This window comes from Cibotium barometz, chromosome 19 (genome assembly GCF_041138505.1).
Source record: "Cibotium barometz isolate CiBa-2024 chromosome 19, ASM4113850v1, whole genome shotgun sequence".
In the NCBI taxonomy this organism is placed as follows: domain Eukaryota; kingdom Viridiplantae; phylum Streptophyta; class Polypodiopsida; order Cyatheales; family Cibotiaceae; genus Cibotium; species Cibotium barometz.
In genome coordinates this window covers 7,955,489-8,027,577 of record NC_141064.1, presented here as the reverse complement: position 1 = coordinate 8,027,577, position 72,089 = coordinate 7,955,489, and the positions used below count along the sequence as shown (strand labels likewise).

At 39.2% G+C, this 72,089-nt stretch overlaps 4 protein-coding genes across 7 annotated transcripts in view; 2 read left to right on the top strand and 2 right to left on the bottom strand.

Annotated features, from left to right (window-relative positions):
* Positions 1-3,200, top strand: part of LOC147628181 (uncharacterized) — a 9,900-nt gene extending 6,700 nt beyond the window's left edge. The window contains exons 7-9 of one of the 3 annotated variants that reach the window (XM_086813222.1): positions 1-55; positions 444-665; positions 2,933-3,200. The exon at positions 1-55 is cut by the window's left edge and continues 17 nt beyond it. In XM_086813222.1, the coding sequence (XP_086669348.1) occupies positions 1-55; positions 444-665; positions 2,933-3,105 (450 nt within the window). In that variant the 3' untranslated portion in view covers positions 3,106-3,200. Of the gene's footprint in view, positions 70-443; positions 666-1,239; positions 1,534-2,932 lie in introns of those variants that run through there. The other 2 variants (XM_086813223.1, XM_086813224.1) reach the window with 2 other exon arrangements.
* A 19,232-nt stretch (positions 3,201-22,432) lies between these two features.
* On the top strand, positions 22,433-29,897 carry LOC147628180 (10 kDa chaperonin, mitochondrial-like). Its single transcript, XM_086813221.1, has 3 exons — positions 22,433-22,695; positions 22,905-23,044; positions 29,480-29,897. Exons 1-3 carry the CDS (start codon positions 22,585-22,587, stop codon positions 29,526-29,528), a joined length of 300 nt encoding a protein of 99 aa, XP_086669347.1. The 5' UTR covers positions 22,433-22,584; the 3' UTR covers positions 29,529-29,897.
* A 2,275-nt stretch (positions 29,898-32,172) lies between these two features.
* On the bottom strand, positions 32,173-33,831 carry LOC147628179 (uncharacterized). Of its 2 annotated transcripts, XR_015268188.1 has the most exons (7): positions 33,736-33,831; positions 33,546-33,633; positions 33,400-33,427; positions 33,083-33,107; positions 32,755-32,799; positions 32,270-32,672; positions 32,173-32,237 (listed from the first exon to the last, which is right to left on the bottom strand). XR_015268188.1 is itself a non-coding variant. In XM_086814113.1 (6 exons), the coding sequence occupies exons 1-6, from the start codon at positions 33,817-33,819 to the stop codon at positions 32,604-32,606; spliced, it is 339 nt and encodes a 112-aa protein (XP_086670239.1). In that variant the 5' UTR covers positions 33,820-33,831; the 3' UTR covers positions 32,173-32,603. The 2 variants fall into 2 exon arrangements, 1 of the variants encoding a protein (XP_086670239.1); XM_086814113.1 differs by having other exon boundaries at positions 32,173-32,672.
* Positions 33,832-50,340: 16,509 nt separating this feature from the next.
* LOC147628178 (mavicyanin-like) lies at positions 50,341-51,733 on the bottom strand. Its single transcript, XM_086813220.1, has 2 exons — positions 51,421-51,733; positions 50,341-51,102 (listed from the first exon to the last, which is right to left on the bottom strand). The coding sequence occupies exons 1-2, from the start codon at positions 51,596-51,598 to the stop codon at positions 50,705-50,707; spliced, it is 576 nt and encodes a 191-aa protein (XP_086669346.1). The 5' UTR covers positions 51,599-51,733; the 3' UTR covers positions 50,341-50,704.
* Positions 51,734-72,089: the final 20,356 nt, after the last annotated feature.

Genomic DNA, 72,089 nt, shown 5'->3' with positions numbered 1-72,089 from the left:
ACACAAGATTTCCACGACATGATGTGTGAGAGCTATGGGAAGCAACATAACATCGGTAGGTCTTAAACGGTAGGTCCTTTCAAAGGACATTGTTCATGAAGTTTGTAAGGGACGAGTTAAATATTATCAACTTAATATGGATAAAATCTTGATACATTAAACATCCATTCTAATCAAAGCATGTGACATGTTAAATAAATTTCTAGTGCTACTTATATATATATATATATATATATATATATATATATAGGATACAACATTATCATTCAAAAGACTTCATAAATTCAAATGAACCAAATAATGTATTACTAAGCAAAAATTGAATTTTATAAACATTTCAATGTTTGGTTGAGAGGATTGAATGTTCTCTTCTCTCTTGTGGTTCCAAGTATTATCATTTAGTGGGTGGTAAGCATGAGGTGGGGTTTGCCTTGTGTACACAGAATTTGGTTTATATGAAGATGCATACAGTTACCTAAGGAGGGAAACTATGAACACCGACAATGTATTGCATACTAGCACTCAAGCTAGGCATGAGAAATATCGTATGGGCTCAATTTCAAGTGGTGACAACATGGATTTCTTCTCAGAGGATGCATCAAGCTTTGCAAGAACCAAATCTAGCAAAAGCTATAGTAGTGTCTCAACAGCCTCTACAGAACCAGGTGATTAACTCCTATAATAGTTAAGCATTGCTAACAACTTTTATCATTGAAAATGTACAATGTAGTCAATATAGTTTAATTATAAAATCAGAATTGTGCAACTATATTGTCCATAGCTATTTAATTGAAATATAACACAGTGAATAAGTTCCATAAAATTTATGAGCAATTTAAAGTAACTAATCAATCAAATTAGGGAAAATTTTGCAGCATCTTATATTCATGCAGTCAAACTCATGATCACACCAGCTTAAAGGATAGTCATAAATGCATCAAAAGAAAATGTCAACAAGTTAATAGTGAGCACGCGACATCTAACAGTGCATTATTTTGCACTCAATAATTATCCCTACAACAGCAGGCTATTGGATGCATTTCTTAATATCTTATCATGCATAGGAATCAATTCAATTAAATGATAATAGGTCAATGGTGGTCAAGGTCTTTTCTCATCTTTAGATGCACCTTATAGTTTACAAATTAATATAGTGGTAAGAGGGTGTGCTGTATGTGAGCATATCCAAACAATAGTATTAGTCGGTTGTAAGGTGTTCTTATCCTATATTTATTGCAGAGAAATCAAGATTAAGCCCAACTTCACCCCCTCCAATTGATAGAATATCTATTAACCGTCCTTCAATGCTACGTGGAGCACATGGAATAGGCGGCATTTGAATAAGCTATTTCACATATTAAGGTTATACCCTATTTCACATCCTTTACATTTAGCCAAAATATTCATGGGCTCATTTTATTACGGCGCCTTTTTGCTTGGATGATGTACCTTTCCATAAGCTTCACAAACGAAAGCATACCATGGATTCTCTTATATTTGAGATTTTATATGTAACTTCACAGTATGAAGAAAGAGGAGTTATATGATATTGAAGATTGTTAAAACATGTGGTGATGACATGCTCTGAGTTTGAGAAGAAGCATGGTCCTTGAATTAGTTATAATGTGTGTTGAAAGGTTCATTTGTATGTGGTATTTGTGCAAGAAGAAAAAATGCCATTAGAGTTTTCTGGGTCACAAGAAAAGTGCAAGCCACATGCCTTCTTGTGCTAGTCTCACATGGGTTGTGTAAGAAATTACAAAGCATGACATTGTGTGTACTGGATGCTCTTGGATCTATAATGCACTTGGTGAGTGACTGTTGTATCAAGATGATTATCATAAATTGAGATTGATATGCACTTGGATCTATAATGCACTTGACTGTTGTATCAAGATGATTATCATAAATTGAGATTGATATGATTGTGTGTCCATAAATTTGTTTAAGTTCTGTATGATTGTGTGTCCATAAGTTTGTTTAAGTTCTTCTCATCTTGGCATTTTTTTCATCATCTTAATTTTTTCCATTATGAAGTTGATTAATTGCTCTTATCCACCCTAGCCATGCGAAATTCCAACATGGTCCCTAAGGTTGGGTTTAAGCGAATTGGAGTGAATATATGGATGAAGCTTTAGCATTGGATGTTCACACTATATTGCAGGAGCTCCTCATGTAGTGTGTAAGGCTTGAGGCATATTTGAATGATTGAACGAGCCACATCTTAACAAATGAGTGCAGAATAAGGAGATTGACCATTTAGGAGCCAGATGAGGGTGCAATTGTTCCTTTAGCATTGGATAGGGCTTAGCGTGTGGTTTGTGTGATTAGGAGCTAGATTAGGGTGGAGTTCTTCCTTTGCTCTTGCATCAAAGCACATCAAGGTTTTGCCCTCTATCTACACTTCTTGGATATCTTTAGAAATAAGTATGCGTTGTGGCAAAGAGGGGGAGGAGGAGGAGATAGAGAAATAGTTCACTAATAAGGGAGGGAGAGAGGGAGAGAGATTTGCAGCAGCTGGCCATACTGCAGTAGCACACAGCGGAGTAGATAACTGCATGCACAGCTCGGCATAAAGCGCAGAGCCAGAGGCTTTCACAAACAAATATATTTATCGACTGCTTTCATGAAGCGCAGATCCTCCACAGAGAGAGAGCAGCTGTGACGACCAGCTTTGGGCTTCTCCGTTGTGTGTGTGTGAGAGAGAGAGAGAGAGAGAGAGAGAGAGAGGTTGAAAAAATAATAATAATAACCCAAGTGTTTGTGTGTGTGTGTGTGTGTGTGTGTGTGTGTGTGAGAGAGAGAGAGAGACCAAGGGTTTTTCTTTCTTCTTCCTTATGTTAAAGACCCTTCAAGTGTTTTAAACTAAGAGGCTCTTCATTTGCCCCCCCTTGGAAAACCAAATGTGTGCTCATGTGCAAATTTTCATCAGCTTCCATTACATCGATTAAATCAACTTTGACATGGGCATCATCAACAAAACTGTCATCAGCAACAACGGGCTTCATCGGCACACTAGATTCTACATCAACTGCCTACTTGTTCAAAAATCAAAAAGCAATCTCTGTTATAAATGGCCAAGCTGAGTTCCATAAAATGAATTGAGTTTTTTGTGTGTGATGCGTGCGTGAATCTTGTGCTTTTGGACTTGCCAAGCTCGAGTGAGTCAATCGCGGATGGGCATGAATCTAACCCTTGGTGTGTCGTTATCTTTCCCACCTAGAGTGTAAGGATGTTGCATTTTGATGCATAGAAACATATCCACAAGAATAAATTTGACCGTTTTGAACTTTTACAAAGTGTAAAACACTCATAATGTAAGGTATATTAAATGTGAACACACAGTTATTTTGAGTAATTGTGTATGGTCTCATTCTTCTTAGCCATCGTGAATAACTTATCGTTCTATAGCTTATTTATGCATTATTTGTGCAAGCTTCATGTGATCTTATTCTCTTTGGCCATTCCAAATCACTAGTGATCATTTATTTACCATCAACACTCTTCTTTGGGCCATCTTGGAGCTTGTATCTCATCATAATCTCATTCCACTCCCTCATTTAATCTTTCAACTTTCCTTGACTTTATCTCATCACATGGCATTAAAGTCTTCACTTGGCCAGTGATCTATCCTTCTTATCTTCTTTACAATATAAGGTGGTTGGAGTTGTGATGAGGTAGCACGGTGAGAGGCAATGGTGAGGGTTGAATCTTATGATTTGAATACTACACTTATCCTTGATTTGGGTTGTTGAAGATTCTCAGAGTACTTTGTTGTCTTGCCTACTCCTAAGTTTGTTATTGGTAAATTATATCGCTTGTATGGAATATCGTGCTCTACTTACTGAAGAAACTCTTATTGTTTAGTGATGTGTGAATCTATTATTTATTTTGAGTTAAAGATTCTTAGAGTACTCTGTTGTCTTAGCTACAGTTGAGTTTGTTGTTGGAGAATTCTATTACTGCTATGGATTAGATCTTGTTGTTTATTGATGTGTGAATCTATTGATTCCCTTGAGTACATTCCATTAAGGTTTAATGGATCACTTCCTACCACTCCATCAGAGGGGGGGGTTGGGGGGGAGTCACTAAACATAATGTAAGATAGCACGTGTATTCAATACAAGGGTTTTTAATTTTGTTGTGGAGCTATACATACATATTTTGTTGTGGAGTGACATAAAATATACATATTTTTTTGTTGTGGAGCTATACATACATATTTTGTTGTGCAGTGACATAAAATATACATACACAAGGGTTTTTTAAATCTAAAAAGTAAAACTTTTATATGGAAGGGTTACTTTTATTAACTCTAAATTTATTAAAGGGGTGTATATAAACGTTAAAAATCCATACGTAGGGGTTTTATCAATTACCCCTTAAACACTGTTGTTATATTGGGTTTTTACATAGTGAACACCCAAGCCTACCACCTTGTGCTAATTTCACCAAGCCATCTAAGAGCTCTCTGAGAGGATGGATTAAAGCTTCTAAAGAGATTTTCATGCTACTACAAGTGTACCTTTTTTATAAAATATATCTTTTAAATATTTTTAAATCATACGCAAACACATATACTTGAAATGGAATTTGCTAAGTGCAAGAATACACAATAACAAAAGTTGGATCAACACAATACAAAGCACTGAATTGCATAAAGAAATGGAGAGTAAACAATATTACTATTTAAAAAATTGATTACAAATTGATGGCGTCCACCCACCCATGTGCTCTAGATAAGGAGCTTTAATGGTGATCTAGACACGTTGGAATGTCTTGCTTACAAGAGTGCTTGAACACAATGGCTAACAAACTGTAGTATATATATAGTACCTAGGGTCAGCATAAACATAGGTCGAACACAATGGCTAACAAACTAGTATATATATAGTACCTAGGGTCAGCATAAACATAGGTCGACCATATCGGCCAGCCCACAACTTGTTGGTCCAAAATGACCAACTAACCATATCTTTCACTTGGAACCATATTAGACTATAACACAATCCTATAAGGACTTGCTGTAGCTCCCATGGCCATCTGAGATCATATGGACCCCCAAACAGGGCCCATAAACCAGAGAACATTGTGTCCTCGATTTGTTGTGTCCAGCACTCATAATAATGTGGTCATATATCCCTCACAAGTATACATCCTGCTTGGTAAAGTGTCAAGTCTACATAAGCCATCTCCTAACCATCTCGCTACACTTGGCCATCTAGTGTCTAAACTGGGAACTACCATTGCTCACCACAATGGCCACTTCTCATAAAGGGACCTTACAAAATAGAGCACACCCGTCACCTGTAGAAACAACATGAGGGTGGAGCATTGAGCAAATGTTTTTCCAACACTAAGGTGGGCCAATCACTAAACATAATGTAAGATAGCAAAACATACCTTAGTTTTCTTTTTACTTTTCACATACTTTTCTTGAAGGTGAAATGCACTTTTTTGTGGTTTGTATGATGTGTGTGATAAGAGAAAAGATCCTAACTTCAAGGGCAAAGGAAATTATATTTTGTAATTTTTAAAAAATATTATAGGTGTTCAAGTCAAGAGCTTACCTTAGCCTTACCGAAGCATGTGTAGTTGAGCCTTATCTTCGAGTCATAAATGTAACTACAATGTGGGTGTGCTGTCTCATCCGATGTATCCTCACTCCATTGTCACATCAGAATGCTCCTTACCCAAAGGGGTGAAGGGAGAGCTCTTTTGAGCTCTTTTTGAAGTGTTGGTGGTTCTTTAGCCGAATTTCTTAAAGCATGGTGATGGTAGCACAAAGAAGTGAAACATTCCAAATCTTGCGTAGCTGCAAGGAGAAATGAAAGTTTGTTGGGTAATCGGCTTTCTTTTGAGTCAATGAGACTTGGCACTGAATCTACTCGAACATTCATTTTCGGGCAGACCTTGGCAACATTACTTTGACCTTTTTGGCATCTCTATCTCACTTAAGTAGCATCGATGGAGGCAAGCATTATACCTTGGAGCAAGATGTGGAGAGAATGGTGGATTAAATCACCACCGTTGAGTGTGAAGACCACCATTTGGGTGCACGGATCTAAATGGCTCTATAGACCATGATCGAAATGTCCATTTGAATGGGAAACATGGAGGTTTTTCTAGTGGCATCTTTACAAACTCCCAGCATGCAATGCACAAATGGAAGACTAATATCCCTTATGATGCCAAAATGTGATTCATGGATGGAAAGAGGGCTGGATTAAATCACCACCGTTGAGTGTGAAGACCACCATTTGGGTGCATGGATCTAAATGGCTCTATAGACCATGATCGAAATGTCCATTTGAATAGGAAACATGGAGGTTTTTCCAGTGGCATCTTCACAAACTCCCAGCATGCAATGCACAAATGGAAGACTAATATCCCTTATGATGCCAAAATGTGATTCATGGATGGAAAGAGGGCTGGAATTTATAGCCATTTATATGGTAATAGTGATGTGTGGATATAGGTTAATACTTGGCCGGGGAACTTTTTCTCTAAGGAGGTTTTTTTCCCTGACCATATGTATGAACTCTTATGAGTGTGTGTAAGTGACCTTATCATGTCCCTTCACTTTTACTTTACTCATTCTCTCACTTCGAGTGTTGTGCTTCCATCTATCTTTCCTTGTATTCACTACATCTATATGTGTGTTGCTACATTGATCTCCACTCCAACAATTGGTATCAAAGCACGTTATCTTGGCTCTCACCCCCTTGTCTTCTTCTTGAGCGACTCTTTTGATTGTCTTGGATTAAGCTATTCTCTTAGTTGGAGAATGTATGATAGTGTGTTATTAACTATGTTAACAGTGTTTTTATGCATTTTGGAGGATTTCAAGGCTTATTTGTATTTGTAAGGTTATTGCAGCATCTCATGGAGGTGTTAGTTTGAACTGTTTTCATTCAATTTTGGGTTTACTGTACAAAAACAGTAAGAGTAGCATTTGGTGTGTAAAGAGGGTCGTCGTCATCTTTGACATCGCATCTTCAAGAAGCTCTTTTTTTTTTTGTACTACACAACAACAACAGCAATAGCATTTGGTGTGTAAAGAGGGTTGTCATCATCTTTGACATCACATCTTCAAGCTCATCTTTAGTAGCTTCAATAGCATGGTCAACATTATCACAAAAACAGCAATGGCATTTGGTGTGTAAAGAGGGTTGTCATCATCTTTGACATCACATCTTCAAGCTCATCTTTAATAGCTTCAATAGCATGGTCAACATTATCATCACTTTCTGCCATCGATTTCTCATTCTTGCTACGTATCATTTCCACACTTTACCCTCTATAATTTTTAATACACTTTGTAGGTTTCCTTCACCATTAGTGATCTAGCCATATCGATTGCATTCAATGGGGGCATTACGTGCCCCCATTGAACAGTACATGATGCAGGTAGTTGGGATATTTGCATTTTATGTCAGAGATTAGTTATATGAAGGTTGAATGGTAGTAGGCAATGATATATTTGGAATGTTTTCCACACTGAGGATAAGCTTAACGAGTACCCGTTATGGTCCTATATGATGCACCATGTATTAGTCTCACTAAACGGGTTTTGGAATGTTGTTATTAGCATTGAAGCATGTCCTATCTCGCTAGCACATAGCACAATAGCAGGTTACTTGGATGGTGATATAAGTTCTAACATAACTATGAAATCTGCCTCTACACCTCTTATAATGGAACAAGCTAGGTGGGATGCTAGGGATGCATAGGCACATGCAGCATTAGTGGCACTTTCAATGAAAAGGAGCAATATTCCTCATATTCGCTAATGTAAAACTATGAAGCATGCTTGGGATACACTTGCTATGCTTTACCAGGCGAATGTCCTACTTACACAAGAAATTGGAGTCCAAGCATATGAATAAGGGAGATTCAATCACAAGGATTAAAGACCTCAGTGAGAAGCTATTATGTATTCATGAGGCCTATCCAGATAATTCTTTAGTATCTACTGTTCTCATAGCTCTATTGGATTCATACCAGGATTTTGCATCTACACTTTGGCTCATGATAAAGGGTAGCCCCAATACCTTACTTTTGATGAGTTGGTTGTAGTGATCTTACAAAAAGAGCAATCTTGGAAAAATCAAACTAGTATGCGTGTGGGAGATCTATTAGGCAAAAAGGTGAAGGCAAATCCTTTTCTCAGGGTAGCTATAAACCAAAGGCAAAATCAACCCAATCTTATGGAAAGGATGCCGAGAAGGGGGGTGAATAGCCTAAGAAGAAACACAAAAGCAACTACTGTCAAAAGCCAAGCCATTATATAATGAAAAAAAATTAGAGAAGAAGAAGAAGAAAGAGTCAAGCATGGCTGTGGTGGGTGATGCATCAGCACCAAGTACTAAAAAGAAGGAGTCAGCAAACTATACATGGGATGATGTGCACTACAGTTGTAATCCTTCTGTCCATGATGTATGCATGTCAATGGACAGATCAACATGTTTGGTACTTTGATAGTGGTGCTAGCAAGCACATTACTCCTCAGCATAATTTATTTCCCACACTTAAGTCTACTTCTTAAGGAGGCACAGTCACATGTGCAAACAAGTCCTCGTATCTAGTAAAAGGAGTTGGTAAGGTTTTTCTCACTGCTATAAATGGTGGAACAATCACTCTCTCAAAAGTCTTCTTTATGCTAAGCATTAAAAAGAACTTAATGTCATTCTCTCTATCATTGCTAGGACAAGCCTAGTGATGAGATTTGTTGATGTGATAGGTGTATAGTTCATGACCAGAGTGATAGAGAGGTCTATCACTCTCGTATTTGGTACTCTAAGCCATGGGCTTTACAGGTTGGACAAGTATAAGATATTGGAACCTAATGCTTATTCATTTTTACTGTCTGCCACACATGCTATGAATGACGCGAAGCTATGGTATGCCCACTTTGGTCACTTGAATTTTGGTAGTTTATTGTGCCTTAAAAGGCAAGAGATGGAAAATCCCCATACTTTGGGAATTCCAAATGGTGGCACCATTGAAACTACTTATTAGATTATCTTGAGCACACTAACTCTAAATTTATAGGAGATTATATATTTAGATTATCTTGAGCACACTAACTCTAAATTTATAGGAGATTATATATTTAGAGCATGCATATCAAGAGCTTTCCAACAATATGTCACATGAGGGGGTTTTAACAAAAGATTGATAGTGTTCACCGTGCTCCCATTTGTGAATCTTTACAAAGTGGAAATTGGAAATTTCTCAAACTCCCTAATATTGCCTTTGTTAGAGTTGCCAAAGCATGTACATGAGGGTTGCATTTTGGGCAAGATGCAACAAACATCATTTCAAAAAGATGCATCAATTAGGGCTCTTCAAAAATTATAGCTTATACATATTAATGGATACACTCCTACCTTTTTACAATGTTGGATAGCCAAATTTGGAGCAAATAAATGCTCAAAAAGATGTTGCAAATCAGTCCATACCAATAGAAAAAATCAACTCAAATTTCAGCCCATAGATTAGCCTATTGTTGCAATGGATATGAGGAAAGCACATCCATCCAGGCATCCAATAGTATGCCAAAATGGCTAGTGTAGACATTGCAGGGATAGCAAATCAACTACTCCTTTACCTAGTAGAACACATGCAATTTCTCATCATGCATATTATTCTTTTGTGGATCATGCTCTCATTACCAGTATATGTAATGAAGTGGAATGTGTTCCTTTGAGAGAGCACAAGAAAATGATCATTGGATGCAGGCCATGAGTACAACTCAATCCTCAAAAATGACACGGTATTTAATGGATTTGCCTTATGGTAAAAAGACCATTGGTACAAAGTGGGTTTATAAACTTAAGCATAAAGTTGATGGTAGTGTGATCGTTTACAAGGCAAGGCTTGTTGCAAAGGGTTATGCTCAGGAGGAAAAGGGCATAGATGAGACCTTTGCACGTACGTCTCGTCGTGTGACTATAATCAGGTGTATTATTACATTGGCAATGCATCATGGCTGGAATGTACATTAGTTAGATATCAAGACTACCTTCTTGAATGTCGATTTACATGAGGAGGTCTATGTATCTCAACCTTATAGTTTTGTTGAGAAAGAACAGGAGTCTAAAGTATAATCCAACCTTGAGCAGAGTATGGTGTGAGAAGATAAACACATACTTGGTCGCAAATAGTTTTTGCAATAGTCCTAACCTACTCTATGTAAAGAATGTAAATAGGAGTAAAGATTATTTTTTGGTCATCATTTTATATGTTGATGACATGTTACTCATAGTCCCTAATGAGGATATAGTTTATGCAACGTGATAATGGTATTGTGATGTTGCAGTCAAAGTACATATAGAGGCTTCTTACATGGTTTAATCTTGAAGATTATAAGCATGTTATTGCTACACGCTAGTAGAGACATATGCTAGGCGGCTTAGTTTGTCGGATGCATGCGAACCATTTGATGAATCACTTTATCAATAAGATATTGGATGCCTTATCTATCTATATAAGATAAGGCTAGAAAATTATTTTGGGGTCTCCCAGTTGAGCAGGTTTATGCATAGTCCTGGAAGTAAGCATTGGTAGGTTGCAAAGTGAGTATTCAAATACTTACAGTCCCTTGCCCTATTCGATGCTAAGGGGAGTGATATTTAGCTACTTCTAGTGATTCTAATTGGGCTAGATGTTATGACACACGAGTGTCCACTAGTGGCTTTTGCTTTCACCTTGGTGATTCATGTATATCATGGCTCTAGCAAGAAGAAGCCAGCAGCGTCCGCTTTGAATTGTGAAGCTAAGTACATGGTAGCTTTCACAGCTGTGGTGTGTGTATAGCTCAAGCCTTTTGGTGGATCTTGGTGTTGGATAGCATTCCCCACCTCCATCTTCATCGACAACTAGATTGTATTTTCCATTTATGAGGAACCCAGTGTTTCACATGCTTGTACAAAGCACATTGAGGTGTATTATCATTATGTCAAGGAGAGGCTCATTGTAGGACAGATTTGCTCGCTTATTTCTCTACACATAACAATGTGGCAGATATGTTCACAAAGGTCTCTCACGAGAGAAGTTTGAAGCTTTTTGCAAAGTGTTTGTCTTATTGCCATTTTGAGATTGATTAGCCATATGATCCCTATACATGTTCATATCATCACTATAGGGGGGATTTGTAGCCATTTATATGGTAGTGATGTGTGGACATAGGCTAACAATGGGCTGAGGCACTTTGTAATTTTTGAACAGCCTAAACTAATTCATCTTTCAAGAGCAATGTCCATTGCTTCTTGCCTAAAATGTACCCCTCACATACATATTTGACAAGGGCCCCAAGATTTGGCAACTTTGACACCATCTCTTATCTTTAAGGTGCAATAAACTACCAAAATTCAAGTGACCAAAGCAGGCATGCCATAGCTCCTCATCACTTATAGCACGTGTGGCAATGATTATATAAGCATTATGTGCCAATCTCTCATACATGTCAAACCTATAAAATCCACGGCGTAGAGTACCGATACCATAGTGATATCTCCGTCACTCCTATTAACTAGCTACCTGACCTATTGTATGGTGCTTTGCTATCTTACTCATTGAAAATGGGCACTTGAACTTTTGTAAAACGATGCTGGAACATTTAAAGCAACTTACCCTATACTTAAGAGACCAGTACTAGAGGACCAGTACTAGAGGACCAGACCATTTTTTAGTGTGATCGACCTAATGTGAAAACTAGTCACTTGTATGTAAGTTATTTTTTTACAATACCTTGTAATAGTTTTTTTGTTAGCCCTCCTTCTTTCCTCTTCTTATTTGCTTACATGCTATTGTATTCTTACTTACTTGTTGATGGATGCTTGTTTGAATAGGTGGGTGTGATTATAGGTTTTCCTCTGCATTACCTTCTTCTTTCCTCACTTTTGTGAGAATCATCACACAAAGGACCATCTCTTCTTGCCTCTGGGTGGAGGGCTTCTCAGACTAGGTCGAGACTCAAATGGACAGTGTGGACTTGGCCGTCACATGATCTAGCACCTAACCTATGGCCTCATTGGCATCATACGTCTCTGTAAAGTAGAGGGCAATTGTAGAGGTCTAGGCCCCAAGGTTCCAAGGTTGGCAGCCTGCCAAGCCTAAGCTGCTCCAGGTGGGCTGCTATGGCTGGATCTGCAGCAGCAAAACAGCTTGGTAGCGAGGCCCAGTGTAGTACAAGAGCTTGTGCTCCACCTTATGATTGTTCTTCATAAGGGAGTGGAACGTGTGTCTACTGACCTGCTTCATTAGGATCTCTCTGAGATGTGACAACTAAATGGAATGGCGGCCATACTCCTCAAAGCATCCCCCTACTAGGCACTTCTTTCGCTGGGTAGTGTGCTTGTGGACCTCCAAGAAGGAGTCAAAAGTCTCTGCCATGGGGTGAAGGATGGGGGATAGGAAGTGAAAACTCAAGAAAGTTTTTTACAAGAGTTTGGGTAGGCTGAAAGTAGAAAGTGAGGAAATGGGAGTGGTGGGCCCATATTTATAGCTTTTTGTAGAAGGACACGGGCCGTGATAGAATTTGGTACGCATGTAGAACTCCAATGTACAGGTGTGTCTTTTGTTTGGTATGGGCATACGCTTTAATTAATACAGGCATGGCATTGGAGGAAGAGGTTAGAACGGCCGTGGCTTTCTTTGGTACGGGCGTGTCTTCTTTTTGGTACAACCGCGACAATTGAGGTAGAGGTTGGAACAGACGTGGCTTCAAGTTAGGGTTGGTATGGCCGTGGAAAAGTTGAATGCGAATGGTACAATCGTGGCAGTTGAGGTATAGGTTGGAATGGTTATGGCTTCAAGTCGGGACGGTCGTGGCTTTGATGTGGTATAGTCGTGTGACAACACCAGGGTATAGGAGTACGCTTTTATTTGGTAGTACGCTCATGGAAAGGTTAAGGTACAGAATGGTACGGACATGGCAAAGTTAAATGAGAATGGTATGGCCATGACAGTTGTGCGGTTGAGGTTGGAACGGCCATGGCAGTTGGAGTTAAGGTTGGAATGGTCGTGGTAGCTCTAGGGTATGAGCGTATGCTTCTGTTTGATACGATCTTGGCAAGGTTGAGGTGCAGAATGGTACGGTCGTAGCAAGGTTGAGGTGCAAAATGGTACGGCCATGGCAAAGTTAGATGAGAACGGTACGGCCGTGGCTTTTTTTTGGGACACCCTACAAACAGGTTTTGTACCCGTGGGCTATGTAGCTCATTTCAGGTTTTGTACTGATTCCGTGCTCAGTTCACCAAATGGAGGAGACGGTTCCAATTGGGTGATGGCGAGGGTGGTATCTCCCTGGGGGGTTATGAGGCTTGTATTAAGGGAGTAGCTACGAATCGAGAGGTTAAGGGCTGAGTGGGAGTACTCCGAGGTAGCTTGATAAGGGCTGAGTGGGAGTACTCTGAGGTAGCTACGAATTGAGAGGTTAAGGGCTGAGTGGGAGTACTCCAAGGTAGCTACGAATCGAGAGGTTAAGGGCTGAGTGGGAGTACTCCGAGGTAGCTTGATAATGACGGGTGGGGGAGTAGCCGAAGTCAAGGGTATATCATTGTTATGGACCGTGGGCTTTTGTTGGGGGGGCAAGGGGTCATCATGAAGTTTTTGCTTCCCTTTCTCGTGTGAAGTACTAAGGGCGGATGCCACTTTGGGCTTCCATAGGAGGGTTGGTACTGCGGAATGACAAGAATAGGGAGTTTGTATCTTGGTGATTTGGGGACCCAAATTTGGCAATTGCCCTCATAGTAATGTTGAGCCTGAAGCACAAGTTTTGGGATCCACCGGTAATTTGTTGGTGGGCGAGGCTTAGGGTCCATGCCATGTAATGTAATGGCACATACATGTATTGACATGCGATTAGATAATAAAGGCATGCAGTGACATGTAACACTATGCAAAGGGCATGGAGTACCATGCAATGACATGCACATGTAATAACATCCAGATGCAATGCCATGCCATGCCATGCAATGCAATGCAATGTATTGTAATGGCACATACATGCATTAACATGCAATTGGATAATAAAGAGTAGCACATGTCATGCAAATGTAAAAATACAAATGTAGAAAATAAACTCAAATGAAATGCTATGCAAATGCATGTGAACATGAGGGAGATAGAGAGAAATGAGGTGGAAGAAGAGATTATGCATAGGGAAGGTGGGACAAGGAGAGAGAGAAAGAGAGAGGGAGGGTAGGAGAGTGAAAGGGGGAGAGAGAGAGAGAGAGAGAGAGAGAGAGAGAGAGAGGGAAGAGGGTGCATAGGAGAGAGAGGGAGGGTGGGAGAGTGAAAGAAAGGGAAGGAGAGGAGAGGGAGGGAGGGTGAGAGAAGGAGAGAGAGGGAGTGTGGGAGAGTGAAAGGAAGTTGGTGCCTCAATCTCTCATATGCATGAAGAAAATGCCCACCACACAATGTAGGAACAACCCCTTAAAGGAGTTACAAAGGGTCTGTGTTTTTGGGAACCTTAATAAGGCATAACTACCTTGCTATTTTTAGAAACAAAGGTGGCCGTCTTCAGCTGCTGTGCTGAGTAAAAACCTTTTACCAACTGAACTGAGCAACCCTCGGAGCTACCCCTAGCTCTGTGCAAGGAAGCCACCTTTTGCAGCCCATCGGTCAACAAAGTATAGAAGTGGCATGTCAGATATGGCAGCCAAGAGAATAGATTCGACAATTTCAAATACAGCTTACGGTCTTTGAGCATTTGGTTATTAAGGCCGGGTAGTTGTAATTGGTTGTAACTAAAATCGAGGAATCACTACTACGCAATGAAAAATACCACGTGACTATGGGAAAGAATCCATTATGCACATGTCCTGATTTTCAAATCAGGGTGGGCGTTGGTAGACCACCTTTTGCTGAACCACATAAATGATGCCTTTTGCTGCTATTTGGGCTACGAGGTCAACTCAGAGCGTATAAACCACCAAGAATGGGCACCAACCAGTATTGTGACTTTTTATATGCCTGAGAATGCAAAGTTGTTTAGATTGCACTAAAAAAGCCCACACAAAGCTCTCTCTCTCTCTCTCTCTCTCTCTCTCTCTCTCTCTCTCTCTCTCTCTCTCTCTCTCTCTCTCTCTCTCTCTCTCTCTCTCTCTCTCTCTTCCTCACAAAATCTCACAATGGCTTTCAAACCACAAAGGATGCATTCCCAATTATCCAACTCAAATAATATCACATAATGGAGATGCTATTCTCTCAAGCTAATAACCCTTTCTTAATCAAGGCTCTTAATCACCAAGATAGAGAAACCCTAAAGCAAACGTAATGCTCTAATACCAATTATTAGGATTAAGAGGGGAATATTTGTAAAGGATACATGGATTAAGCACTAATCAAATGATACTCACTAAAATAAAAACACATAAAGTGTTAACTAGTTCTAAGCAAATCAATTTAACCATAATGAATAAGACTAAGCACAATGGTTAACTCAAAGGCAAGAGAGCATGGTTTCCAATAAGGATCACAGGGGATTAACCAATAAGGTTTCCAATAAGGATCACAGGGGATTAACCAATAAGGTTTACACCACTAAGCACTCTCTAATCACACTCAAGTGAAGTAGCGCTTGCTAAATTTATAGGCTACAAAGTGATTGCCACCTAGACCCGCTTTCCTCTCCACCTCTCCTACACAATAGGGACTTTGTTATATGTGGTCCACAACCACATTTCCCCTTGATAATAGGCAAAGGTTGAAGCAATCCACCACACTTATCTGTGGGATCCTTGTTTTGTTGGCATGGAAGACAACTTGTCAAAAAAGCATGCACATCTTTCCACATACCCTTCTAATGAGAAACTAGGATGTGCTAGGTGTAGGCATGGTAGAGATGTAATTAGAGAGAGATTATATCTAGGGAGGCTCATAACACACAAGATAATCCATGAGGATGTGGACACCAAGATAAGCACACTCAACAATATCTTGCACTATTGCTTCTTTTTTTGTGTGAACATACAATGAGACGCTTCTAATATAGATAGCTTCAAGCCCAAATATCTCTATATGTGGTATCCTTATCCTTGCCAACCTTCACACTATCACTCCACATAAACTCGACTTTCCATAAATACCTTTATCAAGAACCCTTTTATCCTTACAATTTTGCATTGCACCAAATGTGAATTTTATCTCTCAACACTCCCCCTTAATGCTAAATTGGGAGTGACTAGTACGCCCCCTCAAACACATTTTTGACATTTTTGAGTGATACAAATTATTAGTAGCATATGAACAAGGACTTAAAATGGATTGATGTAAATCCAATAATGTGCTAAAGGGTTTTTCATCACAAACTAAATTTTTGTTACCGCATGTGTCATTTTAATGCTACTAAGTTGATTGCTCTTCTACGTTTCTAGAGCATCTATGCGAGTGAGGAATGCTTTCTTCTCCTACATGAGCTACACTTTGTTGTTTTCCCACTTCCCTTTCAAATGACAGATAACCCAACCTCTCTTATTAAGTTGGTTACTTTCCTATGTGCATTGAGCCTCTCTCTGGATCACAACTCTTGCAGTGGATAAAATATCGTTGCCATTGCTCTGATCATTTACTTGTTTATTTAGCTTTTGACTATGGTGATTGTGCCATGACCTACACCAGTTGTGCAACTTCCTACATAGATGCTATTGTGTGTGCCCACTTCTTTGAGCACTATCCTCTTGCTTCAGCTTAATGATACAAGATTTAGTGAGGATTATACTTAGTGTCATCTTCTTGGCTTTACAAACCTTCCAATGATCTTTGTTCCATTTATCACCACACTTGAAGCACAACCCTTTGCTCTGTAAGTAATTGATGTGATCTTCACCTATGACCTTTCTCTTGTTGGCTCCCTTAGCATGCTTCTCAACACCATTTGAAGGTCTAGGAAGAGATGTACCAAATCTGAAATTTTCTCTTGCCTCTTCCATGCAAAGCAACAGGGAACCTAAAAGGACTAGTATAAGGTGCAACACCACTTGAGAGTTTAACCATAGATAAAGTCCCAAATTGAGCCTTTACCCCTTGCCTTGCCTCTCTTACATGTGCATTGTTTTCCTCATAGATCTCCACAAGTAGCATGGCCCTCATTCTCTACTCATCCACATCAACTTCAACATTATTTTTATGAACTTCCTCAAATTTTATTTTTTGCTCAAGCCTTCCACATGGAGTGAAAACTTCAAGAGCTTATGAACATAGTCCTTGACATTTCCAACTTAAGTGAGATCATCCCATTTTTCCACCATATTAGATTAGCTAAGGGCTAAAATGAATGTACGTCTCATCTCATTCTTGAAATCCAACCAAGTAGTGATCTCATATGAGCATTCAATTGCTGGCACCATGCATGGGCATAGCCTTCCAAATGCAATGTGGCCTTGTCAATTCACTATTCAAATTCCTCATTAGAAGAGCCTTCTCCTTTGAACTTTGTGAAGGTAATTTCATCCTTCATCCCTTTAAACTCATCTTCATCACCTCTACAACGCTCATTTGGTCTAGCATGATTAGCACCCATCCCATTGAAGTGAGGACCTCCCATAAGTGATGCATTCTAAGCTCCATCCACAATAGGTTCATCCAAAGATAGGCCCTTGCCTTTATCAAGGTTTCTTCATCGCATTAAAGAAAACCCTTGCATCATAACTTGCGTAGGTGTTCTCAACATATGTGGCCCACCTATGATGCATAGATTGTGGAGGCAATTTCTATTTTCCATGCATAAAAGCATGACTATGATAAACATGATGCAAACTAGCTTGAGAAGTATTTAACACATTTGCATGCCTTGCACCCACAAAAGGCACATGAGCTTGTGGTCCAATAACTTCAAGCTAGAAAACCCATCATGGATCTCTTTGTCCAAAGTATCAAACTTGTCAGCCATGAATTGGAACCTTTGATCCATGCATTCAACCAAACTTTCATGCCTTTCCATGGTGACATTATAATTGTTTGCAATCCATACTATCACATAATTTCCACATGAAGTACAAAATGGTACTCATTTCTTTGCAAACCCTAAGAACTTCCGATGCATTAACATTCTCTTGTGTCACTTCATTTGGCATTTCCTTCTTCGTGCACAACCTCATGTAGCTCCTCAAGTGTCACCATGTGAAGTATTTGGTTTGTATTTACTTGTAGATTTGCTCAATAGCACTTGCTTGACACTCAAGGACTTCTCTATAAGTTCTCTTGTCCTTAGAATTTTGTCCTCTCTTTCCATATTACCTTGCTATGCTTTGCAAAAACTTCAATGGAAAGCCTCCCAATAGTTTGAATGACTAAGCTAATAGATGCACACTTAGCTCACCAATTTGGATCATCTCTTGAGACAAGAAGCATCAGATGAGAAGTATCTAGCTAAGTTGTAGTAAACCAAGGCCTTGCTTAAGGAAGGTGCTTTTAACTTTCATTCAAATCAAACAACATTGAAATTGGATCCTCGCTTGAGATAAGAAGCATCTCTAGAGGGTGATTTTGGATCTCACTCAAAGAAACATGAGATAAAAAGCGGCTCTCAATTTGAATAATGTTTGATTCGGATCCTCATACAAAACAAGAAGCAGATCTGGTTGAGGGAGGGATGTTTCATTTAAAATGCGAGATAAAAAGTGGTTCCTGAGGAAAGGTACCCAAATCAAAAAATGTTCAATTTGGATCATCTCTTGAGACAAGAAGCATCAGATGAGAAGTATCTAGCTAAGTTGTAGTAAACCAAGGCCTTGCTTAAGGAAGGTGCTTTTAACTTTCATTCAAATCAAACAACATTGAAATTGGATCCTCACTTGAGATAAGAAGCATCTCTAGAGGGTGATTTTGGATCTCACTCAAAGAAACATGAGAAAAAAAGCGGCTCTCAATTTGAATAATGTTTGATTCGGATCCTCATACAAAACAAGAAGCAGATCTGGTTGAGGGAGGGATGTTTCATTTAAAATGCGAGATAAAAAGTGGTTCCTGAGGAAAGGTAGGTTCCTTTGGCTTGCTTGATAGAAGGTGCTTATGGCTTTACACCAAATCAAATAATGTTTGATTTCAGTCCTCTTCAATACACAAGAATTTGTTTGATTTAGGTCTTAAGCATTAGGATCTCGTGATGAAATCAAGCAATATTTGATCTAATCCATCAAGCTTTAGAATCTCATTGGGTTGTCTTCACATCAAACATTGTTTGATGTGAACCCTTGAGTGTTGGGATGTCATTGGGTTGTCCTCAAATTAAACATTGTTTTATTTGAACCCTCTAAGAATTTGAATGTCCTAAAATTGAACATTGTTTGATTTGAGCCCTTAAGTGTTGGGATGTCATTGGGTTGTTCTCGAATCGAACATTGTTCGATTTGAGATCTTAAGCATTGGGATGTCGTGATGAGATTAAGAAATGTTTAGTTTGCTCCATCAAGCTTTAGGATGTCATTGGGTTGTCCTCAAATCAAACATTGTTCGATTTAAACCCTCCAAGAATCCAAGAATTGGGATGTGCTAAAATTAAACATTATTCGCCAACCTTGAAACATTTGTCTACAAAGGTTGTCTTTATCATCATATGTAAGTAAGAAAGGTTTTTATGGAAAATATCCCCATGTGGATGCAGACCTCGTGTATGCCAAACCCTTATGCAAGCTTTTGGTGAAGAAAGAAAGGGGATGGGGGCAAAAAGGAGGGGCACATCGGTGCCCCCCCTTTGTGCCCCTACTAGGGACTAGCTCACATTACTTTGGCAAACAAAATAGAAAAACTAAGGCCGAAATTTAGTCAAATTTCCCCCATGTTGCCTTATCCTTACCTATGAGCCTAAGAGAAAGAGAGGTACTATGTGAATATTTGACTACCCCCATCCTCTACACAAGACACTCCTGCTCCTTTTGTTGCTTGAATAATAGATAGAAGAGTGCTTCCACTAGAGGGAGAGAGAGAGAGAGAGAGAGAGAGAGAGAGAGGCATGCTATGTGGATTTAGTCCAAGCAAGTCAAGGGGAGACACACCCGATTGTGTGTGCTTTTCATATATGACTACCCCCTCCTCTATACAAGACACACGTGCTTCTTTTGTTGCTTGAACAATAGATAGAAGAGTGCTTCCACTAGAGGGAGTGAGAGAGGCATGCTATGTGGCTTTAGTCCAAGCAAGTCAAGGGGAGACACACGTGATTGTGTGTGATTTTCATATATATATATGTGTGTGTGTGTGTGTGTAGAGAGAGAGAGAGAGAGAGAGAGAGAGAGAGAGAGAGAGAGAGAGAGAGAGAGAGAGAGAGAGAGAGAGAGAGAGAGAGAGAGAGAGAGAGCTACACCATTTCTCCTCTGTGTGCGACACAAAGGCATGGTTGTCACACACACACACACACACACACACACACACACATATATATATATATAGAGAGAGAGAGATACACCGTTTCTCCTCCCTGTGCTACACAAAGGCATGACTGTGAGAGAGAGAGAGAGAGAGAGAGAGAGAGAGAGAGAGAGAGAGAGAGAGCACTTCTAATGCTATTTTAAACCTCACAAAAGCTCACTTTAATTTTAAGATTCACTTACAAGACTAGACACACATAATTTTTGCCTTGAGCAATGCTATTTTAAATCTCACAAAATCTCACTTTAATTTCAAGATTCACTTACAAGACTAGACACACACATAATTTTGAAGGCATGTAGTTGGAAGCAGTAACAAGCAGGAAGGGGGTAGTACCACAACTAGTTCACCATATGTACATAGCCTTGTGATTATCTTAGCCTTGTGTCACTGGAAGGGTCGGATCCCTCTTATGTGTTAAGTGTAGTCCTTACTTCTGCTTTTTACTCTAGCCAAAGTTCTTTTTTCCCCCACAAAGAATTGTCACATGGCAAAGCCAAAGGATGTGCTATGCAAGGTAAGGGCTTAAAAAGAGGGCACCTCAATAAGCCCTCCTTTCATGAATTCAGCAACTTCGAGATAATAAGAAAGTAAAAGAGATGTGTGGGACATTACAAAGATGCTTATTTTGGTAGCCATGGAGAAGATTTTGGAGGATTTTTCTTTGCCCATTCAAATAGATGTACTCGGCCCTAACTGCTTGTGGACCTGGTATTGATGTTACTACCTCTACGGTGGAGAATTTGTTCTAAAGTCACCTTGATGTAACTTTCAAAGTGTTGGTGTGCTAGCTTGCTTCATCTGCCATCTCTCCATTGTCAGTCCAAAGGGATTTAACCTAGAGGAGATCTTTCAGATCTTTTCTTGTAGACATGTGGGTGCAACAATAGTTCAAGCCTATTATACTCTTGCCACTCAACAAGATAGCCTCCTCTTATGCATAAACAAGATTGAGTGGTCACAATTGTTCAAAATGGCAGCATCAATAGTTCAAGCCTATTATACTCGTGGCATTCAACAAGATAGCCTCTTATGCACAAACACACTACCACATGCAAAGGAGCAAGACAATAAGTAACAAGATCACAAGAGTGCTCACAATTGCTCAAAATGTGAGCTCTATTCAAAATTGTAGAGTATGAGTAGAAGAGTGAGAACATAAGCTGACTTACATTACAAATGGGTTGTGTTCACACCATGCCCAACCAAGACTATTAACAATTACGGCCCTGTTCTAACTTGGATTTGCATTATAATTTAGAACTCTAGACTTCCCCATTTACCTTTAAATGCATGTTTAGGCTAATTATGATTTGCATTATAATTTAGAACTCTAGACTTCCCCATTTACCTTTAAATGCATGTTTAGGCTAATTATGATTTGAGATGGCTACAACAAAGTGATTAAATCATGTTTAGCTCAATGAAGCCATCAAAGTGAGTGGCTAAGAATACGCGGGTGATAATGCTCATGGGCATGAGTGAAGTGAAAGTGTGAAGGAGAGGCTCACAATGTGAACAATATGAAACTGTGAATAATGGTGACACACAAGCATGAGTGAGTAAGTCACAACATGAATGGTGACACACACGCACGAGTGAGTAAGTCGTATCATGAATTGACAAAAGCATGAACGATGGTTTACTTGCAACGAGGTAAGTATGTTAATGACACGTGGCCCCGCAAATGACAATAAGTGGTGAGTGTAGGTTTACTCATGAATGAATAGTTAATGCAAACTCTCAACTCATTTTTGAACTTATTCCCGACTAAATTTTTTTCCCATATTTTTCTCCAAGACTTCTATTTTCTTCTTCGTGTTACTTTCTTCAAGTTACTCTAGCACTTCTTAAGACCTTTACTGCCAGGCACAGCTAATTGTGCTTGGAGTGTTGGTGGGAGAGGTGGGCAATTCTCGTTCACGATCTCACGTTGAAAAGCTGATGTGCATGTGACATGGTGACCAATTTCACTCTTCATCTTCCAATTGTGCTGATTTTGGCATCGTTGGGAAAGAGGGCCAAGTTGCATTTATTGCAACTTTGGTTGGAACCTTGGGTTTGCATATGACTTGATAAACGCGTGTGAGGCAGAGATATAATGGTTGGTTCCGGAGTCGTGTGAACCCAGAGCGGACGGTAAAAGATTGTCATTGTTGCATGCGCACACTTGAAAAACCCTAAGCCCCAGCAGCACGTTGTGGAGTGATGGCAAAGAAGCTGGTTCCCCTTCTCAACAGGGTTCTGGTGCAGAAGATTGTAGCCCCGACCAAGTCAGACGGCGGGGTTCTCCTCCCAGAGACAGCTGCATCTTCTAAGGTAGGTGTGTCCTCTTGCGCGCGCGCGCGACAGAGAGTGAGAGAGAGACGATTGGGTCCTTCCCTGAAGCCTCGTGCGTGTGCGTGCGCGCGCCACACACACACACACAGAGAGAGAGAGAGAGAGAGAGAGAGAGAGAGAGAGAGAGAGAGAGCGGAAGGTGAACGTCATTTGGGTTCTTCTCCGAATGTTTGTTTCTGTTGTTTCAGGTCAACACTGGGAAGGTGGTTGCAGTGGGGCCTGGTGGTAGAGGCAAGGATGGCAGCGTTATCCCCGTGATCGTCCAAGAGGGCGATACCGTCCTGCTCCCAGAGTATGGCGGGAATCAGATGAAGCTCGGGGAAGAAGAGTATGTTTTCCCTCAATTCTTCTTTTTCACTTGTCTGTAAATAAATTATTTTTGAAACACATGGCTAATAATAGTCTCCATGGTCCTTCGGCCTAGAGCAGAGTTTGTAAAGTTGTCATATGCACTAACGGCTCACATGCTGCCTGTATCCTACTAGATAGGGTTAGGGTTTAGTGTGAGCTTTGCTTTTTAAAAATACATTGTTAAAAATTTGGGAATGCAAATAGAAAGCAGTAGCCCATGCAGGAAAGGGATTTAAGGCAGACAGATTTGTGGGCTTGCAATGTATTGGGGTAGACAAAGGACTCTAAACAGGCCGCCTATAACAAAAGAACCCGCCCCTTGATTTGGGAACCTCAAAATGGGTTTAATAATGGAAAGGCTGTTTGAATATGATAGTGGTTGAGTAATGCACATCAAGCATTAGTTTGGTGGCAGACCAATCAGCTGATTGGCAATAACAGCGGACTTTGAGGCGTACTAAAGGACCCCCTAGCCTCAAGAAGAGGAGCATTTAATATAGCTTGTGTCTTGAAAGAAACCAAAAATAGCCTACAACGTTTAGAGAAACTAGGAAAGCTTTGCAGTCCATCTTCAAGCACTCTTGTTTGCAAGGAGTCCTTGCAAAGCTAATGAGCAAAACTTGGTATTTGCTTTTATTTTCTCTCTTTGATTAAAAACTTTGGGGTAAAAGCTTCGAGTAGAGCGTTGGTCATTGAAAAACCAGCCTCAAACAACCCACCAGATACATTACTCAGAAGAGGAGGTAGATGTAAATTTTCAAGAAATAAGTATAGTTTGACCACGACAAGGATGATAATCATTTGCTCATCCACGACGAAAGCTTGGGTGCCATTGCGGTTGTCCTGGCGCGCTTGATTGAGTTGTCTTTCGAGTCCCAGCTTGCGAGTTGTTGTTGCGTGGGGGTGCACGGGTGTGCTGTGGGACTGTGGGGATCCCTTTTGTAACGGGAAGAAGTCGCAGAACTTTGCCGTTAGTAACAAGAAACAATAGAGGCCATAGTGCTATAGTACTTGGAATTGGAGATGGTGTGTTATTGTGACATGCTTGCAAACTACCAAGCCCAGGTTGGGCAAGCTCCGCTCATAGTCATATTGTCCACCGCCTCCGAACAGCTGGTGATCATTATGTATAGACCGGTATAACTCTTTGGGGGGTAAAAGGGTTTTCATAAAACACTTGACCATTAATGCAATGAAACACTTAAATTGGCCACTAACTTAAACATGTCACTTAATTCCACAAAATTGTAAAAGAAAGATGTGCACATCTTACACCGCACAGAGGCTAGAATGGGTCGACCCCCCTTCCCCCACCTTTGACGGAGTATTTTATTATCCAAGAAGAAAAATATAATGTACAAGCTTTGAAGTCCCTACTCTCTTTCTCGTGAGGGTATTTATCTTCCCCATCTCCACTTGTCCCATATGTGATAGAAAAACTCAATTGAAGCGAATAATACTTCCACATATACCATGAATTCAAAACACCGGTGAAATACAAACCTGGGTAGCTATAAAACCGGTATAGAATAGCTTTCGGCACCATCTCAAGCACTATGAACTAGTCGGGTAGTAGCACCACGGGCAACCAAAACAAGTCGAGGCAACACCAATAGAGCTCGCATAGTAGGTAGTAGGTATAGTGGCGGTACAATGACGATGTGTAAAATGGCAAGTGTACATTAAGTATAGTGGTTGGTACAACAAGTACAATAGAAAGTACACTTGATATAGCAAGGATACCACTGTAGAAAAGCTAGAGAGGTAGAATATCCTTTTGAAGAGGAAATTGAAGTAGTATTGAGATTCTTCATAGGATACCGCCATAGAAAATCTAGAGGTAGAGAGTATCCTTGTTCCACTTGGCAGTTGAGCTTCCATGCCCATTTTTGTGTCCAAGAAACCATCTCGGGCGCCTAGCCAAGCTTCGGGCACTTGATCTTTTGAATTGGATAATCCCCCATTCGCAAGCTTGTACAATAATGCATTTTTGGGTGTCTTGGACAAGGTCACCGCGAAACGCGTTTCACTTCCCCTGAAAACAAAACGTTGGTGAAATGTTTCATGCATGGAGTGAAACGTTCTCGTTTCAGAGCGGGCATTTTATTATTATTATTATTATAATTAAGAAAGAGACTTCTATTAAGTATGAGAAAAACATACAAAAATCACAGCTATAAGCCCATCTTCTCAACATTCAGAAATGGGCATTCAATTCGATGTGCCCAAATTTCAGAAATGGTCATTCAATTCGATGCCCAAATTTGGGGGTTTTGTCCAATTTGGGACAAAATCCTCTAATTGGTTGCCCAATTTGAGCAAATCAATTGGTTGCCCAATTCTTCCACCAATTAATTCAAGGGTTTGGGCAAAACCCCTAAATTCCGGTTTGATTCCGGTTTGGGCAAAATCCCCAAATTGGTTGCCCAATTCTTCCACCAATTTGAGGGTTATGATTGATTGATTATTGAACTGTTGGTGTGCACTATGTATACTTTCAGCTCTTTTGGCACCATGCCCAACCTTCAGATTTTATGTGTATAATCGTTTCGGTCCATCGTTTCACTAGCCACCTTCCAGTGGTGAAACGCTTCATTCCAAAATGAATCGTTTCAGCAACATTTCGCTTCAGGAGTGAAACGTTTTGCGGTGACCTTGGTCTTGGATCACTAGACCGGGAAATGTCTAGGCTGGTGACAAGGTGTTGGACAACAAAGGGCAGGTGCTTGCCAGGCAACTCGCCATACATGCTTTTAACTTGACAGTTGAGCTCCAAAGCCCATTTCTGTGTCTGAGAAACCATCTCAGGTGCCTAGGCCAAGTTTCGAACGCTTGATATTTTTCCCAAAGCTTGTACAATAATGCATATTTCGGTGTCCTGGATCGTTAGGCCCCTTTTCATATGGGAAATGTCTAGGTTGGTGACAACATGTGTCGGACGACAAAGGCTGGGTGCTTGCCAGGCAGGTGGATGAGAGTAGCAATTGGACGCACGTAAGGAGAGCCTGGTGTTTTTATCACAGTTTGTGTGTATCATCTGCAATTGGTCACCTCTTGGATTAGTGTGGAGAGAATCTTTTTGTAATTTGGAGCATTTGCTCACTTACAAATATGGAAATTAGTAGTTAGTGGATGCTCTAGCATAGTGCTTGAGCTGTGCACACCAATTGGTATGGGTTCAGTATGTGCATTGAATCAGCCCCAGATTTCTTATGGATGGGCAAGGTTTTGACCAACACTCTCAAGAGCAGCTGCATGGTTATCAGAGGTTGGCTTTACTAAGTTTAGCAGCAGGATCTCAAGAGGAGAGCATATTCGTTGCAAGAAGAAATGATGTTCAAATTTAGTCGAGTGGACTTCTGAGCTATTTTTTTTGATGTACTAGATTGAATCAGCCCCGGATTGCTTATGGATCAGCAAGGTTGGCCATGTTGGAGTATGCACAGGAGGAAGCATAGACAAAAAGAGAGAGAGAGAGAGAGAGAGAGAGAGAGAGAGAGAGAGAGCAAAGGAGATAGAGAGAGCTTCTGGACAAGATTACCTTTTATAATAGCAAGAAGCTTTACAATGGCAATAGCTAGCAAGTAGTGTTGAACAAAGTACAAGGATTGGATTGGCTACAAGTGAATATGAGAAGCCCCTTTTTAGTGCAATGTGGGAGCTGGCCAACTGCTCCACGACCTACAGAAAAGAGATAAAAAGCGTAAAAGCCCATAAAATAGGCGGAGTCCCATAACATTGAGATGCACAATTCTAACACACCCTCTGTAGCTCATAGTGTGGAAGAGATAAGCTGATGAAGATACAACCATGGACCCTCCGATACTGCAGATACTGGAATCACCCCGGAGACAACACTCCCCAACCTGTTTCCTCAAAACGAAATGCCATCATGAACAACAAGGAACTTTTCTTGGCGCCGAATTCCCACACGTGTGCAGCGAACTCCAAGAATAAGATGATGAGCGGTTGGACACACCGTGCCCATAATCCCCAACAGTGGATTGTGAACACATCACGTCCCAAAAAGCCTCGAACAATGAACTCAGAACAGATCCAATCCATAATCTTTGCTACACCAAAGATGGCCATATCTTGCCAGATTTTTAATGCTTGGAACTCCAACTCACGGTTCCAATGCACCAGCAAATGGAGTTGCTACCAGCCCCCTTTCCCACCCACAAGCCTCCTTTGGTTGGAAGCACAAGATGTATTATTGGAAGTATCTGAGTCACTATCGTGTCTTTGCCCTTCTTTTGAGATGAAGACTCACCCTTGGTCTTGTCCTTCTTCTTGGATAAACAATCCTTTGGACAGACGTCCTCTCTTCCCACATGAGAAGCAACGACTCCGACCTTTCTTGTAAGTGCCTGAATTGAATTGTCAAGCCGCAAAGCTCGAGAAACCACATCATACTCCGGGGGAAGCTTGGTGAGGATAAGTGCAACCAATTGAGCAGAAGACAAAGCAGCACCGATTGCCAGTAACTAGGCATGGATAATTTTGGCCCTCATGAGAAACGTGTCAGAATGCACAGCGGAAAGAAAGAAACAGGACAATGGCACAGAGAAGACTGCATAATGATGAAGAAGAATACAATGACGTCTCTTGCATGGGGTGGTTCTCGTAAGTGAGGGCGTGATGTCTGCATACTCCCGAGAGGGAGGACTCAGCCTGAAAGGGCTATTGTGAGTATGAGTGAGGGGAGGCACCACTTATATAGTTACACATGCCCGACCTCCCAACTCCGATAGAAGAGGAAATGGTGGGAGTATGAAAGGGTGGCCAACCTACAACCAAGGGCCGACTGAGGGAAAAAATAGGTGTTGCTTGGGAACAACATGGAAAAGAAAGTGCTGCCCCCTCTGAAAAGAAAGCTCCATGTCAAGCTCACCTAGGTGTACAAACCTTCCACTTGTCCAGCCGACAAACTTGCACCTCTATCTTCCAAAACCTGTATCGATGACCTGCCCTTCTATGGTGGGACTACTGCTCACACCCCATGAATCACCCAATCGTGGCATAATGAAGCTCTTTAGTGTTAACGATGACACACCACAGCTGGCAAGCTCCCACCCAACTGTTCAACATGTCACATCAGCCCGACTGTCAAATTCAGCTCCTTCGTAATGCTGCTCCAACCTGCTGCTTCATCAATAACCATCGGTACCTGAGGATCCTATATATCGACCTCTGCACCCTTCTCCCTACCGGTCATTGCATTGAGCAAGTACCTACAACAGCTTCGATCACCACGAGAACCAGCCTGCATTGGCATGAATGTCTACTTCGAGCTCCGAGGCACCAGGACCAATCAGCCCCCTCTCAAATCTGAGAGAGAAAGAGGCTGGACAGCAGCAAAACAGTCCACCAAAACTCACCGGAAACACCCAATCGGAGGGAGGGGAAGCTGGGGAAGAAGCAGAGATGTTGGGGCCGCTTGTCGGGATGCACCACACGCAAAGAAACACCTTCCATTGCAGTCCACGCTGTAAAAACAGCCTTTAGATTTCACACTAACTGCTGTAAATGCATGTAGAAGCAAAAAAGCGGCCAACAGAAGCATTCTTGGTAACCAAGCACAGGAGGCAGCCTGAAGAGGAAAACGCAGAAGTGAGAAGTCTCCGGGAGAAAGAAAACGCAGCTATGATGAGAAAACACAGCCACTGTTTGATCTCCAGAAAACGCAGCCACTGTTTTTATCTCCAGAAACCACAGCCACTGTTGTGAACTCCAGAAAACGCAGATAGAAGGAAGGATCAAACTCGCAATGTAGAAGGCAGCCAGCTACTTGAGCAATTGATACCATGTTGGAGTATGCACAGGTGGAAGCGTTGACAAAACGAGAGAGAGAGAGAGCTTCTAGACAAGATTACCTTTTATAATAGCAAGAAGTTTTACAATGGCAATAGCCAGCAAGTAGTGTTGAACAAAGTGCAGGGATTGGATCGACTACAAGTGAATATGAGAAGCCCCTTTTATAGCGCAATGTGGGAGCTGGCCGGAGCTGGCCGATAGCTCCACGACCTACAGAAAAGAGATAAAAAGCATAAAATCCCATAAAATAGGCAGAGTCCCATAACACTGAGATGCACAATTCTAACAGGCCAACACTCTCAAGAGTAGCTACATGGTTATCTGAGGATGGCTTTACTAAGCTTAGCACCAGGTTCTTAATTAGAGAGCATATTTGTTGCAAGAAAATGATGTCCAAGTGTAGGTGGGTTGGCTTCTGAGCTATTTTTTACACTTGTCTGCTTCCAGATGTGCATGCGTGTAAATGTATTATGAGCTATGTTTCTACACGTGTGCATGCGTGCGTGTGTGTGTGTGTGTGTGTGTGTGCGCGTGAGCTATTGCTTCGATTTTTCAATGCTGAGTCCATGCAGTCTCAAAATGGTTCCACTGGCAGGTATGTGCTTTATCGGGATGAAGAGATTCTGGGAGTTTTGAAGGATTGAGTACCAACTCACGTATTGGGAATGGCACAGTTTTTACTAAGTAGGAGTTTGTGTTGCTGCTTGCTTTACAATGTGCTAGCTTTACTTTCTTTGTCAGAGTTATAGTAGATTGTACCTTGGAAGTCTAGCTTGGCTGCTTTTAGAAGAGGACAATTTTGATCCATATTGGGGCATCTAAATTTACCTTGGAGAGATATTTATAAGGACTTTGCTTAGATGTAGAACATTCTGTGGAAATGTCATTGAGTTACCAATTCTTAGTTCCGATGCTTTAAAATTAGTAAAATGTACATGTATTAATGAAGGGATGTGCATTCGTGTATTTCGAGTGCTGATATTTTGCAATGAATTAAAAACTTGGTTAAATTTGAGATGTTCTATGTAGCACTTAATTGTGTGTGGGTTGGTATTCTATTAGCCACTTGGTTTTCTATCTAGGATGGTATCAATACGTTAGGTTGATACATACAATATGTGTTTGATACGAGTATCCTAGGAAAGTACTGAAAAGTATGTTGAGTGCTTCATTATTTAGGTAGTCAAAATGTGAATTATGGTGTATTGAAAACAAGTTAGTACACACAATTTGGTTGCATGGGAATGCATGTAGGATGCACGACATGGGCGGCCTACTAAGGTGTAGGATAAACAAAAACTTAAAAATTCAGAACGAACCTTGTACGTTTCGTATGGAGTATTTAACATCCAGTGCAGTACGTGAAGTTCTGTATGGGCATGAGGTTTGAGTATGAGTGTGGAATGCAACTATGGATGGTATAAGGCTTAAGAAGGCATGCATGGTGCATCTAATAGATCATACATGAAGTGTTGACCGATTCTATTGATGATTTTGAAGGACAATGGGGAAGGGATAGAAGCTTGTATGGAGCAAGGGGAAATTGTGGCATTTTAGACTTTTGCATATATTCCCTGGTGGGTGGGTATGTGGGAGTGTCATGTGCACATGAACTCTACGAATTATGATTGTGTTTAGCCCTACTTACATGTTAATCTACTGTCATGATTTTTAGGCTTGAAATGAGTTATATACACTGCCAAATGTACCCAGGGTACTTATGATATGATATCTTTTATGTTTACAAACACATGCCCATTTTCTAATTTATGTTAAATCTACTATAATGGTTCTAAGCCTTGAAATGGGTTGCGTACACTGGACAGGTTACTTATGATCTCTCATGCCAAAAATGTTTTTATGTTTACCAACTCATGCCCATTTTATAGTTTCTGAAACTCAACATCATCGGAGTTGGTTTTCAAAGTCAGGAAATTGTATTAACATTGTATAAGGCACACTATTAATCCAATTATGTCTGCTACTTGTAATGAGATTGAGTTGAAGTCCCATTGCAATTTATTCAGATTTGACAAAGAAGATATCCAGTGACCAGATATGAGCCATATGATCATTTGTCATTGAGTTGTCACGTTCACCCCTGGTTGAACAACTGTAGGTAGAGAATGTATGTGTTCTAAAGCTGTGTTTTTCATTGTTTTCTTGGTTGACAGTTAAGTGACAGGAAGTGTACATGGTTTTGAGAGAAATCTTTTCGTAGAATGCTCATCAAGTGTCTTGGAGTCAAACTTACATGAACAAAAATCTTAAGTATTTGTCTCTGCCTTCCTCGGGAAATCGAATATTGTAGTCAATTCTCTCTACGATATTGTACACGAAAAAGTGCTTTGCTATGTTGAGCCATTTCAAGTCACATAACACCAATTTGCAGCACAGCATTGGTAGTCACTTCGGCAATTGACAAAGATGCAACAACCAATAACACATTAGCGCAATGCAGAGTGTAGATTCTTCAAGTACCCTCCCTACAACAGATTTCTTATTGGCAGTCTCCACCAAATTTTGTTATGCACAAGTATTTTGAATTCAAATATCATTGCTATGAATGGATAAATCCAATTCCACGCCATCACATGTGCCAATCACTAACAAAGTACTTCCTTAATTTTTATAGCTATTTCAGACAACTTTTTGCAAGCTCAATCATGTGTTCTATGGCCAGTTTTTTACAGATTTTGTTCTCGTTAGAGTGGGATTGAATTTGCTTCAAATTCATGTGCATAATGCACTCGCATATTCTTATGCTAAAATCCAGGTGAGTAATTTCCATTACCAAATGCATCAACAAGTTCTGTCCATAGAGATAAGGAACACCATTTTTCATTGCGCTTGGGATTCACTTGGACTATAGTAGATGTTAGTATAGCCAAGCTTAACGAAAATGGATAGAAAAGAACTTCACATTTTGCAATGGTTTTATGAGTTACATTCATTCATGATTATATACAACTAGCTAAAGCCTAAGTTTAATTCTTGAAAATAACACTTGTTACAATAAGAATTCCAAAAATCAGAAAATAAAAATCACGGAGTTCGACTGCAATTGTACACAATGGAGAGGTTAAGTAAAATTGGAAATAGACGAGTGTAATAGAGAAGGTCAAGTGAAAGGGATATAAAACATGTGGAAGAAACCTTTTTGTTGCTCACAGAAAGCATGCTAATCTTGTCACAGGCTTCTAAAGAACAATGATAATCAAGAGACCAGAATAGGACTTGCTTGTGCAAAGAGGGGGGGGGGGGAGCGGGGGTGGACTACCAAAATTTAGGTTCAAATATTTTTCAGATTCCGTCTTATTAAGGTGCTCCATAGCATCAAGGCATCAATGTACCTTCGCTCCATAGCATCAAGGCATCAATGTACCTTCGCTCCATAGCATCAAGGCTTCAATGTACCTTCTAAGGACGAAAGGAATCATTTGAATATTAAATCTTCGTGAGGGGCTGGCATTCTGTCATAGACTCAGCATGCCAACATGGTACACCAATTGAACTCTACCGTGAATCGGGAAGGGGCTCAAAACAGGCTAACATAAACTGATACAAACTTTCTCTAACTGCTTGAGCAATAACTACATCACAAAGGAGTGATTGCTAGTGTAGCTCTAGCATTGATTAACTCCAAATGTCTTATCCACAAACTCAAGCCTTTCTTATCATAATGATCAAAGAATTGGAAAACTCCCATCACAATAGCTCTATTTAGCAGCAATTTTCAGGCGTATAGGTCCCAGAAAATCAGAAACAGGATTGCAAATCATGCCCCTCTGCATGCCAAAAAGCTGTCAATTTATCATGCATTCAATCATGTCATTGAATGCTAATGTACATAAGTGTTGGTTTTCTGACCTGTGTGATGTGAATGTCACCTCTTAAAGCCATCTTGCGAGCTACCTGCAGAATTGTGAGCAACAATGTGAGGGTAACATTCATGCTATATGCACATGCAATCATACAAAGACATGACCCCATGTGAGAGACATAAAGCATCATGTACCACATCTTTCCCATGAACTATTGTGCAATGCCTGCATCACGGTTTCTCTCTAAACTCTATTTATAATGGCCTAGTAGATATTAATTGGATTGAAATAAACTTCCATGCAATAAAACAGTATAATGCCAAAGTTGCCTGCATGTACAGTAGTTTTCCATGGAGCAAGAGTTGAGATCAAACCTCTCTGGTTTTGTCCATAAGAGGCCTGCAAGACATGTATAAATGCATCTTTTTTTTTTTGGGTTTAAAAAAGCATGGTATTGCAAAATGGGAATCGTTAAAAAGCAACAAAAAAAAAGCATGATGTTGCAAGGTTGTGTGTGTGTGTGTGTGTGTGAGAGAGAGAGAGAGAGAGAGAGAGAGAGAGAGCACATTTACCATGCTTTTAATAATTGCTTGCTTTCGCCATGCTTAAATATATATACCATATAAATATTGTCTTAAAGCATAAAAGCAACCAAAAAGCAATGTAAAAAAGCCAGGAGAAAAGGCCTAACCTCCAGTTGGTTGGCGAAATTGCTCGTGCTGGTGATAATTGCAAGGCGACCCAAAAAAACAGAAAAAGAAAAAAGAAAAAGCCCACATGAGAAAAACGCATGAAAAGGTCGAATTCTGTGGATGATAAAACTTACTCGAAAGCCACCTGCTTCTGATGGGCACATGGTGGATGAAGCGGCTCTCTTGTGCAGTATTTCCAGAATCTTCTGCTCCAATCTCTCTTCTAGGCTCTCCTGATAAAACCCAGAAAGAAGGCAAGAAAAAGTCAATCTCTGCAGCCTTAATTAGTGCAAGCATAATTTCTCTGAGTTTTTTTTTTAAATTATTGGCATTACCTCTCCACTGTTCTGCTCATCATCCTTACAAGCGCTCCTCTTCCTCTTTCTCATGCTTTCACACACAGAGTGCTCTTCACACATGCGCCCACTCGTGCATACGTATGAACTTAGTTTTATTTGAAAGCCCGCCCACATGTGGCTCAAATCACTCCGTCTGTCCGACCCCCTAATCTTGAAGGTACACGGTGTGGAACTAGGCAAACGAGATTTATTCCTTTCTGCTGCTAATGAAGCTTTACTTCCAAATGGAAAAATATTGTATGTCTATCGTGATGCAATTGGATTAGTAACACAACGTGGCGGAACATCGAATTTGATATTTTGCCATGTGGCGGAGCGGCGAATGATATTTTGTCCCCTTACACAGACAACCTTTAATGAGCCAATTCCATGAACATTTGTCATGACCATGTCAAAAGGAGATCGGGTATAACCTGTGTTTTTAATGTTTGTAGACAAGGTGGTTTGAGTGATGAATGGACTTGAGGTCCCTTTGTTGTGCATCTAGGCATGTAAGAACACCATGTGTCCTAGTTTTCCCTCATCTTTGTGCTTTTGCATAAGATGAATGCAAATTTCGCAAGAGGTTCTTAATTAAAGATATAGGAGCACTATCCCTTCTTTCAAATAAACTCATCTATCTATGCGTACTATCTTGCAAAATGTGCAATGTCTTGGTAGCCTCGTTCTAAAAGAAAATGAACTCTAAACTATTGAACTCAAGCATGATGACCACATCATGAATGTTTCTTATTTTCAAAGTGGCAAAGCTCCAAAGTTCACAACAAAAAGTTGTGCAAGGTCTCGGTAGCCTCTTTCCAAAACGTTTTAAATTCTAAACTATTGAACTCATGCATGGTCACACATCATGAATGCTTCTTATTTTCAAAGTGGTAAAGCTCCAAAGTTCATATCAAAAAGCTAGTTTCACTACTTTTTAACACCCTTGTGATGAAGAGTAGGAATCAAAAGCATGTTCTTAATCTAATCCCTTAGTCCTAAACACAAAATTAATTGATGCTCCATGGAGACAAGGAGGTGAATTCCATAGGACAGTGCAAGTGCATTTACATTTGCTTCTGCCTTCATTGGTGCATTAGATAGCGCATGCAATATGACTCTTGGTGGGCTCACTTACATATAAGTCAATTTTGACCCTAAGCAAGTAAGAGTAGAGAAGAGAGGAGCTCACAAATTCTCTATTTGCAATGGAATAATGTGTATTACTTAGTGTCAAAATTGACTTATATTACAAGTCACTAGTGTTCACACTGGGTTGGTCAGACTTAAAAATGATTCACCACTATTTACTAATGGTGAAGAAGCTTCTATAATAGGCTCCCATAAAAATTCCTACTTATAATGTGTGTGCTTATGTTTTGTGGAACACTTGTATCTAATGGTACAACAAAAAGGACATGTCTCAATTGCTGTAAACTGTGGTGGTTGTTGTTGCTTGGCCGTGGGGTCAGCTTGGGAGGATAAGCTCGTCTCATGATCATCAACACCAAATTTTTGGAACATTGTGGCATCTGACATGATTGACCACTTGTTAAGGGAGTGAACCTTGAGGTTCCTAGTCTTACCTTTTTTCTCCTTCTTTGGAGCTTTGCCCAAAGACATGACGATTGATTACCATTTTCACTAAGTTATTGGTGGTGATGTTTTGTAAAGCCAGTTTTGGTTAATCTAGGACTTGGAGGACTGTATATAACGGCTCTCGTTTCCAAGGGTTCCACTATTTATCCACTCACATCTGCATTTATCCACTCACATCTACATTTAATTGGCTCATATCATCCCAAAACTTCTTGCTTAAGGTGGATCCGAAGGAATCTAGTCTTCTTAACATGGGAGAACTATGTTGAGCACGCTAGTCATTCACTGGAAGGAACGGTGCGTTTGAGAAGGTGTGGTTTGATGCACTATAATTAAATTTATTATCATTTCTAATAATTAGTCTAAATATTGAGTTTACAACAAAGGTTTCACTTTGGTGAGACAATCTCATTGTGCTTCTTGAAGCATGTCCAAAACTGATTTTTAGACACGTTTGTTTCACTCAAGCTACAAATTTTTTTATTTTTATTCTTTTGTTTGAGTTCTTGGGTTTTTAAAACCTTTTTTTTTTTTGCTAGGCTCACGTCTTTAGGTTCACGCCTCTATAGACACATCTCTAGGCTCACGAAAGCATGCTCACATATGTAGCTCACGTCCCTAGGCTCACGCCTCTAGACTTACACCTCTAGGATTACAACCATAGACTCGCACCTCTAGACTTACATCTCTAGGATTACATCTATAGACTCACACCATTTTGTATATGAAATAGGCTCATGCAACAGGTCTAGTGAGCTAAACTCATGGCTCACATTTGTAGGCCCACATCAAGGATGCAGGCTCATGCCTTTAGACTTATGTGTGTAGGATCACACTTTTTGTTGTGTGAACTAGGCTTAATCTTGAATAAGTATTTATCCAGGGTAAAGAGGATTTTACCAAGAATCCTATATTCTTTTACAAAATCCAAACTTTTTATAATCATAGATAGCCAAGCTCAGATTCAAGGTATAATACGGAAGATAGTCTATGTCTATCACCACAATAAACTTCTCTTCATCCTCGTCCCACTGATGGCACCACATAAATAGGGAATGATAAGGTTTACCAAAGTAATATTCTTTGCAATTGAGATAACAAGTTGTGTCACTGGCCAAATGCTCAAATGAAGCTTGGATAACAAAGTAATATTCTTTGCAATTGAGATAACAAGTTGTGTCACTGGCCAAATGCTCAAATGAAACTTGGATGGGTGGTCATTCTAAGGTAGAAGACAAACTTTGGGCCATATATCATTACTAAAAGGCAAAGCAATATATTTTATTCCAAAAGTTTTATTTTACAATGAAGGATACCGATAGGGTATCAAGTCTTGCTCTCATGGATCGACAGTGCATATAAATGGACATGCCATAATAAACATGATCTAAGGCTTAGCTAGTAGCCAAGATCCTACAATGAGAAATATAGTTCCAAAGAGTTATGCATGTAAAATGATGAACTTTGAGATCGCGCCAAAACAATCCATAAAGAACGATCCCTCTCACATAATGTCCAGTCAAATGAGAATCATCACTCGCACAAGGGTAATGTTCTCTTCCAACCTTTTATCTTGGTTGCAAGGCACAAGTGAGGCCCCAACCCACCTGCCCTTGGGTCCAAGACCACTTGGCATATGTGTAAGTTGCCTCCACTTAGGTCCCAAAATTTTGTTACTGAGCCTAAGCGGGGGTAAAGAGATAGCATAAGAATCAGCATAGACACAAATTCAAAACCTTAAATAGCATTGATTCCATTCATTCTCATCATATAAGAGAATACAATAATTATGAAAAATCAAACAACCATACAAGTATGCTATATTTTGTCCAGCATGCTCATACAAGGTTCTTACAAGAACTTTCAAACATCATATAACGTGGAAAAGGAAAGAACTAGACTTATCTGACCCACCCAACCATAGGCCAGTATGTCGGCCACCATGATCCCCCTTAATCATGTTTCACTCCAAGGCGCTTAGACTATGGGGTTGACCCAAGCAAGGAGTATCATCACCAGGGGGCCGCTTCGCCTAAGGGCCTCTCACCAGTGAGCCCATTCACCCTAGATCATTGAATCTTGACCTCAAACCAAAGGACCCGAGTTAGGGCTAGTTCAGCCCTAGACTTGCCAGTTTCATGAGACAAGTGCAAACTTCCTCACTACCCTTGTCAATCTTTTTTGATGGCTCTAGTTTTAATCTTTATTATTAGTCTCAATACACCTTCTTTAATGTAACAATCATGCAAAGAAATCATTACAACATTTAGAATTCAAGTTAAACTTTTCAGCATTCTTTCCATGTGATAAAAGAAATTCTTATAGTACTTGGCATATTCATTTTAATTTCCCTTTAGCTCACCCACTCAGTTATTTAACTTCAAAAAGGATGGCTATTGCAATTAAAAAATATTCTTAACATCATCAACTCTAAGTAGGAATAATAAAACCTAGTTTAAGAGAAGACATCTCTTTTTACTCATGTACACCAAGCTCTCAACTAGTAAATAAACGAAAGCTCTCTTTAATCTCCTACTCTCGTAAATCCCCTAGTTTTTTCATAGTATAATGATACTTGCTAATGTACCATGCCCATCTTGGAATCAAGATTTATTAGCAACCTCTCAATAATGGCTTGCTTAAGAACCTTTCTAGCTCTTTATCCATAGTAAAAAAAATTTATCTCTTCTCCCAATAAAAATTATCTCTTCTCCCAATAAAAATATTGCTTAAGAATATTTATAGCTCTTTCTAGATCTTTACCCAATAAAAATTTTACTATCTACTACACCTTTGCCCTAAAAAATTTATAAAATTTATATTATTATCTATCTTTGAATCTCAAAATAAAAAAGTAATATTATATCTCTTTATAATGCCCAGCTTAAGAATTTTTCTAGCTTGCAACTTAGGTGAGATTCACAAGTTTAATTTTTACAATGTAAGTGAGTAGTAAAAGAAAATTACTAATGTCATTAGTTTCAGAGAGAGAGGGACCTTACAAGGCCATCATCCATTGTCCTAAGTACCACCTATACCTCTGATTAGTAATGGTTAAAAAGTAGAGGTCCTTGAAGTGTCTAGGTAACCAATCTATCTACATAACGAGCCGAGGCAAGAAGGTGCTCAAAGGTAAAAAGGTAATCATGTTGTCCTCTATAGATAATCCAAGGACTTCTGATAGATGAGGTCTCACCATTTGGTGCACCATCTGAAAGAGAAACCCAATAAAATACTGTAAGTTTTAGTTTTAGGTTGTGCTCCACATGATAAAACCATATCTAATATCGTAAACTTGTCTAAACCTAGCTCCAATACTAGCTCTGAGACCCCTACCCCTCTACTTTTTACACAATAATATGGCAATGGAATCGCACTAATAAGGGTGACTCACAATAATATGGCAATGGAATCGCACTAATAAGGGTGACTCACAATATCCTAACACTTGACTATTCCATTAGCTCCTCTTAGTCTGACAAGAACAATCCTTACACAAGGAAAGGTGAATGATTCCTCTTGGTGTTTTCCTTTCATAATTCCCACAAGTAGGTCACATCGAGCAGCTCCACGCCCGTGAGCCTCTAACAAGATATCTTGACTCCTTGATTATGAAAGAAATTTATCTAACCTTGTTTATGTTTGTTAGTCTAAACTATTCGTCCCAAGTTCTCTATTCTAAAATACACAGTTTTTAGAAAGTACCCAAATTTCTAGTGTTTAATCCTTTTCTACTTAAACCAAATCCATAGACTCAACTTAGCCCTATCTAATCCCTTGGCTAGCCTTCTGCTCTCCAATAGACCTATGGAGCTGGTGTGAACTCATACACCTATAATTGAAATTGCCATTTTACTCACACAGACCACTTAACAGTTTCACACGTGCACTCCTTTGAAAACAACCCTTTTATAAAAGAAAAACATACATTATACAATTCTTTTCATATCATGTAGAATTCCATATATCCATATGGGCCATGGATCTCCCTCTTACCTTACACTATATTGAGTCCTACCATAATATGGACAATTCAAGGGAGGTCTAGATGCCCGATGGGTCACATCGCTAAGGATCTCATAAGAAGAGCCCTACACCTCCCAACCCTACCTCCAAATTTCATAGTGGGAAGAAGGGAGCCATGGCCCAAGGTTTGGCACCACCTAATCACCAATGATGGTCTCAATTCCAACAGGGCTAAATTTGACGATATTGTAGTCCTCACCCATGTGCTCACCTTCCTCACTTACTAGAAGGCCCAAGACTAACATAGCAAGGTGTCCCTTGCCATCCTAGCCAGGCCACCCAATAGATAAACTAGGCCAAGGCCTTTACCACTAAACTCTAAAGATCTTACAAACAAGAACCAGATGAACAAGGTACATTGCATCCATATGCTCACAAAAATCCTTTGTCATGCCATTAGCAAAGAGCTTCCACCCCTTGTGCCTTGCCTAGCCCATTCTTGGCTTGTGGTGCAACCTCTACCCCAAGCCTCAAACTCCCCTGAAGAAGCACAAATGGGAGATATCCCATAACTTGTTTCTTTTGCCAAGGCCATAGTCATGGAGGAACCTTTAACTGCCCACATGTCATTGGCACTAGCCCGATTGTAACCTCCACCTTGTAAGCAAAAATCCCCATTTTCCAATCCACTCAAGAGGAAGCTCCTCTTCATTCTGCAAGTGATATGTTGCCTTAAGACTTCTTTGCACATACGAACCACATCCAAGAGAGGTGTGTGGAGCCGAAGCAGAGGATGCCTATCAAGAGACTCACCAAGTAACCCATAAATAGGCTCCCACCACCGTCTCCAAATCTGTCACCCACTCCTACATCATCCCAATCTCTATCACATCCACTTTTGTTGGCCTTCGTGAAGAAACACTCAAGGATGCCATAGATTGGTCTCTCACAAACCATCTTATTCCACCGAAACCTTTGCAGCTCCCCCAAGCACTTCAAAAAATCGACACATATCAGTGGGTCGAGCTTATCGACCATGTGGCCAAGACTTCCAAGCACCACATCCTCTGACAATAACAATAATAAGAGCTTAAGAGTTGGGACGAATACGTCCAATGAAGAGAACTGGAAGCTTAGACACTCCCAACAATCATTGCAAGTTGCACGTGTGAATAATTCCAAGCTCAAAGTTGAGATCAAGAAAGTAAAGCGTAAAATCCGTTGGCATCAAAATGCACTTGTGCTGATGACACTTGAAGCAAGGTTAGCCCACACTGACAAGCAAGACATGGATTCCCTTGGCTTTAATATTAATATGATGGCATCCTTTGCTTATATCACATAGTCTACAATTAGCTCAAGCAAGCTCTTGCCACTAGAGATGCACCATTTTTATACCATCCATGTGGCTTACCCCGCAAGCCATCTCTGTTGATGAAGCACATGAGACATTTATCTTTTTTCAAAGCCACAAGCCTAAAGTTGAAGAGGACAACCATGACAAATCAACATAAGGAAACTAAGGTGGCACCACTCTTCCAGAGTATTTCTCGCCATTTGGAAATGACTATTTCAGGGAAACAAAGGCACACCTCTACAAAAACCACCCATAACCCTCTCATCAACCTATCTACACCATCCTACGCCCCTACTTTATCCAACTGTTCAACCCTAAAGCCTAGAGCTCCTCCCCTAGCTCAACCACCTCATCAACCACATCCATGATCCCCCCCATCCTTGAATCATTCCACAAGGAGACAAATCTTAATGAGGCACCACTTACTCATGAAGAAGCTAGTGAGGATGATGTGTAGGACCTAGGCATGTCTCCATCAATAGCAACTCATCACATTCCCACCCACCACTGTCCAAGATCTCACATTTCAAGGCAACTTCTATAACCACCTTAATCCATCTAGTGAATCAACACATGGATGACCTATTTGCCTAGTGGAAGATCGACCACTTACTCAGGAAAAAGCCAATACTACTTGCCCACCATCGTCCAGGGGTAAGTTCTATAACCACCTTAATCCATCTGGTGAGTCAACACATGGATGACCTATTTGCCTAGTGGAAGATTGACCACTCGTGGCACACCAGAGGAGGCTGGCACTTTGTTGATCCCAACAAGGATTGCCTAGTTGTAGGTCACACAGGAGTCCACAAATCAAATGGCATACACCCTATCTCCTTAGAGATCACCCTATCTCCTTAGTGATCACACCAAACGTGGTGGGAATACATGGCTGCACTCACAAAGAAGTCTGCATTGACCCAAAGTACATGCCAATCAAAAGAAGGTGGTCATGGTGGAAGTTCTTACACAAGAAGGAAAATGGCCTACATATAATTTCCCTTACTTGATGTCCCCACAACCCTCACCACCATGGAGATGTAGCTTTAAATGAATAATTTTAATGACCTCTACTACATCAAGGTTCCCAACCCCACTATTACCACATGCTAAATCTTCCAACTCCCCATTCTCATCCTTGAGGAAGTGCCCAAGAACCAAGAGTGGTTGGTCTTTAATCTTAATGGTCCTAACTTTTTCTAGTAAATTGTGGTCACTTTCAAAGACATGCCAGATACTGGGTTTTGGAATCCCTTTGAGATCATGCACTGGTTGCAAGCCCTTCATCACGTCCTTCTACGAGATCATAGTATCTCTTCAGAACCAATGTAGGTTGGTAAGTCTAACCCCATGTAAGGCCTCATCTACTACTTTCCAAATTCTTTATGGGTCCATAGTCGGGTACAAAATCCTTGTCTTTAGGGGTGCCGCACACAAGCTGCATGTACAAAAAGTCAAAGAAAGAAAAATTAAAAGAATCAAATAAAGTAGTGTGTTGGAGTTTTCATTAGAAGGAACTTCTACATAGGTACCAAAATCCTTGTCTCTCGTGGTGCCGCACACAAGCTACATGAACAAAGAGTCAAAGAAAGTAAAAGTAAAAGAATCAAAGAAATCAGTGTGTTGGAGTTTTCACTAGAAGGAGCTTCTACACAAGTACCATGCCCATGCATGACACCTACAAACACATACATGGGCTCTACATGTAATAGACACATAGGTACCACTCTTTCTAGAACCTACATTAAGCCTCCTATTGATGATAGCCATCCAAGTACATTTGTGGATAGGGACCATGATGGCTCAAGCTGGACCATGGTATGATCTGTCACACATAGATCCTCCCTAAATCACTAGAAACATCCCTAGGCCTTGTCTTTGACTACACCAATCTTGCCTCTCTATCCCTAAAGCTTGCTAATGCTAACAAATCCCTCAAGCCACAGAGGCCACCCTAGCTACATTATAGCTATGAGTAAAGCCCTATATCACCAATCTAATGATCTTAACTCCCCCCACAAAAAGGGATGTCTAGTAAAGCAGCAAAGAGAGTCAAAAAAAGAAATTTAATTGGAGAAATCTTTGTGTTTTAGGAGTGCACACATAGGGGCACACCTTCATCTCATTGCCCATGCATGCCACTTGCATACTTCACCATGAGCATCACATTTTTTTCACATCTTGCACCTACTAAATGGTTACATACATCTTGTACCTAACGGGGTAAGCATATATTTTTTTTCACATCTTGCACCTAATGATAAGCATACATTTTTTTCACATCTTTTACCTAGTCGTGTGCATACATACATGCACCTAAAACTAATATCCACGTCAACACTCTAGGTATATCTCTAGATGGGGGACCATTGGTAGGCACAAGTCTATAGCCCATAGTACAACTCATTGCCTAGAGAATCCTCAGCCTTGTGAGTACCTCCAAAGAGCTTCAATGTATACAACCTCTACAATTCAACACCAGCACAACCTCACCTTAGCCACCAACATATTTTCCACGAAGAAGCCTTATCTCTAAGCATCTATGGGATTGGGACATACTATCATATCACGCTAAGAAGACCCATCATCTCCAAATCATTCCATCGTCATTGCTCTCACTCACACCCCGCACCAATAGGGTGCATACTACTTCTACTAACTATCTAATTTTGAAGGGTCCGCAAAACTTCCACAACTAAAGGAAGCCTCGCATGAAGAACCTTGACATCACATACCATGCCACTCATTCTGCCTCAGCCGCCAATCATATAGTGTGGACTATTTCTACCAACTACCTAATTTCCATAGCGAAAGGAAGCCTCCCATGAAGTACCTCTACATCACCTACCATGCCACCTTAACAAGCCTCCCATGAAGTACCTCTACATCACCTACCATGCCACCTTAACAAGCTACCTACCACCAGGGCTAGCCAAAGCTTCACTACTATGCCTTACATCCAGCTACTACGACTACATGTGTGTATCATGGACTATCCACATCTTTTCATCCCGACACATAGTAGCTTCATCGATGGGTGATGCGAGGATGTGGTTCACCATTAGGAAGGGAACCACTTTGTAGGTTAACATGGTTTCACCCACTCGACCTACCATAAGGCACTTTACCATTTTACACACTCAAATTAGCACTTATCTTTTATAGAACGATGCTAGTATAAAGCGAGCTTATCTTGTACTTAATGTCAAATAGGGAAATTCTAAGGACTCTATGCATATAATTGCTTAAGACTTAATAGAGGCTAGACCATTTTAAGGTTTGGTTGGCCTAGTATGAAAAGTAGTCACTTGTATATAAGTATTTTTTATAAGCAATACACAATCATTTTTGACAAGAAGCAATACTATACAATCATCATTCGCTTGTAATAAACTACTTGTGAGCTCCTCTTCTCTACTCTTACATATAAGTCATCACTTATATATGTCATTTTTTACAAGAAGTAATACGCGAGCATCATTCCCTTGAAATAAAATACTTGTGAGCTCTTCTCTGAATCTCTTCTCTTGCTTGCTTGTATGCTATTGGATAAATGCATGTTTGCTTGAATAGGCTTGAATAGGTTTGCATTGCAACTCTCTTCCCCTATATGGATACTTGCTTAAATAGGTTCACTCGTAAGTTTCCCTCTTACATTAGCTTCTTCTTCTTCCCTCACCTTTTCTATGTGAGAGAACCATCATGAAGGAAAATCTTTGTTTACCTCCATCTAGGTGAAGAGCTCTCCCTTTATCCCACTGGTAAGGAACATTCTGGTGTGACAACTATTTTCCTCCATCTATGCAAAGAGAACTCTCCCCCTTCAACCCATTGACAAGGAGCATTATTCCGATGTGACAATGGAGTAGTGAGGATGCAACGAATGAGCACCTACATTGCGAAGCGACAATTATTGCTCTAAGGCAAGGCCCAATGGAACATGCTTCAGCAAGGCTAAGGTAAGATCTTAACTTGAACATTTATTACCACACATCCTGCATTCGGTTGCGAATTGGTCTCAAATATACCATTTAGTCTTGCACACCACCTTCACGATATCCTAGACCCCATCCATACCTCTTCGACTTGACATCAACTTGGGTGATGCAAGGACGCAAGGGGGCATGTTAACCACTTTGTAGGTTAACATGGTTTCACTTACCCAACCTATCATAAGTTACCATTTTATTATCTTTTGTACGGTGCTAGAACATGTAAAGTGGTCTTATCTTGGGCTTAATGTTAAATAAGGATTGTCTAAGGACTTCGTGTATATACTTGCTTAAGACTTGTAATAGTGGCCATACCATTTTCAAGTAATACATAAGTCAAGCAATGGGCATTATTTCCTTGCAATAGAATGTGTGTGAACTCTATCTTTGCTACTCTTGCTTGTAGGTATGTTATTGAATCTTCCTTGCTTGATGTATGCATGCTAGATAGATTAATTTGTAGGTATCCCTCTTGTATTAGCTTCTTCTTCTTCTTCTTCTTCCCCTGCCATTTGTGAGAGAGAATCATGGCTGTGAAGGCCAATCTTCATTTTCCTCCTTCTAGACAAAGAGAGATATTCCTTTTAGTAAAAAGAAGAATTCTAATGTGACAATAGAGTGAGGGTGCAACGGACAAGCTAGTGGGAGTTGCTTAGCATGGGAGTTGCATTGTGGCTCTAAGGCAAGACCTAATAACACATGATTTAGCAAAGGCTAAGGTAAGCTCTTCACTTGTACCTTGTCTAATCATTAACATCGGAGTGCATGCTGCCATTTGAACCTCATGCTCCAAAGATTTTACGTGAAGACATGTGTTCAGTTTGTATGGTTGTTATGTGGCATGCTTATATGGAGAAGTATTCATTCACTTATTCCACTTATCCTGCATCATCTCGGGTTGGTCTATTGATGTGCGAGTTTCCTAGTTTATAGATACGTTGTAGATATAGCCAAATACAGGGTCTTGGCATGGATGATATAACAACTACCCCGGAACACAAGAGATTGGTCTATGTACGTGAGGACTTGGAGGCTATTGCATGTAATTTAGGCGTTGCTGTTCACCAGATTCCACCTAGTTTTGAGGAGCCTATCCATATGGAATGGGCTACACTCAATAGAGGAAGGCACACTCTTCTTCTCTCAAGTGGGAGAAGTCACCTAGCCAAGATTAGAGAGAAAGCTATAAATTATGGATTAATATATTGATTACTCTCATCAATAACCTTATTTCCACTTATATACATGACCGCTCTTCACACTACACTTAAAAGTGTCCATGGGCATGGCCAACCTACTTCCTAGCCTTTGGCACCTTTAACATACACTTAATCCCTTGGCCTTAGGCCCAAAATGGACATGAGACATTTTTAACTTTGTTACAAACCATCCCCTCCCATGAGGTTTCGCCCTCAAAACAATAGATGTACATGTGCATTCTCATATGAATGGAGAATATCATCAAGGACTCATGTCAAGTATCATGCTCATGCTTGAGCCATGTATGTTGGGAGAAATGACACGTGTATGGCTGTAAACTACACTTAATGCCTTCAAATCAACCCATGATGCATGCTTAAGTATTGTTCAACTACTCAACTCAAGGAGGATACATGCCCCAAATCCTAGTGTTCTACCTTATCTCAGTCTCACAAGATTATCTTACTTAACTACAACCATAATGAAGCAAAAAATGCCATCCACTAATTGATTCAACACTTTTGTAATAATGGCTTTGAAAATATGTGACTTTGGAGGTTTGTATATCATTCCCGAACGAATAAGTATCATGGCCTACATTTTGACATTTGCACCCTACATAAGCCTCTCTTATAATTGGTGTGCACTAGGGACCTTGCAAGAAAGCATCACGGCCTACCTTTTGACATTTGTCTACGGAAGCCTCTCTTGTAATTGGTGTATACTAGGGCACCATCCCAATGATGGATGACCTTGGTGCCATCCATCCATCTTACTTTCCAGTCCCTTGTGTGATGATGTAAGGGTGGGCATTTAAGGCATACACTATCAAGTTTAATGCACAATCTCTCACAAGGAATATAATGGATGTAAGAATGACCTTAATTAAGAATTTAATATGACTTTTAAACCATAGACATCCTAGAAATAAAGTCCTTTTTGAATTGATGCCAAATAGGCACACTTTTTCCATGATGACCCATATGCACGAAAACTGTTAAGTGTTACAAATTCTTACAACAAAGCTTAGAAAGATTTTGACCAATTGTAATCTTAACGAAGGTTAAAACTTAAGCATTCTTAACTAATAATGTATTTTTATGTTTTAAAAAAGAGCATATATAATAACAAAACATTTGAATCTTATGGACACTTAAAAGATGCAAATCTCTCACGTGATTTGTTATACTCACCATGGACGGCTTCATCACCTCTATATATCAGGATATATTTTCACCTATGAAGTAGCATCTTCATGCCCTCTGTGTGACAACTCTTAGCAAGAAATATAGCTAGCTTGCTGTTGTTCAATGTGTTATTTTTCCCAAACTATCTAACACTAATTCAATGTGTTATTTTTCCAAGACATTAACCAAGCTTACATGACCACAATTTGGATAGGTAGCTACCATATGATTTCCACACATGAAGCTACCTTTAATTTGAATTATTACACCCATATACTTGGTTTTCTTAGAAGGTTAACTAAGCTTTTTAACCATAAAAATGTCATGGCCATTTGTCATAGTTTTACTATTAATTATGTTTTAACTATCCCTTAAGGAGGGTTGTCTTTATGTTTAACTATCCCTTAAGGAGGGTTGTCTTTATGTTTTAACTATCCCTTAAGGGTTATCTTTAATGCTAGTCATAATTTTTTCAAGAGATTTCTTATCATAAAAAATAATACAAGAAATTTCCTATCCCTTAAGGGTTGTCATTATGCATAGATTTCCTATCATACAAAATAATGCCCAAGGTTTATCATTAAAGTTCTTAGATTACCTACATGTGTTTTCATTTGTTTTGACCTTTTATTATTTTGGTCAAAACATTTCATTCCTACTCTACTATACAACTACCAAAAGAAAGTTTCCACATTTTAGATACAAAACTAACTTAATGTTGTCCCATACAAGACATTTCCTATCCCCCTTAAGGGTTGTCTTTATGTCTAATGCTGGTCATAAATTTTTTCAAGATATTTCCTATCATACAAAATAATGCCCAAGTTTTATTGTTAAAGTTCTTAGATTACTTACATGTATTTTCATTTGTTTTGACCTTTTCTTATTTTGGTCAAAACATTTCATTCCTACTCTACTATACAACTACCAAAAGACCACATTTCAGATAGAAAACTAGCTTAATTTTGTCCCATACTACTCAAGAATTCAATTCTCAGACAATTTCAATGAAATTCTCTCATCATACTCAAGATCCTTCCAAAGCATGTTTTGAGTAATCTATGAGAATGGTAAATTAGTCTCTATATCAAAAATCACCTTATTTTCTTGAAAATACTCATTTGCTAAAATCTATATGCCTTAATCAAATGATTAGCTATATAGATTAAGTATTAAGGCTAAAGAATTTTACAAGAGTCTTAGTTTTCCATTTTTCTCTATTGTGGCCGTTTTGGAATGGCCACTTCAAGCTCCCAAAAGGTCAACACTCCTTGATGTGGATAACAACTATGGATTTTTTTTAAAGCATGCATATCTAAAAAATATTACTTGGTTCTTATCCTTGATAAATTTTTTTGGGTGGATGCACATGAGAAAATGCCTCTAGAATTGACGAAAACATTATCCATAACTCGATCAAGGTATGAATGATGCTATCGACAACATAGAAACCATTAGCATACTTCGATCATATCAAGGTATGGGTGGCTTAAATCTTTTAGGCATTCAAGAATGTTCACCACTTGTGCACTTCAATCGAGGGTATTCAAGAATGTTTGCCACTTCCATACCTCAATCAAGGTTTGTCCAAGTATACGCTTATACATGTCATCATAGTGCACAACACATAGACCTCAATCAAGGCCTATTGTGGCGATAACAATCAAGGTCCATTGTGGTGATCTCAATCGTGGTCCACAGAGGTGCTAAGAGATGGACCTCGATCGAGGTCCATGGCAATGTGTAGACCTTGATCAAGGTCCATCGTCGTGGCGCTTATATGTGGACCTTAAACAAGGTCTATTATGGCACTTATGTGGAGCTCAATCGAGGTCCATTGGGGCGCCCACCTATGTGGACCTCAATCAAGGTCCAAGAGGCCAAGTTTGGTGCACACTAAACCTCGATCCAAGCTCGAGGTTTAATGGACACATGAGGTTCATAATTTGGCCACATACATCGATAGACATAACCTACCCAACACAAGTTGTAGTTCTCAATGCCTTTCCCATTTTTTTGGAGTCTCCAAAGTTAAGCACCATGAAACTATAACCAATTGATCGCATCTTTGTGTTAGAGAGCTCTCATCCACTCCAATGGTGACTAGCTTTTCTATGTGAGTTAGACTTACTTCCATGGCCTCTTGAATATTTCTTAAGAGGGAATGTCATGTGATTTCTCTATGAAATATTTTAGGAATGCTTAACTTATTTTTACACCATGCTAGGTGAGGTTAATATCATGGGTGATGCCATAGTTAAACAAGCTTAGAGTTAACAAATGGTGTATGCTTAAGGCTTTGATAAATTGCTAGATTGGTTTGATTGAGAGGATGATACCTTGGGTATATACATCGCTTGTAATCATTGATTGGTGTATAGTTATGCCTATGAATGTAATTGTTAAGATCAATTGATTTCATCTATTAATTCACAAACTAACATTTGCATTGTGTGAGATATAGGTGAAGAGGATTGTGAAGAATTCATATGAATAATTGAAGACTCAAGTGCACATTATAAGACAACACAAGGAGCAAATGTGCAAGTACACATGGAGAATAATAAAAGAGTCTACCTTAGTTTTGTAGACTCTTGAATAAATCATTTGTATATAAACAAGGCTATTTTTCCTAGCCTTGGATAAATGGTAGTGTATCCTTTTGGAAAGCTAGAGTAGTGCTTGAGCATGCAAAAGTGCAAGGCATGCAAGCCTCACATTTACGTATGCAAAGTGAAACATATAAGCCACATCTTTGTAAAAGAGTAATTGTATGATATTGGCCAAAAGTAGTTTTACTTGAATAAATATCAAATACCTTATCCCATAGACTTTCACTATTCATCACAAATGGTTAAAGACGAGTTCCACAAGCTCACAAATGTAGAATTAGCTCATGAAATTGAGCATACATAATGGATTTTACCCATCATGATCATTCCCCAAAAAAGAACAAAAAGATCAAAGTCCATAAATCTCAAGAAGATGAATACGACTACCGTTTATATCCTACACTAAGTATGTGTTGAAAATAGTTACAAGAAAAAAAAAAGATTACTTATTAGATTCTTAGATAGCCTTTTGGTTTACAAATGTTAATAGACTTAGCATACTAAGATAAGACAACTTTTACGAGAAGGTTTGCGCTTACTACAAAATAGAGGGATACAAAGAGTGATGAGGGGAGATGCATTTTTATCAACCATGACATGTTAGTTGCAGAATGTGCAAAAGCAACTAAGATGGTGTCCTTCCCCGCCCCCCTCATGGGGGAATGTCAAATAAACCTGCAGACAACACAAGGTAAAACAAGTCTACCATTCAAAAACTTTGAACAATGGCTAAAGCTGCTATGGTTAGCCATTCAACGACCTAAAACGGCTAGAATCTCTGTGATGTGCACACATTGGAGCAGTCAAAGCCCTCAAATGCTGCAGTTCCAAAATCCTAAACTGTTAACATTCACATGCATGGAGAGGGCATACAAAAAAACCCCACAATCATGCATTCTTTGCTCTATATAAAGGATGCCATTTGAAACCCTGGAATGGCTACATTGCCGATGTAATGATAAGGGGATGAGCAATTTGCAGACAACAAGGGCATCACAGTTCCCTTCTACAAAATGGGCTGCACGTGCCTGTTGCCATGATTAGGTAGGTGGCCTATATGAGCAGCAGATAAGATGTAGCAGCAAAAGCTACCAGGCCCATCATCATGATCTTTGCATATTGGAGAGAAGGGGCAGATGCTGTGGCCGGGGGGACAGCACCACTGCTGGGTGCTGGTGCTGGTGCTGGCGCAGCTGCGTCAGTTCCACCCGTCACTGCAGCCTGTGATGTTTCCACATGACCCCCTACATCCACAACCTTCAATTGGAACTTCTGGCCTGCTTGGCAATGGCCCAAAACCCCACAGATGAAGTAGTAGGAGCCCTCCTCAGCCAGATTTATGACCGTCTTGCCATTGCTGCTGGTCAAAAGAGGGCTTGTTGTGTTGCAGCCCTTGTAGCTTGAGTGTGTGACTTGCAGAACTGAATGCACCTCCTTGGCATAGTTAAAAACTGCAAAAACAAAGACAGAACATCATGGTGATAATCAGCATACCACTCCTGTGGCTGTAAAAAAAAGAAAGAAAAGAAACCCTCAGTGCGGGCAAGAAACCCTAATTGGAGTGAAGAAAACCTGTTGTTGGAAAAATACCCTAACCGTACACAAAGCAACCCTAACTAGGAGCAAGCAAGGCCCAACCGCATATGAAAATGCTCTTAAAACTCCTTCTTGGAACAAAAAGAAGCCTCCACAGCGTATGCAATGACGAGAAAACCCTAGAATGCAGAAGAAACCCTAGACTGCGAAAGATGACAGGTGAAAGAACCAACCGAGGGAGTCTCCGACATGGAAGGTGCGGGAAGCAGCCCACTGCTCGTAGTTGAGGCTGGTCTCAGGGGAGGGAATAGTCCAGCCGGAAGAGTCGCCCACTGTGTAAGAAACACAGCGAGAGGCGGGTATGAAAGACAAGAGCAGGAGAGCAGCACAGACAAAGCTTGAGATCGCCATAGCCAGGAGCTCCAAAGGTCACGGAATACAAAGACAAAGGGAAGGAAAAGGAGTTGTGATGGTGCTGATGATGGCTTTTATGGTAATGAGGAAGAGGGAGAGCTCAGAGAGAGTTTCTTTCACAACAGTGAGCTTGTTTGAATTGTGTGTGCGTTTTGGCGCGGGGTGCGTGCGCCTGCCGCTTCACATGCATGATGCTGCCCCGTCTCATTGTAGGTGTAGGTGTGTGTGAGAGAGACGTGTGTTTTTCCCGGCACAGTGTGTGTGTGTGTGTGTGTGTGTGTGTGTTTTTCCCGGCTTTGTTGCGTGCATGAGCGTGTGTGGCGTGTGTTTTTCTTGGCTATGTAGGTACGAGTGTGTGTGTGTGACGTGTGATTTTCCCAGCTATGTACGTACGAGTGTGCACGCGTAAGTGTGTGTATGTGTGACATCTGTGTTTTTCCTAGTTATGTAGGTGCGAGTGTGTGTGACGTGTGATTTTCCCGATTACATACATGCGAGTGTGCGCGCGCGCAAGTGTGTGTGTGTCATTTATGTTTTTCTCGATTATGTAGGTGAGAGAGAGTGTGTGTGTGTGTCATTTGTGTTTTTTCTTGGCTTCGAGCCTTGAGGCATTAGGGCCTCATCCGTTGTCATCTTCATTGTCACCACCCCTGGGATCTCACTTCTCATTTTCACCGCCATGTAGGTGCATGTGTGTGTGTGTGTGTGTGTTTATTTTCCTGGCTTTAAGGCTCTTTTTACATTTGGGCAATGGGAGCTTCACACCCTTCCCATCTTTATCCCTTCTCATTGACACCACTACTCTCCTATGTAGGCCATCCATGAAACATTTTCGTTGCGCAAGTTTGGGCGATATATACAGGCCCTTACTTGTGTAGAGTGAAAGATGTTTACAAGCCTATTGGAAATCCAATTATTTTTACTTATTCTGGTCACCCACAATTGATGGCCATTTCTTGGATGGGTGAGGGATGATCTTTAAACATCCTTTTAGGGTATTTGTAGACCATCTTGTGATTGGGAGGCAGAACTCCCAAATATTGCACATCCATGTTTTGTGAGGCCTCACCTGTCAAATTCCCTCATACCCTTGTCAAAAGCGCAAACCTTGTGTTACCTCACACCCTTGTCAAAAGCGCAAACCTTGTGTTACCCCCTTAGCTAGCCTTTGGTCAATGCATTTTCCATACCAAGGGACTTCAACCCTCTTAGCTAGCCATTATGTATAAAATGCTAACACACATAACAAGCAACAACAAAAAAAAAAAGATTTTGCTTATGTTTACACCGCAAGCATTCAATTTTCTCATAATTTGGATTACACCACAAGCTTCCAACTCTCTCTCTCTCTCTCTCTCTCTCTCTCTCTCTCTCTCTCTCTCTCTCTCTCTCTCTCTCTCTCTCTCTCTCACACACACACACACACACACACACACACATTTGCATGCACATGTTTACCCCCACGCTCGTGCCCCCTTCCCCCCCCACACACCCCCGCACACATGCACATAAAAAGTACACTATAAATATCCACTTTCCATTCCCCATGAACACAATTTTCTAGGGAAAAGCACAAATATACTTTTCGACATCCACTTATACACAAGAAGGTAGAGACATGCTTATACCTCACTCACACTTCCATAATTTTGGCATAATGGGGCCCTCAAGTCATCTTCACAAGTTTCAACCCACTACATCCTCATTCTCCCAAGTCCTCCCATTTTAGACAAGTTTCAACCCACTACACATACTCGTTATTATTTTAGTAGACACACCATCAATTTGCGTAGTCACCACACCATCAATTTGTATAACTTTCTCTTCATAACCACAATAGTATAGTTTTGTCCTTTCATCATGAAGTGGGTGGTGATTTATTTTCCACTTTTCACTATACAAAATCACTCTCCTTCTCATAAAAGATCACCCCATTTGAAGCTAAGAAAGAAAGAAGTGGAAGGGGTAATACAAACTAAGTTATTATAATATAGGGCATTACTTTTGTTTTATTATGTGTGTGTGAACACTTTAAAAGAACTTCTATCTTACAATCACCTTGAACAAAATTACCATTCCACATTTTCTTGGTGGAGAAAACATTCCCAAACATTAGATTTAGAATGAGATTCAACATCCTTTGTGGACTCCTTGGTTTGAAGATTACCTAGTTGATCATGTATAGAGTTTGTGTAGATCCAATGCCATCACACATACTTTAAGGATGCAAGGGAAGTAAGAAACAATTAATGTTTGGCATTGATATTGGGGTTATAGTAGTGTTGTGAGATCTCACAAGATTTCCCTAGAGAGATTTTGTTTTTTTAACCTTAATGCACATGGTTTTTATGATGAATTGCTTTATGCACTTAACAAGCTACACCAAGATCAAAAGCACAATCGATCAGAAGGCTTGTATGTTTTCACAACAAGTAATAAAAAGGATCCATATGGATACTTGAATAATTGCTTATTATGCATATAGGGCTTTATTTGAGCTACAATGAAGGTTCACCCCTAGCACATGCATAATAATTGCTTATTATGCATATAGGGCTTTATTTGAGCTACAATGAAGGTTCACTAGCACATGCACTTGGATAGGCTTACTTGAACCCACTTAAACTAGAGAATGGTAGCTTTAAACTTAATAAAATACCACAATATCCCTAAGTTACATGCACTTGGGTAGGCTTACTTGAACCCACTTGAACTAGAAAATGGTAGCTTTAAACTTAATATATCCCTAAGTTACATTTGGTGGCTCTTTAACCCCACATGTATTGGCAAGGTGAGTACCAAACTAGTGTGTATGGTATGTATACATATAGTATGATATTGCTTATTAGTATTAGAAACCTAGAGGTTCCGTTGAAAGTGGATAATGTTTAAGAATGTAGACCACATGCCATGATCCAAACTATAAAATTGAAGGGGAAGGATTCTTACTTGCCATGATCCAAATAATAAAAAAATTAGTCCTAAAATTTGTTGGAGGGGAACCTTCTTGTCATCTTTGTCACACATTTAAAGATTGACAATGACTGTGGCAATCCATACATCAAATATACACATTAAGTTGATGAGAGCAATATAAAGGGTCGATCATAGAAACTTTAAGTAGCATACTTGCAAAGCAAAGTCAAAACCATTGATTTTAAAGGTGCAAAAAAGGGTTACAATGCACTCAAGCATTGTGTAAGCATTCCATGTGGTATAATAACCCATGCATTTTGCAATTAGGAAGAAGCTTTATGTAAGAGCCATAATAAGTAAAAGAACTCTTATATAGGAGTGGGGGGTAGGGGGGAGGATGCTTTGCAAAAGATGCCTAGGGTTGCCTTAATGACCATCTCTAGGTTGTGAATGAATTGGATAATATTCTTCACTTAAGCGCATTGTGTATGTCTAGGTGTATAAACACTATTGTGGATAGCGTTTGTAACAATTTCTACTTAGGAGATCTATGTAACATGATTCAAAAGATTCTAATGAAAAACAACATTTAGTCTACTTTTTTCAAAAAAAACACAATGCACCTTCAAAAATTAATTGAAGATAAGAATTTATGAGTTGCTTGACTTTGATAAGAATAATCCAGTGGCCAGTAAAATGTTTAAAAAAGAATATGACCATTCAATTAAATACAAATTGACTAAAGTATGCATGAAATAAATTTGCAACAAGAGATAGAGTAGAAGGTACCACACGAGACAAGATTGGGTGAAATCTCCCCCCCCTAAAGCGTGTAGCTCCTACTTCCATGACTTGAGTATTTAGAGAATTGTATTCCATAAAAATAGCCCAAGGAGCTAATAATAGTTGTGCGTACAATTTGGGCTTGCTTTTCCCACTTTTGGGTTTTGTTTTACATATTCTTAACCATATTAAAATTCGTAAGGTTTGTACATATCAAAAGCTTTGCCTAATGCTAATGGGCCTTTTCACATGAAATAACCTCGTGCTTACTTGCACATAAAATAACCTAGCCACATGAAAGGCTAAAAATAATTTATGAAATTTTAATACATGATTTAGTAAAATGATCTCCATCTTTACGCCACTGATCAATCCACCATCCATACGACACCTCAATCGATACCCTCGCACATCTCATGCCATGCGACACCTAAATCGGTACCCTCGCACATCTCGTTACCTATACTCATAGACACAATTCATGTTAGTTAAACAATTACTTAAACACATCAATTAATCCCAACGTCGTCATGAGATATAGGCGACCCTAAAAATCAAATTACACATACTAAGAGGCATGGTATACATGGGTATCCCTAATATAAAATAAGAAATATAAGTCCCAATAAACAAGAGTTAGTTATCATGTCATTCCCTCTTGTTGGGGTTACAACAACTGTCCTCAATTGTGTAAATGCATGAGAGGATGGCTTCATGATTGGTGTGGAAGAGTCGATCAATAGATAGTACAAATATGTAATGAACCAATCAAATGAATATATGTGAAACGAGTCTAGAAGTGTCCCATACCACATAGGTGCATTCGACATAGACACATAAGATGGTAAAAGATAGAAGACATACATGAAACAAATCTGATATCCCATACCACCAGATTAATTCCATATATCACTCCTTCAGAATAGAAGTTTGAGACGAAGTGGCCAGTTCCCTCTGCTGAAACTTAAATTCTGACATAAATTTTCTTTATCTTAAAAATTTATTTAAGTTATGGAATTTGAACTAATTTTAATGTTTAATCTATGGTTTAGTATTTAGGTTGTTAGAGTGTAAAAATATTATAGAAATGCTCAAAGAAATATAGAATAAATGTGAGAAGTTTATAAAAAGAAATATATGTACATACCTCCATCGTTTGATAGATTTTTGGTGGTGGTACCCTCTTGCTTGAGATGTTTGTCGTCGGTTGTGGATGTAGATAAAAGCTTGTTCTTGTTTTTCGTGGAACAATCTTTAGCATAATGTCCTTTTGATGACATCTGTAACATTCAAAGACAGACTTCTTACGCTTATTATTATTAATGGAGCTATAGTTTTTTATCTTGTTATCTTTTGTTATTTCTCTTTTATTGTTCATGTTTAATCGTCTCAAAAATTTCTTTTGGAATTTCTCTCGAAGTTCATGCTCTTTATATAAGAATGCACGAAGAAAGTCAATATGTTCTTGAATTGCGGGCCATAGCTGAAACTAAAGAAATAACAAATGTTTTTAATGAGAAAAATTGGTAGAGAATACATATTTTATTGTTTTGTTATGTCGTTGAATTCATCTAGCAACAACAATTTTAACACTCCAAAGACATGTGAGCCTTATGTTTTTCTATGCATAGGAAATATAAACTTATTAATTCAAAATGAATTATTAAAGAAGGAGTAACTGTAATAACTAAAAACTTGCTTTTGCACTAATACTAAAAACAACAATTGAAGTAATACTTGACATTACCAAAATGAAAGATAATTTGATTATGGATATAAAATGGAATTTGAAACGGAATTAAAAGTAATAATAACAAGTTCAGTAATGACTTTACAATCCTCTAATAATGCATATGTGGTCAGGTACAATTATTTTCTCGAGTGGTAACTTTGTTTCAACGTAATGAAGTCGAGTAATAAACTCCTCATCAGATATTGATGAGTCATCGGCAATAGGGGGGAGGATGCTTTGCAAAAGATTCCTAGGGTTGCCTTAATGACCATATCTAGGTTGTGAATGAATTGGATACTATTCTTCACTTAAGAGCATTATGTATGTCTAAGTGTATAAACACTATTGTGGATAGCGTTTGTAACATTTTCTACTTAGGAGATCTATGTAACATAATTCAAAAGATTCTAATGAAAAACAACATTTTTGAAGTCTACTTTTTTCAAAAAAACACAATGCCCCTTCAAAAATTAATTGAAGATAATAATTTATGAGTTAGATAAGAATAATCTTGTGGCCAGTAAAATGTTTAAAAATCACCTTTTCAAAAAAAACAAAGAGAAATGAAAACATATATATTAAACCAGGGAAGAGACCTCTTAATTTATTGAGGTGCTTTGCATCATATTATGAAATAAACATTCAATGATTGTAAATATACTATTAATAATGAAGAGGTTAAGGAAGAAGCTTCTTCTAGATATCTACAATAGTATCATCCCTGTAGATATGAAGGTAGTGGATATGAAGGCTAGATTGTTTCCACATCTTTGTTTTGCTATATGCCTTCAAGCCTCCACTACATCCATCTATCAAAAATTCCATTTAATTACCGTTCTATTATGGCCAACCTGTGTAAAAGTAAAATCATCGACAAAAATGTCAACATCTTTGAGAGCTTGCTCACCTCTTCTAGGAGAGTTTCCACACTATACCTTCCTTTGGGTGTATCTGGATATTGAAATTCATACAAATGCACTACTTGAATTGTTTCCACACCATATTTTATCTTGATATTGGGATTTATACAAATGCACTACTTGAATTGTTTCCACACCATATTTTATCTTGATATTGGGATTTATACAAATGGAGATTGATACAAACTATTTTTATTTCCTTATTTTGACATATTTTATCTTGATATCCGGATTTATATAAATGGATATTAATACAAACTATTTATGTTTCCCTATCATTCTTTACGAGCGACAAAAAACCATTTCCAAAGTAGTGGTTCCGTAAAATTTTAAACAAAATAGGGAATGACACCTTATAATCAAATATCCCTCAAATTTAAGCCTCAAAGCATATCTTTAAAACTTTAAAAATAACACATTACAAACACTCTTAATTTTTATGCTTTAGCTCTTATAGAATATTAGAATTTGTTTCATTTTTTTAAATAATGCCATTAGAAAACAAAATCCACAATAGCAATCTACATTGCAAACATGTATTGAAAATCTTCATATAAGTATCCCTCATATCTAACTTAAAAAGAATTTGTTTACTCTATGCTATATTATCAATACCAAAAACTAACCATAGAAATTTATTATAATAATTGCAACCTCAACATCTCAACTACAAGATAGATTTATATGGTTCTCAAGAGCAAATATCAATTACTTTTATAACCTTTAGATTCATCAATCACCCCCCCATCTTTGTCTCTCGTGTTTTATTAGTTTCCTTTTGAGAGAATAAAAAATAGAAGTAAGTTGTTGTTATTGGAGGATATCCTATTAATGGACAAAATGATTATTTGTGGGGCTCAATCAAGGCCTTCTGTAGGGAATCCAAAGATGGGATAACCTATGTCACTCCTTTGGAGAATATCCTATTAATGGACAAAATGATTATTTGTGGGGCTCAATCAAGCCCTTCTGTAGGGAATCCAAAGATGGGATAACCTATGTCACTCCTTGTTTTAAAGCTAAGTTTTTTCTAAATATAATTATTTTCTGATCATAAGTGCTTTTAATGTCACACACTATTCACTATCATGTGTAATATGGAGACTAATTTTGGGAGTAGGTGCTTTATTTGGAGTAAAGGTATTAGACAAGGTTTATATGGTTTTCCCAACCAACATTCTTATGTAAATAATGAAAAATATTGCTTTAGAGATTTTTTATAAGACTCTCTCTTATTGAAATTGATGGCCTTTTTTTCTTATGCCACTTAGTCAATCTCCTGATAATATACATTTAGCTCTCTCTCTCTCTCTCTCTCTCTCTCATTTCTTTCTTCTTTATTTTTTTCACATGAAAATGGAAATTGTATGGAGATTTTTCTCTTGATATAAGAAGAGTCATCTCTCCTATGGTTTCCTAGCTACCATTGAAGACGATGAGAGAGCATAAGGCAACTGTACACACCCCCCTATTCACAAACTACCATCACTAAAAAGAAAGCAATGAACTAAACCAAGCAAGAGATAGAAAATTATCACGAGATCTTAAAATAGTTGATGAAGAATAGTATAAAATTCAAATAATACAAAGAATATGACCATTCAATTAAATACAAATGACTAAAGTATGCATGAAATAAATTTGCAACAAGAGATAGAGTAGAAGGTACCACACAAGACAAGATTGGGTGAAATCTCCCCCCTAAAGCGTGTAGCTCCTACTTCCATGACTTGAGTATTTAGAGAATTGTATTCCATAAAAATAGCCCAAGGAGCTAATAATAGTTGTGCGTACAATTTGGGCTTGCTTTTTCCACTTTTGGGTTTTGCTTTGTATATTATTAACCATATTAAAATTCATAAGGTTTGTACATATCAAAACCTTTGCCCAATGCTAATGGGCCTTTTCACATAAAATAACCTCGTGCTCACTTGCACATAAAATAACCTAGCCACATGAAGGGCTATAAATGAGTTATGAAATTTTAATATATGATTTAGCAAAATGATCTCCATCTTTACGCCACTGAGATCAATCCACCATCCATACGACACCTCAATCGGTACCCTCACACATCTCATGCCATGCGACACCTAAATCGGTACCCTTGCACATCTCGTTACCTATACTCATAAACACAATTCATGATGTTAGTTAAATAATTAAACACATCAATTAATCCCAATGTTGTCATGAGATATAGGCAACCCTAAAAATCAAATTACACGTACCAAGAGGCACGGTATACACAAGCATCCCCAACATAAAATAAGAAATATAATTCCCAGTTAAACAAGAGTTAATTATCATATCATTCCCTCTTATTGTTGGGGTTAGAATTATCCTCAGTTGCATAAATGCATGAGAGGATTGGTTTGGAAGAGTCGATCAATAGATAGTGCAAATATGCAATGAACCAATCAAATGAATATATGTGAAACGAGTCTAGAAGTGTCCCATACCACATAGGTGCATTCCATACCACATAGGTGATAGAAGACATAACTGTGTCTGGAGTAAGTATATGTGCATTCCATACCACATAGGTGCATTCCATTCCATACCACATAGGTGATAGAAGACATAACTGTGTTTGGAGTAAGTAAACGAATCTGATGTCCCATACCACTAGATTAATTCCATATATCACTCCTTCAGAATAGCAGTTTGAGACAAAGTGTCCAGTTCCCTGTAAAACTTAAATTATGACAAATTTTATTTATCTTAAAAATTTATTTAACTTATGAAATTTGAAATAATTTTAATGTTTAATATATGGTTTAATATTTAGGTTGTTAGATTGTAAAAATATTATAGAAATGCTCAAAGAAATCTATAATAAATGTGAGAAGTTTACAAAAAGAAATATATGTACATACCTCCATCGTTGGATAGATTTTTGGTGGTGGTACCCTCTTGCTTGAGATGTTTGTCGTTAGTTGTGGATGTAGATAAAAGCTTGTTCTTGTTTTTCGTGGGACAGTCTTTAGCATAATGTCATTTTGATGACATTTGTAACATTTAAAGATATACTTCTTGCACTTTTTATTATTAATGGAGCTATAGTTTTCTATTTTCTTGATCTTGTTATCTTTTGTTATTTCTCTTTTATTGTCGTGTTTAGTCATCTCATAAATTTCTTATGGAATTTCTCTCGAAGTTCATGTTCTTTATATAAGAACGCACGAAGAGAGTCAATATGTTCTTGAATTGTGGGACGTTGCGGTAAATGTGCCATAGCTGAAACTAAAGAAATAACAAATGTTATTTCCTTGACATAGAGCTTCTAATCAATCATTTGAGTGCCTATTCAAACTCTATGATAAAAAAGTAAAAGTTCTCTTTAAAATAATATGGTAAATTTACCAAAGTGGCAATAGACTATCCATGATTGGCCTCTAAAAAGCAAATTTAAGAAGGTCCCATGTCCATTTTGGGCCTAAGGCCAAGGGATTAAGTGTATGTGAAAGGGGCCAAAGGCTAGGAAGTAGGTTGGCATGCCCATGGACACTTTGAAGTGTAGTGTGACAGGGCGGTCATGTATATAAGTGAAAATAAGGCTAATGATGAGGCTAATCAATATACTGATCATAATTTATAGCTTTCTCTCTAATTTTGGCTATGGTGACTTCTCCAACTTGAGATATTGAGTACAATCGTGTGAACTCCCATTCATGAGTGTTCTACCTTGTTTGAGTGGTATTAGACCTTTGAATTGATCCTTAAAAAATTCAAAAATTTCTTGAGATTTTTCAAACCCTTGTTCAAGCACGTTTTCCCAAGTTTTTCCTTAGCTATTTTGAGCCATTCTTGATCTTTCAAGCTTTCATGTGATTAGGTTTTGTCAAGAAATTGGTGATTCATGCAGAAAACAATGATTTCATCATGATTAGAAAATCTTTTGTGAAGAATGGCAAGCATAATGCAAAAATTTATCATCTTTTTGTGATTATTCTTCTACTTGAAACTTGAAGGTTTTGGTAAGCTTTCCATAGCCATGGAAGGATTTGCAAGATTATGAAGCATTTTGTTGCTTTTGAGTGATTCTACATGTGTGGAATGGATTTCTTGAAGCATATGGATGCTTTTCCACGTTTGCTGGAAAATATTTGCAAGATCTACATTGCTTGAAACTTGAGGGTTTTGGTATGCTTCCCATGACTACATTGCTTGAAACTTGAGGGTTTTGGTAAGCTTTCCATAGTCATGGGAAGCATTGTGCAAGATTATGAAACATTTTGTTGCTTTTGAGTGATCCTACATGTATGGAATGGCTTTCTTAAAGCATATGGATGCTTTTCCATGCTTGCTTGAAGCATGTACTTGAATCTTTGCAAGATGTACGTATTAGAATCTTTCTTGAAGCTTCTTGCATCTCTATTGCAAGTTCTTGGCACTGATTGCTTCATATTATTATTGGACCATACACATATGGCTTTGACCATGCCATTCATGTGTTTGTAATTGATTTGACATTGCCAAATTAATTTGTAGATTGATTGATGCAAAAGTAATGGTGACTATTGAGGATTTTGCCTTTCGCAGCAACAGACAGAGGCTTTGTAACTGGCAAGCTATTGTTGAAAGTAAGGAGATCATTGAATATGGTGGAAATGAATGTTGTTATAATGAAAAGCATGAGTTCATGCAACCATTGTAAGTGATCTCTCATCTCTACTCCCATTAGAATATGTGTAAGAGTACCCTTGGCATATCAGAGGATGCAACCATTGTAAGTGATCTCTCACATGTACTTCAATTGTAACCATTGTAACCATTGTAACCATTGTAAGCGATCTCACCTCTACTTCCATTAGAATATAGAATGGTGTAAGGGTACCCTTGGCATATCGGGGGAAAGTTTTCTTGAATCTTCTTTGCCATGAGTGCCATGGTAAAGTGGTAAGGAAGAGTATTACTTGGTGGTGAAGACTTAGCCTCAACTCTTTCTATTCACCACATTCTTTCCATTAGAATATAGAATGGTGTAAGGGTTCCCTTGGCATATCACCAAGGGGGAGACTTTTCTTGAATCTTCTTTGCCATGAGTGCCATGGTTAAGTGGTAAGGAAGAGTATTCTTGGTGGCGAAGACTTAGCCTCAACTGTTTCCATTGGATTTCAAACTTTAGTAAGAGGCTAGAGGTTGGCAAAACCAAAAGGTTGTCATCAATCTTCTATTGGAATGCCATGGCTATGGTAGCCAAAAGGTTAATGCATTTGGAATCAAGATAATTGTGGATTGAGATTTGGTTGATTATATGTAAAGGTCATGCCAAAAATTGGTCAAATTTCCTAGTAGTGACAATTTTGGACAAAACCCTAATTTAGTCTGCAACTCTAAGGGATGATGATTTGGAGGTTATTAGATAGCTTGATAGAGCTATAATATAAGCTATCAAGTGGTTGATTCCGGTACCAATTGTATTCCCAAATTGTAGAAGGTCATCATACCTTGTAAAAATGAGGTAGAAACATAAAACCCTAATTTAGTTTGAGACCCTAAGAGCTAATTAGGAGGTGTTTACATGACTTGATAGAGCTATCCACCAAGAGCTACATTTAAAGCTATAGCATGCTCAATTCCATTCTCATTTAGTCCTCTAACTGCATGGGGAAACATGATTTAATAAAAAACAGCTTGTGTTTGGTTTGAGGTGTTTGCATATCTTGAAAGTACATGTTATAAGCTTTCTATCAAGCCAAAGAGCACCCATTTTAGAGTTTGTTTTGGCAGTCAACTCTACAAGGTTGATTTTTCAAAGAAGTTAAAACATAGTGATATAGTGTATTGTGTGACTGGGTCAAAGTGGAGTTGATATTTGGTTTCTACATCACTTTACCTCTCTACCAAGCTAAATATCTTCTTCATCATACTTTTCCTTAGAGAGATACAACCATTTTTGGTTTTGCCAAAACAAGTGGTGCCAAAATATTTGCAATCACTCTATGGGAGAAACCTACCACTCCTCAGGAGCCACTTCTTGTATAGAAAAGGACCCAAATCTAACATTGTTCAATTTGGTTGAAAGCTATAAGCATTCAAGTTGAAAGCTATAAGCATTCAAGTTGAACATATGTCCCTCATCCAGAGTTGATTCTTATCTCAACTAAGGGTCCAAATTGAATGTTGTTCGAATTGGGTGAGATCTAGAAGCACCTTTTAGAGCTACTTCTATTCTTACATGAAGCGATTCAAATCAAACATTTTTTGACTCAAGTGAAGCTAGAAGTACCTTTCCTTTGTTAATATTCATGGTTCCATGATGGAGAATGTGCAAAGACATGGATGAATGACCAAGCCATGACTATACTGGATAAAGGATAGGCATGACTATGCTAGATGGAGGTTAACCATGGTGAGTGTGTGTGTGTGGAGAGAGAGAGAGAGAGAGAGAGAGAGAGAGAGAGAGAGAGAGAGAGAGAGAGAGAGAGAGAGAGAGAGAGAGAGAGAAATATGATAAAGCTCAAGAGATAAATATTTCACAACTCAAATGATAACTCTATGTTATGATAGAACCACCCAAGTACATGCTTTTATCTTTTGACCTAGACTTTTTAATAAGGGATGTTCCCACCCACAGAGGGTGTTCACACTAACTAACTCCAAAATACCTCATACCCCCCGTTAGAGTGATGGAGGTGATGCCTGCAAAACCTTCAATCATCTTTATACTCCACACTAGCAAATAAACAAGACATGTTCCTCGCAACTTATAGGCTCATGATGGCTCACAAGCATAAAATCATGGCTCAGAGGCTCATGTAGCATGGATCAGTGTGAAAGATTCAAAAATCAAGTCATGCCTCGGAGACAAAAGTAGGCTACATCACCATATCAAAACAACCCCCCTTATACTAAGTAGGGTAAAGAGGGAATGACAGAGCATTACAAAGAGAACCACAAAATATTCAGATTTTAAGGGACTTCCCAAGTAGAGAACCCATGACCATAAAATATTTAGATTTTCTGAGTAAAGAACCCATGACCATAAAATATTCAGATTTTGGGGGACTTCCTGAGTAGAGAACCCATGACCATAAAATATTGAGATGTTAAGGGACTTCCTAGGCAGAGAACCCATGATTTCAAAACATAATAAAACTTCCCCTCCTTGGCAAGAGTACAAGCAAGCCAAGAAGTAACAAGCAAGCCAAGAAGTAACAAGTACGAAGAAGAGGAGGAAAACAATGCAAGAAGAAGAAGATGACGATTGGGCTTCTCCATGAAGAAATCCAAGTCGATCTTCAAAGTCTAGAAAAATTGGCGCTTCTTCGAAATCCATGAAAGAAATAAGGGAAGTAGGAGAGGTGGAAGAGGGAACTGAAAAAGAAGGCGAGAATGAAGACCACTACATGGTCACATATGCAACTCATTTGCAACTAGAACTCTTGCTGTTGTAGGACAGTCTAAACAAAGTAAAGGTAATTGTTATCCACTTTTTACGTAATCTTGCATAAGGTACTTTTATGGACCGACACAACCTGTCTACTTACATTGTAGGTGAAAAATCCACTCCTTCCACCTATTCCCTTGTGCAGACGTGTGCCTAACCCCTCTATACGAAGAGTGCAGTTTAGGTACAAGAAGTTGGCAAGGGAATTCTAGATGCTATGTTGACAATCGATATATGTTCATTTGCTCTATCTCCTCATCCCACAATCCTATTAGAGAAGTATCGCCTATTAGAGAAGTATTGCAAGATGATGTTAGTGCATGGGATGACATATGGCGAATGAAAAATGAGGAGTTCGAGAATGTGATCAAAGACACTAAGTGGGCATTTATGTCCAACAAGATGTTTTATGTGTGGGACGACAATCATCGCGTTGTGGCATGGATGGAGGAGATTAGTAAATGTGAGTCATCTTAAATTACTAACTTTTTGAACATGGTATTAAGTTTTTAAAATAGTTTTAGGACTAATTAAATTTGCACTGACTGTAGCATTCAAGAATGTTGTATCAAGACATCCATGTGTTGACGCTATACTGAATTCAATGAGGATAGAGGGGGGGAGGTCCTCACGGTTATAGCTCGCTTAAATAGGTAAGGGAACGTACACATTACGAGAATATATGTTGTAAATCTCTTTGACTTAGGAAGGTCCAAGTGTAATATGCTTTATCTTTCATCACTTATCATTTTTTTCTATAGGATGAATGAAGTAGGCTATGTTTCGTCGTCTCTTATGGACAAAGTGTGCCTGAGTGTGATTTTTTAGGGAGCTTGGTGGAGGGAGCTTTTCTTGGCTACCCTCTCTCTCTAGCTATTGCCACCACCATCTCCGCCCACCACTGCTGCCCAGCCCACATTGCTCCTTCCTTTCTCTCTCTATCTATCACCACCATCCCTTCCTCTCCCTCGCTCCCTTTAACTCTCCCACCCTCCCTCTCTATCCTTCTCCCTCCCTCTTCCCTTCCCCTCTCTCACTCTCCTTCATCTCCCTCTCCCTCCCTCCCTTTCACTCTCCCCCTCTCACTCTCTCTATCCTTCTCTATCCTCCCCCTTTTCTCTGTCTCTCTCCTTCATTTCCCTCTCCCTCCCTCCCTTTCCCTTTCCCTCTCCCTCCCTCTCCTTCTTCCACCCTCTTCCCTCCCCCTCTCTCACTCTTCATCTCCCTCTCCCTCCCCCCCTTTTACTCCCCTCTCTCTCTCTCTCTCTCTCTCTCTCTCTCTCTCTCTCTCTCTCTCTCTCTCTCTCTCTCTATCCTTCTCTTGGCTCTCTCTCTCTCTCTCTCTCTCTCTCTCTCTCTCTCTCTCTCTCTCTCTCCTTCTCTTTGTTACTAACTCTCTCTATCCTTCGCTCTCTTTAGTAGCTCTCTCTATCCTCCCTCTCTCTCCCTCTCCTTCATTGCCCTCTCCCTTCCTCCCGTTCACTCTCCCACCCTCCCTCTCTCTCCTTTTCCCACCCTCTTCCCTGCCCCCCCCTCTCGTTCATTTCCCTCTCTCTCCCTCTGTTTCACTCTCCCACTCTCCCTCTCCTCTCCTCTTCCACCCTCTTCCTTCTCTCTCTCCTCTCCCTCCCTTTCACTCTCCCACCCTCCCTCTCTCTCCTCTCCCACCCTCTTCCTTCTCTCTCTCCTTGTCCAACCCTCCCTATGCATAATCTCTTATTCCCTCCCTTTGCTCCCTCTCTCTCTTTCACCTCATTTCTCTCTCTCTCTCTCATTTCATATGACTTTGCATAGCATTGCATGTGAGTTTATTTTTCTACATTTGTATTTTTACGTTTACATGACATTACCTGCTCTTTATTATCCTTTTGCATGTCAATGCATGTATGTGCCATTACAATACATTGCATTGCATGGCATTGCATCTGGATGTTATTACATGTGCATGTCATTGCATGGTACTTCTTGCCCTTTGCATAGTATTGCATGTCATTGTATGCCTTTGCATGTGATTGTATAGTATTGCATGTGATTGTATGTCATTTGAAGCCTTTGCATGCAACCTTATATCATTGCATGTGAGTACAATTGATAAGGTGGATAATGTGTAAAATTATACATACAAGATAATTTCATTATAGGCATGATATCTAGTATACCTTTAGTTTCATTATAGGCATGATATCTAGTATACCTTTAGTACTGTTTCATAACACTGTTTCATAAGAAACAGTGAAGAATGTAAAACTTATTAAGGTCAATAATTTCTTAATTTACGATTGAAGTCATTGCATAATTATTTGACAGGAAGAGGAAGAGAGAGAGAGAGAGAGAGAGAGAGAGAGAGAGAGAGAGAGAGAGAGAGAGAGAGAGAGAGAGAGAGAGAGAGAAGAATGTGATGACATTAAATCATTAGGATCGAAAATACCGGTTTCAATTACAAACAAAACCAAGTTCATTCACATACAACTTCGAATTACAACTCTTCTATCATAACTGGTATTTAAATCATGACAACAAACCAAAAATTTGACAAGGCAGTAATACAAAAGACAACATGATCTATAGTTGAGACTATTTTATTCCATAAAAGTTATTACATCATTCTCTCAGGCCAAAGACAACTATGTGCTTATAAGGGCTACTACAATCAAGCATTGTTTCTACACCTATGCACTTTTTTGGGCTACTCTATTCTTTAAATTCTCTTGTAGGGGCTCCTCCGTCTCTTCGGGGCAATATAACTTCGCTAAGTGCCGATAGTGCTTTCAATATTCAAATTCCACACATACAAATCACCAAGATGAATAGGCTCATCTACCAACATCTTGCTCCAAAGATTGCGGGCCTTTATTGTGATTTTGAGATGTTCTGTTGTATCTTCGCCCGTCTTGTTGCACAAATCTTTGTAAACTCTTTCCTTCAGAGTATAGCTTGGGGAATTAGAAGAAGCCATTAGAGATCAACAAAGGTTAGTTGATGATGGTGAGGGTTGTAAGGAAGAGAATGATGGTGAGGGAGAGAAATACAATGAGGGAGAGGGAGGCAATAAGATTTGGAAGTGAGGATTAGAGTAAGAGGCAGGGGTTATATTTATAGATACACAAAGCTAAAAGCAAAACGGTACTTTGCATGGCTATCCAGTAAATTTAGAAAAGTAGATGCATGGCTTTTACCTAAATTAGAAAAGTAGATGTATGGCTATCCACTTAATTTAGAAAAGTAGATGAATGGAATGAACATATTCAAGCCATTGACATACAACCATGATTGTCTTGCTAAAACATTAGAAAAACAAAAAGCAAATAGTCCTTGCTAGAGAATTCAGACAAAGGATATTTTATTATTGCAACATGAAGGATCTTTTCAAAGCTATAGTACAATGTCATCATTACAAAATGAGGTCCTTTTCACATTGTTCTTCTGCTAACTGCTGAACATTCTCATTAGGTCCTCCTTGTTTAGAGTGGGTTGGTGTACAAACATATTATGGTTTGCATCTAACCCAAAGATACGTAAATATACAAAATAAAGGTTTTTGCATGCACAATATGGTTGTCTAGCACCTACCCTGATTTGAAAATTGGGACATGTGCATGATGGATTCTTTCCCATAGTCACCCAATATTTTTCATTGCGTGTACTAGTGATTCCTCAATCTCAATTACAAACACTTCCATATGCTCGACCTTAATTACCAAATGCTCAAAGACCATAGTTGTGCTTGAAATTGCCGAATCTATTCTCTTGGCTTTCATACCGATATGCCACTTCTGTACTTTGTTGATTGATGGCCTACATCATTTGCTTCGTGACGTAGTCCCTTTTGCAACGCAAACCCACCAGTCTTCAATGCTCGGGTCTCATCCATAGTCAGGTTTATACCTCGTCCATTGGCCAAACAACAAGGAGTCTAGTAGGTGATTGACAGATGGTGTTACATACTCTTCAAGTATGATCCATGTTGTTGTTGCAAAACCACATGAACTGACGCCTTTGTCCCCTGTCATAACATTCTCTCATACCATAGAAAGAAGGAGCTGGAGCACCTTGCCCGCAATTCTTAATGCTCTTTTTGCACTTGCCATCTTGACCACCTGGTAAGTTACCTTGCTGAGTAGAGATGTTTGACGTATAGCCCACATTGAGTTGTGTATGCACCTTTGCTTTAGTTGTCTCTCCCTTTGCATTATGTTGACCACCTTCTGTAGAGCTAAAGGAATAGTGGGTGGAAAGTTTAATCTCCTACCTTGTTTCTTACGTGGTTGGTTGTCTGTGACATACTTTGAGCTATTTCCCTCAAGATTTATAATTTGACGCCGACTAACGGTAATGTTATCACCAAAAAGTTTGGTTGCACGTGTAGTATTGGTGTGCCACTCATCACTGCTTCCCCCACCAATTTGCTAGTGCTTGACGGACTTGGAGCTTTTGATGTTCTAGCCTTCTCCATCAACTTTGTTATTGTAGGGTTTGCTGCCCGTGATATTCACCTTGCATGAATGCATGCTTCTTTGTGGATTTCAAGAGGACATTAGCGATCCTGAAACAACTGCATCATATAGAAAGATGGTTCCCTTGAAACCCTCTCCTGTTAACCAACTTGCATGTTTCATTTCTGCTAGATTGGTGGTTGGCAGGTGTGACACACTGGCGTCATCGACATGCTACAACAAGAGAGGAAATTAATTGCAAGCTCCAACCACATTCCATAACCAAAAGATTAACTTGACAATTCAAATTCCAAATGCAAGCTATTCTTTTCAAAAACCAAGAAAGTAATACTTACCCCTACAAGATGTTTCCTCCAATGGGGATAACTAGTATGCCACCAACTAAGCCAACAATCTATGGCTAGTAAGTTTGCATCAACGACTTTACTTTTCATCCACCACGATCTAATGTGTCTGTATTTTAAAAATGTATCTTCTTCACTCAATGCACAACTCCACTGACGACATAGTCGCTTGTGCTCTTCCTATAAATTCCTAACTACAGATTGTATTGTATGATGGATGTTTAAGCTTTGCACCCAATGAAAAAGACACGAACGCTCATGCCCTTCTAATATATTCTCTCGTCCATTATTATAGACTATCCTAAGTGCTCTCCAGTTGGCTCTAGCCTCATCAGCCCATGAAGCCAAATAAATTTGGTTTGGAAAAGCCTTTTTGGGCCACCACATTGTTAATAATTTTCCATAAAAGTACTTGTGCCACTATGTCCTTCTCTTTCATTTCATAAGTTATAATTATCATGAGCTATTATAAGCTGCATGCCATCATACAACGCTGGAAAACTACTGAAAATAAGATCAAATTTATTAAGAACTTTTCAAGACCAAACTATACTTTGGATCATATACATATGCAGCCATTGTTGTCCATCCTTTCTCATGCATGATGTGATCAAAACAAACCCAAGCCCTCCTCAAATCACCATCTCTTGTTTGGCCCATATGGTTCACGAGATCCAAACCTGATATGCAGGCCCTGTGGTTGACATTGTAAACACGTAACACCACTTTTATTCCTCTAAAGCTTGCCCAAGAAAACGACTACCATGGGAGAACTCAAAAGCACATTGCCTCTTCAAATCTATGATACTTGACTCTACTCCTGCACCTACCATCCTCTTGAATTTATAAGAGAATTGGATAACTTAAAAAACTATGTAAACTTAAGTTCACAAGAATCAACAAACAATTAAAATCAATATGGAATTAACATAACCTTTGACATTGAATTAGGGGATGCATGTGTTCCAATAATAGGGACAACACGATATTAATATTTGATTCATTCTTCGTATGCTTCTTGACAACTGCATCTAATATGAGTTGTTTGGTGATGTCTATTTGTATCTTCCTTGGACCACTTGTAGCCACCTTTGAAACTGCCTCTTACACAAGTTCTCTTATATTTTGCAATGCCTGCCTTGATGTGCCCCTTTTCACCTCATGCAAATGTTCCCCTTGATATATCATCAATCTTGTCATATGTGGGTCAGCAGGCATACAATAGTACCCCGTAGCACCACACATTCTTCTACACACAGGTTTGTTCTTGCAGTAGAAACAAGCTAGTGATCCATATCCATCCATTGTTAAACCCAACGAGGGAAGCTTCTGTGTGAACTTGCCTACTATGCGAAAAACTACAAAGTTTCAATAAATACTCTTACTAATCAAAGTTTACTGAAATTGAGCCAAGATAATAAGCTTACTAATCCATGATGTTGTATTTGGTGTGCCATTTATAGTTTTGCTTCCATACAAGGCATAAGTGCACTCAAATAAGCCTCCACAGGAACTCTTTAATACAACTCCAGGAGGAAATTTCACGTGACTCTCTGCAGGTTTCACCCAACAATGACCATTATGTGCTTGCTCCATTCCTTGTAGTGGAGAGGTTGAAGGATCACGTACATTTGGTAACTCAAAAGCCACATTGCCATTATAGATTTGAGGAATCTCTTCTACTTTCTCAATATGTGTGCTTGCTAATAACATTCTACGAAGACCACCACCAACATGAGATTCCTTAGACAATAAGTATTTGACCACACTCTTCTGAAGTGGTGTACCTGTGAGAGAATCTTCTATTGTAAGATCTATCTTTATCAAAGATATAACATGGTTCCTCTCCTGGATAGATATAAGATGATCTACATCATCATCTTGTGGTTTTATTGCAAAAACTTTCAATCCAGAATGAGGACATAATATTGCATCAAAATCAT

Excerpts from the sequence above, each read along its gene's own strand:
- LOC147628179 (XM_086814113.1), bottom strand. The coding sequence starts at position 33,819 with ATGTGTGAAGAGCACTCTGTGTGTGAAAGCATGAGAAAGAGGAAGAGG. Across the intron at positions 33,634-33,735 it reads ATGAGCAGAACAGTGGAGAG|GAGAGCCTAGAAGAGAGATT; the intron begins GTAATGCCAATA and ends GGGTTTTATCAG. Across the intron at positions 33,108-33,399 it reads ATTTCGCCAACCAACTGGAG|GCCTCTTATGGACAAAACCA; the intron begins GTTAGGCCTTTT and ends CATGTCTTGCAG.
- LOC147628180 (XM_086813221.1), top strand. The coding sequence starts at position 22,585 with ATGGCAAAGAAGCTGGTTCCCCTTCTCAACAGGGTTCTGGTGCAGAAG. Across the intron at positions 22,696-22,904 it reads AGACAGCTGCATCTTCTAAG|GTCAACACTGGGAAGGTGGT; the intron begins GTAGGTGTGTCC and ends CTGTTGTTTCAG. Across the intron at positions 23,045-29,479 it reads ATGAAGCTCGGGGAAGAAGA|GTATGTGCTTTATCGGGATG; the intron begins GTATGTTTTCCC and ends TTCCACTGGCAG.
- LOC147628178 (XM_086813220.1), bottom strand. The coding sequence starts at position 51,598 with ATGGCGATCTCAAGCTTTGTCTGTGCTGCTCTCCTGCTCTTGTCTTTC. Across the intron at positions 51,103-51,420 it reads CCATGTCGGAGACTCCCTCG|TTTTTAACTATGCCAAGGAG; the intron begins GTTGGTTCTTTC and ends TTGTTTTTGCAG.